This window comes from Petromyzon marinus, unplaced genomic scaffold (assembly GCF_048934315.1).
Source record: "Petromyzon marinus isolate PM22_M1 ecotype Great Lakes invasive population unplaced genomic scaffold, UKy_Petmar_22M1.pri1.0 PM_G_Scaffold_37, whole genome shotgun sequence".
Taxonomy (NCBI): Eukaryota; Metazoa; Chordata; class Hyperoartia; order Petromyzontiformes; family Petromyzontidae; genus Petromyzon; species Petromyzon marinus.
In genome coordinates this window covers 2,082,417-2,143,364 of record NW_027422950.1, presented here as the reverse complement: position 1 = coordinate 2,143,364, position 60,948 = coordinate 2,082,417, and the positions used below count along the sequence as shown (strand labels likewise).

Genomic DNA, 60,948 nt, shown 5'->3' with positions numbered 1-60,948 from the left:
GGGCAGGCAGGGTCCAGCAGGGGCAGTCGCTATATCCCCAGCCCCAAAGCAGGAGGGGGCTATGGGGTGTCCTGGGATCCCCCAGAGCCCCCTCTGGAACTCTCTGGAAGGTGGGCGGAGTCAGGGGCTGACGCACCGGTGCTGGGTATAAAAGCCAGACCACGGGAAGGGTCCGGGGCCAGTCCAAGACAGAAGCCAGAAGACCGGCTGGCTAGTGCCCTGGGACCCCCTAGCCCCGCTGCCCTTGTAAGGACCGGGACTCTGTGTGGCTCAGTTGTGAGACCCTGGGATACCCCCGGCCCGATGTCTTTGTGAGGGCCGGGTCCGAGTGGGCCAGTGGTCGGAACCCGCACCTTGGCTGGGTCGGGTCGGTGCAGCCTCCTCTAGGGCACCCGTAGCCGGAGGACCCAGAGTTGTAGCCCCGTGACAGGGCAACGCTTGCCCGGAGGCAGTAACTCCCCAGGCAGTGGTTGGAAGGGCCCATCGCCCTGTGTGAGACTGGGACTGTACTGCCGGGTGTTTATGTTGCATAAAAGTGTCGCCTCCAAGATTTGTCTCTGACTTCCATAAAACCCGCTGCGCGTGTAAGCTGGACTTAGCTATAGAACTGCAGGAATATATTTATTTATTAAAATAATAAATTTATACTGAAACACTGCACAGAAATTGTACAGTCATTTTGGTGTCACCTCCTCTGATGGTGTCACCCTGTGCGGTCCGCACCCCCCGCACCCCCCTAGTGACGCCACTGCACTACACTCCTATGCACTACCCTATACACTAACCCATACACAACCCCTGTTGTGGGTGTGTGATCTTGCTGATCCTAAACGGGCTACGATTTGCTAATGCGTCATAGTCATTGGGAGCGTAATGGGGCGGAAGCTTTACAAACGACAAACATTTGAGAGTGATGCCAGTCTTTATTAACACCGGAGGAATCTGAAGAGCTGTAAAGCTCTTGGTGTGTCACAGATGTCCAGTAGGGGGCACGGTGTCAGAACGTTACAACAAAAACAACACAAGACACAAACACGATAGGACTTTAACAGTATAGGAAAGGTTGATGGTCACTCATCCAGCTGTGGATTGACCAGTGAGGCCTAGTGGAGTCTGTTCAGTCAGGCCTAGTAAAGACCCAAACACCTCTATTATGGCTAGTAAAGCCTGTTTAGTAAGGCCTAGTGAAGCCTGTCCAGTCAGGCGTAGTAAAGCCTGTCCAGTCAGGCCTAGTGAAGCCTGTCCAGTCAGGCCAAGTGAAGCCTGTCCAGTCAGGCCTAGTGAAAAAGCCTGTCCAGTCAGGCCAAGTGAAGCCTGTCCAGTCAGACCTAGTGAAAAAGCCTGTCCAGTCAGGCCTAGTGAAGCCTGTCCAGTCAGGCCTAGTATAAAAGCCTGCCCAGTCAGGCCTAGTGAAGCCTGTCCAGTCAGGCCTAGTGAAAAGCCTGTCCAGTCAGGCCTAGTGAAGCCTGTCCAGTCAGGCCTAGTGAAAAGCCTGTCCAGTCAGGCCTAGTGAAGCCTGTCCAACCAGGCCTAGCAAAGCCTGTCCAGTCAGGCCTAGTGAAGCCTGTCCAGTCAGGCCTAGTGAAGCCTGTCCAGTCAGGCCAAGTGAAGCCTGTCCAGTCAGGCCTAGTGAAAAAGCCTGTCCAGTCAGGCCTAGTGAAGTCTGTCCAGTCAGGCCTAGTGAAGCCTGTCCAGTCAGGCCTAGTGAAAAGCCTGTCCAGTCAGGCCTAGCAAAGCCTGTCCAGTCAGGCCTAGTGAAAACAGCCTGTCCAGTCAGGCATAGTAAAGCCTGTCCAGTCAGGCCTAGTGAAGCCTGTCCAGTCAGGCCTAGTGAAAAGCCTGTCCAGTCAGGCCTAGTGAAGCCTGTCCAGCCAGGCCTAGCAAAGCTGATGGTCATTCGTCCAACTCATGGGGTACCCCCCCCACCCCTACCCACCGCGCCCGCCCCGGCCTAGAGGCTCGACTCCTCGATGGGGGCGACAAGGAGGAGGAGTGAAGGGGGTGTCGGGGTGGAGAGACGGACAACGACGCCGGGGTCGGAGCAGAAGGGCCTGGCGGTGCCGGTGGTGGGTGGAGGGGCGGTGACGGTGGTGGTGGTGGGTGGAGGGGCGGTGACGGTGGCGGTGGTGGTGGGTGGAGGGGTGGTGACGATAGTGGTGGTGGTGGCGGTGGGTGGAGGGGCGGTGACGGTGGCGGTGGTGGGTGGAGGGGCAGTGGTGGTGGTGGTGGGTGGAGGGGCGGTGACAATAGTGGTGGTGGTGGCGGTGGGTGGAGGGGCGGTGACGGTGGTGACGGTGGCGGTGGGTGGAGGGGCAGTGACGATAGTGGTGGTGGGTGGAGGGGCGGTGACGGTGGTGGTGGTGGTGGGTGGAGGGGCAGTGACGATAGTGGTGGTGGTGGTGGGTGGAGGGGCGGTGATGATAGTGGTGGTGGTGGTGGGTGGAGGGGCGGCTGTGGTGCCACCGCTGCCACCAGGCAGCCCCGGGTCAGTCCGCAGCTGCGCCAGACGCTCCTCCACGCAGTGCGCCGAGAGGCGAGCCTCCGCGTCCTTGTCCCAGCACTCCTCCATGGTGACACACAGCTGGGACAGTCCCTGGGAGTCACGCACCAACATCGTCACCACCACCGCTACCACCACCATCCCCACCAAGCCACCACCACCACCAAGCCACCACCACCACCAAGCCACCACCACCACCAAGCCACCACCACCACCAAGCCACCACCACCAAGCCACCACCACTGCCACCACCACCACCACTGCCACCACCACCACCAAGCCACCACCACCAAGCCACCACCACTGCCACCACCACCGCTACCACCACCACGCCACCACCGCCGATAGCGAAAGATCAAAATCAATCACCGATTGACAGACCGGGAGAGACGATGGTAAATGTGACATCAGTCGTGGTCAATCCACTGCTGGATGAGTGACCATCATCAGAGGTTAAAACGCAACTCCAAATACAGCAGCAGACATCGTCAGGGTCTGGATCGAACCCACGGCCTCCTGTAGACCAGGTGAGGTAGTCAACATCTCATAGCCACCGCTGCACCCTAGGAACATTGACCAGGAGGTGCGACAGAGGAGGCTAAGAGAGAAGGGAGACGACATAGAGGGAGGGAGGAGGGGAGGGAAAGAGTGAGTGAGCGAGTGACTCAGTGAGTGAGTGGGTGAGCGAGCGAGTGACTGAGTGAGTGAGGAAGTGAGTGAGCGAGTGAGTGACTGAGTGACTGAGTGAGTGAGCGAGTGAGTAAGCAAGTGAGTGACTGAGTGAGCGAGTGAGTGACTAGTGAGTGAGTGACTGAGTGAGTGAACGAGTGAGTAGGAGGGTGAGTGAGTGAGTGAGTGACTGAGTGAGTGAGTGGGTGAGTGAGTGACTGAGTGAGTGAGTGAGTAAGCAAGTGAGTGACTCAGTGAGTGAGTGGGTGAGCGAGCGAGTGACTGAGTGAGTGAGGAAGTGAGTGAGCGAGTGAGTGACTGAGTGACTGAGTGAGTGAGCGAGTGAGTAAGCAAGTGAGTGACTGAGTGAGCGAGTGAGTGACTAGTGAGTGAGTGACTGAGTGAGTGAACGAGTGAGTAGGAGGGTGAGTGAGTGAGTGACTGAGTGAGTGAGTGGGTGAGTGAGTGACTGAGTGAGTGAGTGAGTAAGCAAGTGAGTGACTGAGTGAGTGAGTGGGTGAGTGAGGGAGTGAGTGGGTGAGGGAGTGAATGAGTGAGCCAGTCAGTGAGTGAGTGACTGAGTAAGAGAGTGAGTGAGGGAGTGAATGACAGAGTAAGTGAGTATTGTGAGCGAGTTAGTGAGCGATTTAGTGAGTGAGTGAGTGAGCGAGTTAGTGAGTGAGTGAGCGAGTTAGTGAGTGAGTGAGCCAGTCAGTGAATGAGTGAGTGAGGGAGTGTGTGAGTGAGCCAGTGAGTGAGTAGGAGAGAGAGTGAGGGAGTGAATGAGAGAGTGAGTGAGTGACTGAGTGAGTGGGTGAGTGAGTGACTGAGTGAGCGAGTTAGTGAGTGAGTGAGGGAGTGTGTGAGTGAGCCAGTGAGTGAGTGACTGAGTGAGTGGGTGAGTGAGTGAGTGACTGAGTGAGTGAGCGAGTGAGTGAGCGAGTGAGTGAATGACTGAGTGGGTGAGTGAGTGAGGGAGTGACTGAGTAACTGAGTGAGTGAGTGAGCGAGTAGGTGAGTAAGCAGGTGAGTGAGTGAGCTAGTGAGTGAGTGAGAGACTGAGTGAGTGAGAGAGTGACTGAGTGAGTGACTGAGTGAGTGAGCTAGTGAGTGAGTGAGTGACTGAGTGATTGAGTGACTGAGTGACTGAGTGAGTGACTGACTGAGTGACTGAGTGAGTGACTGAGTGATTGAGTGACTGAGTGACTGAGTGAGTGAGTGACTGAGTGACTGAGTGAGTGACTGAGTGAGTGAGCTAGTGAGTGAGTGAGTGAGAGACTGAGTGAGTGACTGAGTGAGATGTCGACCGGGTGCTTGAGCCAGGGCTCCTGGATCGCTGGGCGGCCATTGCCGTGCACCACGATGTGCTGGAGCTCACCCAGCGTGGGGCACTCACCCACCTCGTCCTCAAAGGGAGCGTGGTGCTCACCCAGCACGCCTGGCACAACACACACAGACACACACACAGACACACACACAAACACAACACACACAGACACACAACACAGACACAACACACAGACACACACACACAGACACACACACACACAGACAACAACAACCGCCATTCGCCACTAAGTGGCGGTGACGTCACCACGACGCTTGTGCCAGGCCATGTGCACCTTGAGGCCACGTGAAGTATCGAATGCCCGCCAGCAGGAGGTCACGGGGCAGACCCAGGTGCCACGGGTCGACTGACTGAGATGACTGAGATGACTGGCTGATGCACCACCTGTGCCCCCTACTGTGCCAACCTGCTGTGCTTTAGCCACCCGGCGCTCCGCTCGTTGTTGTGAGCGTCGCTCCTCCGCCCTCCGTTGTTGTTGGAGGGCGACTACCTCCAACTGCCCAGTAGTGTCCTTCACGAGCCTCCTCCACAGAGGCCGATCTTGACACCGCTGGTACCAGTCATCGGCAAGTCCACTCAGCTCCACGTACTCCTGTACCACATCACTCCATCTCTTCTGTAGCCCATGCCGCGCCCGTTTAGCCCCCTTGATCCGGCCGAACAAAAACTGTTTCGGCATGTGGTGGCTGGGCATGCGGGCTACATGGCCCAGCCAACGCAGCCTTGCCTGCCGTAGGAGCTCACCGATGGGACTTTGTCCAGATCTTTCGAGGATTTGTGAGCTCCTCACACAATCCAGCCTGGTTAAACCCAGGATGGATCGTAGGCAGGCCACCCTAAAAGTTTATAACCGGGGGGTCCACGTTTCGCAAGCGTAGAGAAGGGAGGGAATGACCGTGGCCGAGAAGACCTGGAGATGCGGAGTGAGAGACCAGGTAGCTCCATACAGCGTTACGCAACCGATGAAAAGATATTGCCGCTCGACTGATTCGGAGTGAGACCTCTGCTGTTAAACCGGAGCCGGTCATGAGCACACTGCCCAGGTTTGAGAAACTCTCCACCCTCTCCACAACTGCCCCGTCACCAATTGGGAGTTGTGGGGGTGGATTGACCGATGGTACAAAATACCCAGGCAGGTGCTTAGTTTTGGTGGGGCTGATGGTAAGGTCCTACCTCTTAGTGGCAAGCTCCAGGTTCAGCAGCAGCGCCTCCAACTCCTCCTCTGAGTGAGCAACTATCACCAGATCGTCGGCATACGTAACATTGTTGAGCAATAGGGAGCCATCCCTTGACCGCACCCGGGCATCGATCAGCCTCCCATTATATCTGTACCCGATGGAAATTCCACCGGTACAGCTATTGAAGGGCTCATGAACTACGTGGTCAAAATAGATGTTAAATTATGTGGGAGCCAGAGGACATCCCTGTCGCACCCCAAGGTGTACAGCGAATGGCTCCGACTCCCAGCCACGTAGTTTTACCCGGGCCCGCTCATCATCATGAAGGTCCTTAATGATTGTGAGCAGAGGGTCAGGTACTCCAAAAGCACGAAGAACAACCCAGAGCCCAGGCCTACTGATGGTATCATAGGCCTTGACCAGGTCAATAAAGCAGAGATGTAGGTCTTGTTGGAATTCCCTACACCTCTGCTGTAGCAGACGGACGTAAAATATGGCATCAGTGCAGGACCGCCCTTTCCTGAAACCGCATTGGGGCTCCGCAAGCCTCTCCTCAGCGTGCCTGGCAAGGCGATGTCGAATAATCCTTGCCAGGACCTTTCCCGGCACACTGAGGAGTGAGATGCCCCTGTAGTTGTTCCAGTCTGTGTGGTCCGCCTTCTTAAAGAGGGGGACCACCAGAGCATCCTTCCAATCCTGCGGAACCCATCCAGTGGTCCAGACTGTTGTTATGATGTCATGTAGGGCAGTTTGTGCACAAACGCCACCCTCCCTCAGCATTTCGCTTGGGAGATCACCTCTGCCCGGTTCCTTTCCTGGTCTCAGACTCTGGATCGCCTTCAGTACTTCCGCAACAGATGGCACCTCAGCCAGCCACTCACAGGGGGTGACTTCTTCCTCCAATATTTGAGGCACCGCAGCCTCGCCAGGGTCATCCCCACTTTGTCCCATGTTCTTTTCCTGGGTGAGGGATTTCCCCTCCCCTAGGACCTCACAGAAATGCTCAACAAATCTGCAAACCTGTTCCTGGGGGTCAGAGATTGGATCACCGTTCTTTCCCTTAATGATGGTATTACACACACACACAGACACACAGAAACACACACACACAAAGACACACGCACAGACACACGCACAGACACACACACAGACACACGCACACACCACACACACACAGACACACGCACACACCACACACACACAGACACACGCACAGACACACACACACAGACACACACAGAAACACACACACACAGACCCACACACAGACACACGCACAGACACACGCACAGACACATACACACACAGACACAGAAAAAGATACACACACACACCACACACACAGACACACGCACAGACCCACACACAGACACACGCACAGACACACGCACAGACACACGCACAGACACACGCACAGACCGACACACAGACACACGCACAGACCCACACACAGACACACGCACAGACACACCCACACATAGATCCCCCCCACACACATCACGTGGTGTCGGCACCGTGGTATCGGGGTGGGCGGGGTCGGCCAGCACCACGCCCCGGCGGCCTTTGTCTCCCCCGGGGCCACGCTGCCTCCGCCACCGCCACTCACCGCCACCGGCCGTGCAGCGTGTGGCGATCTCCCACAGAACCAGCCCCAGGGCGTAGACGTCGATGCGAAGGAAGGCGTCGCGCCGCAAGCAGACGGCGCCCTCCAGCAGCTCGGGGGCCATGTAGCAGAGAGTGCCGACCTGCAGGGCGCGACGCTCGGGTTTCACGTTCGGCGCAACGCTCTCCGGTCTCTTGGCGGGTAACGAACGGCGGCGGCGTCCGACGCTCGGCGTCTCCGACGAGCAAGCGGCGACGGCGTTTACCCGCGGGATGTCGCCGAGCGGGCGGCCCGGCTGGAGTTTGAGCGCCAGGCCGAAGTCGGCGATGACGGCCGACAGATCGCTCCTCAGCAGCACGTTGTTGCTCTTCAAGTCGCTGTGGGTAGAGATGGACGGGGGGGGGGGGGGGGTGGGGGTATTGGGGTGATATAATAACAAAAAGAGTTTCAAGATTAGATTAGTTTTTAGTTTTCTCTCATCGCGTTCGAGCGGTCGAAGGGTCAGAGAGAGCAGCGTGAGCAGCAAGCGGAGTCTGAACCCAAGGTTGGCAGGGCCCCCCCCCCCCACCCACTCCGCCACCCACGGTGATCCGTGGGCGGCCTGCTACTGACATACCGATGGGCGATGGCCGGCTTGCCTCCATGAACGTGGTGGTGCAGATAGGCGAGGCCGCATGCCAACGTCTCGCCAATGTGGCACAGCTCGGCCCACGACAACGTGGAGCACTTGAGGTGATCGGACAGGGAGCCCTGGGGTGATGAGAGGGGAGCAGCAGCAGTGGTGGTGGTGGTGATGGCAGTGGTAGTGGTGGTGGCAGTGGTGGTAGTGGTGATGGCAGTGGTAGTGGTGGTGGCAGTGGTGGTAGTGGTGATGGTGGTGATGGTGGTGATAGTGGTGGTGGTGGTGATAGTAGTGGTAGTGGTGATAGTAGTGGTAGTGGTGGCGGCAGTAGTGGTAGTGGTGATAGTGGTGATGGCGGTGATAGTGGTGGTGGTGGTGGTAGTGGTGGTGGTAGTAGTGGTGGTGGTGGTGGTAGTGGTGGTGGTGGTGATAGTAGTGGTTGTAGTAGTGATAGTAGTGGTAATGGTGGTAGTGGTGATGGTGGTGGTAGTAGTGGTAGTAGTGGTGGTGATGGTGGTGGTAGTGGTGGTGGTAGTAGTAGTAGTGGTTATAGTAGTGGTGGTAGTAGTGGTAGTGGTTATAGTAGTGGTGGTTGCAGTGGTAGTAGTAGTGTAAGTCTTTGGATGAGTAGTCTATGGGTCTCTATGTGAGTAGTCTATGAGTCTCTGTGTGTTGCTCTTTTCCTCGCACTTTCTGTTTATAGGTGGCGTTGTATCACCACTTTGGAAGGGTCTAGCCAGAGATCAATCGATCTAATTTTTGGTCCGCGTTTTGGGCAACTGAGAAAATGGGAGACGTCTTCTGGCGTTGCTTGGCACAAAGGGCAGCAGCAGTTTGGGACGTTTGGGTCGATTCGATGTTGGTATTCGGCTAGCACGGAGCAGCAGTCACCTAAACGGAGTCGAGCCGGTCTTGTGCGAGTTGCCCGGGTCTGGGGATTTTTCATCGTCTGCTATGGGTGGGGGCCAACCCCCTAGCACGACATTGGGGGCTTGTAGGCGTTCAGGCGGTGCACGGTGGCGGCGGTGCGCAAGTGGTTCTACATTGATTTGGTGGTGCTATTTGGTGGAAGAGCGTTTAAAGTTTATTGCACGTTGGTGGAGCTGAAGTAAAGGAAGGTGGATTTAATTTCCCTAGCAGGTGCAGGGGGGGGGCTCTGAGTAGCTTTGTGCAAGGATGCGTTGTCGAGTGGCATGATGCCGGATATTGATCGGTGAGAAGCTTGCAGTGTTCTTGAATCGGAAGAACTTTGGTTTCTTGGTGGAGATGGTCAATGGGCGCCACGAGGTGGCATCCTGTAGCTAGGCGAAGTGCCTGGTTTTTTGAGGTTTGGAGCTTTTGGTAACCTGTAGAGGAGTGGTTTGGGCACCAAATGGGACTGGCGTAATTGATGATGGGACGTCCAATGGCTTTGTGGGTTAGGAGTAAAGTCTCCTTTTGTTGACCCCAAGATGTGCCGGCTAAGGCTCGTAAGATGTTATTTCGTTTGTTAACCTTTGCATGGACGTTTCTGCCGTGTTGAGCGAAGCTAAACATAGTGTCAAAGGTTACACCTAGAATTTTGGGGGTTTTTGCTAGTGGGAGGCGTTGGTTGTAGCAACCCGCCAGGGTGGTGTGCTTGGTGGTGGTTGCGATGATGCTTATGAAAATATTTTCAGAGTTATGTGCGGATGTGTGGATATGGTTGATGTTGTCGGCGAATAATGCTTCTGATTCTGAAGTAAAAAGTGGCCAGTTGGTTTTTTTAAAAGTTGTAATACAAGCGATGTTCAGGAGTTTGTGAAGGCTTGGCGGCATTGAGGGTCAACACAATTGGTAGGTGGAAGGATCCAAGGGCCCTAAAGACTTACCAGCCGATTGACGACAGGAGGTTTCCTGATGCTATTGAGATATCTGGTGAGGATGAAGGGCCAGATAATGGAACTCTGGTTTGATTTTCACCGAGTACCCCATAGGGGGAGCCGTTCAAGATATTTTACCCTTTTATCTGGCAACAAACCTGACACATTTTTGACAAGGAGTCACGTTTGCTTTGACCACAATACCTGCGGTCAGAATGCAAACAAAAAACACACAACTCTGATAATGTATTGGCACTGTACTTGAAATTGATTGGTCCACACCCGAGACAGTTTTCCTTAGAGCCCTCGTCTAACATGGGTGTTGGACCGCAGGTATTGTGGTCAATGCAAACATGACTCCTTGTAAAAAAAAGGTGTCAGTTTGTTGCCAGATATAAGGGTAAAAACCAATTATCATATTTTGCTACTGGCAAAGGAGGTTCCAATGGTGTAAATTGAGTCGTTGTTTGGTAAAAGTCGATTTATCTTGAACTGATAGTTACGAGGGCAAGAACTGGTCGGTTGGGGTGTAGACGTTGATCACAGTGAGTGGGCCGAGATGGGATTTGATACAGACGCTTAAGACTTCTGTGGCGATATCGGAAGGAGGCATTGGGATTTTAATTTCTTCAAATTGAATGCTGTTATGGTCGGTCTCGACGGAGGAAAGTGAAATTTTAAAATTTGGGCGGTCTCTGGGAATCAATCCGCCATCTTCAAGCCTGGGTCCTCGGTCTCCGGTCTTCGCGCGCGTGGACCAGGCAGCGTGTTCGCTGTCCTGGTCCGACTTAGTAATTATCCCGTCCAGCATGTAGATAGTCAGCCGTGGTGGTCACCACCCTAAGTATATATTCAGCCATGGTGGTCACCACCCTAAGTATATAGTCATCTGTGGTGATCACCATCCTAAGTATATAGTCAGCTGTGGTGGTCACCATCCTAAGTATATAGTCAGCTGTGGTGGTCACCATCCTAAGTATATAGTCATCTGTAGTGATCACCATCCTAAGTATATAGTCATCTGTGGTGATCACCATCCTAAGTATATAGTCATCTGTGGTGGTCACCATCCTAAGTATATAGTCATCTGTGGTGATCACCACCCTAAGTATATAGTCATCTGTGGTGGTCACCATCCTAAGTATATAGTCATCCGTGGTGGTCACCACCCTAAGTATATAGTCATATGTGGTGGTCACCATCCTAAGTATATAGTCATCTGTGGTGGTCACCATCCTAAGTATATAGTCAGCTGTGGTGGTCACCATCCTAAGTATATAGTCAGCTGTGGTGGTCACCATCCTAAATATATAGTCAGCCATGGTTGTCACCATCCTAAGTATATAGTCAGCTGTGGTGGTCACCATCCTAAGTATATAGTCAGCTGTGGTGGTCACCACCCTAAGTATATAGTCAGCTGTGGTGGTCACCATCCTAAGTATATAGTCAGCTGTGGTGGTCACCACCCTAAGTATATAGTCAGCTGTGGTGGTCACCATCCTAAGTATATAGTCATCTGTGGTAGTCACCATCCTAAGTATATAGTCATCTGTGGTGGTCACCATCCTAAGTCATTATCCTGTGAATGTTAACCTGTGGTAATAAACATGTTGCCTCCAAGATCAAGTGTGCACCTCGGTTAAACGCACTACATGTGTGTCTTTGTGCGTGTGTGTTTGTGTGAGTAGTCGAGTCTCTACGTGAGTAGTCTATGAGTCTCTGCATGGTGAGTGAGTCTATGAACCCGCTCGTGGAAGGCGGTGATGATCCACAGCTCGGCTTCGGCGTTCCCTGCAGGGATCCATACTCCTTGGTTCTTTCGGTAAAGTCACATAGAGGCGATTAAGCAGGCACCATATAAATGCAATTGATAAAATAGTGAATGCTTGGGAGCTTATTGGCTCTCGCTCCTGGTTAGAGATCAACCCAACCCACAGGTCCACAAAGACTGGCCGTCCTTACTCTGCAGGTTGAACCTAGGAGCTGAGTGTTCAACTTCACATTCTTGTCATTAAAGGCCTGTGACAAAGGTGCATCTATTGTAGCGACATCGTCTCTGGCTCTCACATCTACCGGGTCTCCACTTGACGTTGTATTGTCTAGGAGTAAGTCCACCCACACTTCCACAAACTGCTGGGATCCATACTCGTTGGTTCTATTCGGTAAAGTCACGTAGGTAAAAAATAAAACAAAAAATCACGACGTTTCGGCCACAACACAAGTGGCCTTTTTTGTTGTTTTATTTTTTACCTACGTGACTTTACCGATTAGAACCAAATAGTATGGATCCTTTCAGTCACGAAAGCTTCAAATCTAAAACTGCTGGGAGTTGCCTCGCTCTGCCTCACAGTCAGAATTCTCCTCCTGCTTCACGTTGCCTCCATCAATATGAAGGTCCCATTTTGGAGTTGAATCTTCATCTTCACATTTCACCTTCACTTCTTTGCTCTTCACCATCACTTCTTCCCTCTTCACCTTCACCTCTTCATATTTCACCTCGGTTCCTTTTCAGTGTCAAAGCTGGGATTTTCCTCCGGTTCTTGTATCATGAGGGATGGGCTTATTGTGGCACTTTGACTTTCACAAGCTGATTTCAAACTCCACTCCTTGTGGATCTTCTGATGCTTCTGTGTTCTCTGGTGTACTTGAAGATTTTGTTGCTGTGAAAACGCCTTCCCGCACAGAGTGCACCAGAAGGGTTTCTCTCCCGTGTGTGTTCTCTGGTGTTTTACAAGATCAGATGAATGTGCAAACGCCTTCACGCACACACTGCACTTGAAGGGTTTCTCTCCTGTGTGTGTCCTCTGGTGTATTACAAGAGCAGATGACTGTGCAAACGCCTTTGCACACACACTGCACCTGAAGGGTTTCTCTCCCGTGTGTGTTCTCTGGTGTATTACAAGAGCAGATGAACGTGGAAACGCCTTCCCACACACACTGCGCTTGAAGGGTTTCTCTCCCGTGTGTGTTCTCTGGTGTATTTTAAGAGCAGATGGCCATGCAAAAGCCTTCCCACACACACTGCACTTGAAGGGTTTCTCTCCTGTGCGAGTTCTCTGGTGCCGTGTCAAATTTCCAGTCCGATCCGTGCTGTATGCACGCTGGTCGCATTGTTGACTTGTCGTACCGAGCTGTGCCGACTGCCTTTGCTCCATCAGACCAGCGTCAGCTGCAGACAGAAAAAAATAATATCCACACCATCGACACGTCAGTATCGATGCACAGAGGAATGCATATATAGTCACATGTGACTTACACGTCTATACTTATTCATATATTCAGGATGTAGTATAAAAGTGTCCCAAATTCATCACAGGGCTGTTATGGCACACAATGAGAGGGCAAATTATTATAAACATGCATGGAAGCCCTCGTATCTTCAAAATGAATGTTCACCCAAAACTCTGAGTACACAATTTCAGCTGTCTGGCTACAAAAGGAATATTTATGAGAGCTAAATTCAGCTGACATAGCAAAAAGTGTTGAAAACAATACTATTTGTGTTATGCAGAAATTCATAAATTAACGTTCAATCGCAACTTAGAGGCGTGAATCCAGGCTCAGATGTCCTTGAATGCTGGGATGAACAGTTCCGACTTCAGCTGAATGTGTGTGCTGTGTAAACTTCCTGTTTCCAATCTTATAAAGAGTTCCAGAGGAAAACAAAAGTAAACTATTGTTATGCTATAACCTCCGTGTTCAACAGAGTTAATAGACGTTACTGCAAACACAAACTGTACACTGTCACTGGTTAAACAGTTGGTGGCGTGTCTAGAATCATGCCTGGCCACCTTTCATCTGCTTGGCATGAATGCTTCCTCACTCCACCAAGTAAGTAATTGAGGCTCAACGAACACAGCCGAGGCTAACTGGAGTTTGCGTGTCTCTCTCCGTGGTGAGATGTTAACTACCTCACCTGGTGTACAGGAAGTCGTGGGTTCGATCCCGACCCTGACGCCTGCTGTATATTTGGAGTTTGCGCGTCTCTCCGTATAGCGTCTTTGACCGATAGACATTGACACACGTATTCTTGTTGATTTCGGTAAAGTTACGTACAGAAAATAACAATAACAGATAATACAATTGAATTAAATAAAGACCACTTGTGTTGCGATCAAAACGCGGGGTTTTTTGCTTTATTTACTATTTTTTATTTTTATTACGTTATTTTATTTTCTATCTACGTGACTTTACCGAAAGAACCAAGAATATTAATTCCTGCAGTCACCAAAGTTTTAAGTCAAAACATTCACACACGTTGACAAAGCCTCACCTTGTGTTGTTGTGGGCAGGTCGCTTCTGATAACAAGAGCGGTATAGCAGCTCAAGCGGGCTTGGCCTGCTAACAAAAGAAAATAAAAACTGCGTGAATATTGACAATAAAACAAAGTTACAAAGTGGCGAGCCGGGTGAAGACAAATTAAACTTAAGCGAGATAATTAAAGTAAACGCAATCAGGCGAGGGCAGGAGGCAAGGCCCCGCGTGGCTAGGCCCCGCGTTGTAAAGTTCCAACCTGGACATCGATTCCCATGCTCGCTGCTACTCAACTGACATCCCTACGAGAGAGAGCGAGGCTCTACCTTGGTAGACAACAACCACCACCACAACAACCACAACAGCAATGAGAATTTCTCACCTCGGATTTCAGTGCAGGAAGCGATAGCTTCCTGTTGCCTCGTGACGTCACGTGGTAGCAGGTGACGTGATGTCACATCCGGGGTACGAGACACGCTCCTCCCACAATGAGTGGCTTCGTAACTGAACACATTAGATAATTAATAAATTATGTTACTGTTACTCGTCGCATATGTCGTGAGCAATGAACCCGTCGCAATAAACTCGCGACGGCTTTAACGAACACATTATGTTAATGAGCCGCCAGTCCTGGGCGTAGCTTTGCCCAAATAAGAATTGCCACTGGAACGATATCGGCAGTGACAAACGGAGGTGACGTCATGTTAAAGAGCGCGGTGGACGGGGGAGGGGTGAATACCTTGGTGACATGACGTCCCTAGCGAGGTACACCTCACCTTGGCGTTTCACGCCGATAAAGTAATGCTGAGTGGTGACGTCACAGAGCAGGGATGGAGTTTAAGTTGATTTAGATTCATTTTCCATTGCTTCCTCCCTTGGGTGCGTGGGCTCAGCTACGCAACGTGAACATTATTGTGTATACACTGTGTGTGTATACTGTGTGTGTGTATATACTGTGTGTGTACACTGTGTGTGTGTGTACACTGTGTGTGTGTGTACACTGTGTGTGTACACTGTGTGTGTTCACTGTGTGTGTGTACACTGTGTGCACTGTGTGTGTACACACTGTGTGTGTGTGTACACTGTGTATACACTGTGTGTACACTGTGTGTGTGTGTACACTGTGTGTACGTATATACACTATGTATGTACATACACACTGTGTATATACTGTGTGTACACTGTGTGTGTTTACACTGTGTATACACTGTGTGTGTACACTGTGTGTGTACACTGTGTGTGTGTGTACACTGTGTGTGTACACTGTGTGTGTTCACTGTGTGTGTGTGTACACTGTGTGCACTGTGTGTGTACACACTGTGTGTGTGTGTACACTGTGTATACACTGTGTGTACACAATGTGTGTGTGTACACTGTGTGTACGTATATACACTATGTATGTACATACACACTGTGTATATACTGTGTGTGTACACTGTGTGTGTTTACACTGTGTGTATACACTGTGTGTGTACACTGTGTGTGTTTACACTGTGTATATACACTGTGTGTTTGTACACTATGTGTGTGTGTGTACACTGTGTGTGTGTACACTGTGTGTGTGTGTGTGTACACTGTGTGTGTGCACTGTGTGTGTACACTGTGTGTGTGTACACTGTGTGTGTACACAATGTGTGTGTGTACACTGAGTGTGTGTGTACACTGTGTGTGTGCACTGTGTGTACACTGTGTGTGTGTGTACACTGTGTGTGTGTACACTGTGTACACTGTGTGTGTACACTGTGTGTATGTGTACACTGTGTGTGTGTACACTGTGTGTGTGTCTACACTGTGTGTATACACTGTGTGTGTGTGTACACTGTGTGTGTACACTGTGTGTGTACACTGTGGGTGTGTACAATGTGTGTGTACACTGTGTGTGTGTACACTGTGTGTGTACACAATGTGTGTGTGTACATAATGTGTGTGTACACTGTGTGTACGTATATACACTATGTATGTACATACACACTCTGTGTATATACTGTGTGTGTACACAATGTGTGTGTGTACACTGTGTGTGTGTACACTGTGTTTACACTGTGTGTGTACACTGTGTGTGTGTGCACTGTGTGTGTATACACTGTGTGTATACACTGTGTGTGTGTACACTGGGTGTGTGTGTATACACTGTGTGTGTGTGTGCACTGTGTGTGTACACTGTGTGTGTGTGTGTGTACACTGTGAGTGGGTGGTGAGTGTGTGAGCGACTGGGTGAGTGAGTGTGTGAGCGACTGGGTGAGCGACTAGGTGAGTGTGTGGGTGGATGAGTGGGTGGGTGAGTGAGTGATTGTGTGTGCGACTGGGTGAGTGAGTGGGTGTGAGTGTGTGAGCGAATAGGTGAGTGTGTGAGTGACTGGGTGAGTGTGTGGGTGGGTGAGTGTGTAGATGAGTATGTGAGCGACTGGACGAGTGAGTGTATGAGTGTCTGGGTGAGTGTGTGGGTGAGTGTGTCGGTGAGTGAGTGAGTGAGCGACTGGGTGAGTGGGTGAGTTTGGTGCAGTAGGAGGCACAGGTGGTGCATCAGCCAGTCTTCTCAGCCGTCTCAGTCAGTCGACCCGTTGCACCTGCTGGGCCTGCCCCATGACTTCCTGCCAGCGGGCGTTCGACACTTCACGTGGCCTCAAGGTGAACCTAGCCTGGCACAAGCGTCGTGGTGGCGTCACCGCCACTTAGTGGCGAATGGCGGTTGTTGTTGTTGTTGGCAAAAACAACTCCCTACTTCCACGTGGTGCCGGACGGGCAACGTTGTCGTGGACAGTGCTGTGGGGTGGAGGGCCAATTAAAATCGGCCTCTACTCTCAGGGCATTTGCGACCACCATAGCGGCTAATTAATTGAAGGTGGAGGGGCTGGTAACCCCTCCACCTTCATTTACTTAATTGAAGGTGGAGGGGTTACCCACTCACCCACCCACTCTCCCAGACACTCACACATCCACCCACTCACCCAGTTGCCCACTCACTCACCCACCCACTCACCCAGACACTCACACATCCACCCACTCGCCCACTCACCCAGACACTCACACATCCACCCACTCACCCAGTCGCCCACCCACTCACCCAAACACTCACCACCCATTCACTCACCCACCCACTCACCCAGTCGCCCACTCACCCAGACACTCACCACCCACTCACTCACCCACCCACCCACTCACCCAGTCGTCCACTCACCCACCCAACCACACGCCCACACGCTCGCTCACCCACTCGCTCGCCCACCCACTCACCCGCCCACACACCCAGCCACCCACCCACTCGCCCACCCACTCACCCACCCGCCCACTCACTCAGCCACTCACAACAACCGCCACTAATTGGCGGTGACGTCACCACGACGCTTGTGCCAGGCTCACGTGGTTAGCATTAATTAATTAAACCATCTCCACCTTCAATTAATTACCGCTTACCACGTGACCCTGGCACAAGCGTCGTGACGTCACCGCCAATTAGTGGCGGTTGTGAGTGAGTGGCTGGGTGAGTGGCTGGGTGAGCGAGCAGGTGAGTGAGTGGGTGAGTGGCTGAGAGAGTGGGTGAGTGGGTGGGTGAGCGTGTGGGCGACTGGGTGAGTGGGTGGGTGAGTGGGTGGTGAGTGTGTGGGTGAGTGGGTGGTGAGTGTGTGAGCGACTGGGTGAGTGAGTGTGTGGGTGGATGAGTGGGTGGGTGACTGTGTGAGTGAGCAACTGGGTGAGCAACTGGGTAAGTGAGTGGGTGTGTGAGTGTGCGTGCGACTGGGTGAGTGAGTGGGTGTGTGAGTGTGTGAGCGAATAGGTGAGTGTGTGAGTGAGTGAGCGACAGGGTGAGTGTGTGGGTGGGTGAGTGTGTAGATGAGTATGTGAGCGACTGGACGAGTGAGTGTATGAGTGTCTGGGTGAGTGGGTGGGTGAGCGACTGGGTGAGTGGGTGAGTGTCTGGGTGAGTGGGTGAGTTTGGCGCAGTAGGAGGCACAGGTGGTGCATCAGCCAGTCATCTCAGTCAGTCGACCCGTGGCACCTGGATCTGCCCCGTGACCTGCCAGCGGGCGTTCGACACTTCACGTGGCCTCAGGGTGCACATAGCCTGGCACAAGCGTCGTGGTGACGTCACCGCCACTTAGTGGCGAATGGCGGTTGTTGTTGTTGTCAAAAACAACTCCCTACCTCCACGTGGTGCCGGACAGTGCTGTGGGGTGGAGGGCCAATTCCAATCGGCCTCTTCTCTCAGGGCATTTGCGACCACCATAGCGGCTAATTAATTGAAGGTGGAGGGGCTGGTAACCCCTCCACCTTCATTTACTTAATTGAAGGTGGAGGGGTTACCCACTCACCCACCCACTCACCCGGCCACACACATCCACCCACTCACCCAGTCGCCCACACACCCAGCCACTCACAACAATTGCCACTAATTGGCGGTGACGTCACCACGACGCATGTGCCAGGCTCACGTGGTTAGCAGTAATTAATTAATTAAGCTCCTCTCCACCTTCAATTAATTAACCCCTCCACCTTCAATTGATTACCGCTAACCACGTGACCCTGGCACAAGCGTCGTGGTGATGTCACCGACAATTAGTGGCGATTGTTGTGAGTGAGTGGCTGGGTGAGTGGCTGGGTGAGCGAGCAGGTGAGTGGCTGAGAGAGTGGGTGAGTGAGAAGGTGAGCGTGTGGGCAACTGGGTGAGTGGGTGGTGAGTGTGTGAGCGACTGGGTGAGTGTGTGGGTGGGTGAGTGAGTGGGTGAGTGAGTGAGTGTGTGAGGTGAGTGTGTGAGCGACTGGGTGAGTGAGTGTGTGGGTGGGTGAGTGAGTGGGTGAGTGAGTGAGTGTGTGAGGTGAGTGTGTGGGCGACTGGGTGAGTGGGTGGGTGAGTGGGTGGTGAGTGTGTGAGCGACTGGGTGAGTGAGTGTGTAGGTGAGTGGGTGAGTGAGTGAGTGTGTGAGGTGAGTGTGTGAGCGACTGGGTGAGCGACTAGGTGAGTGTGTAGGTGGATGAGTAGGTGGGTGACTGTGTGAGTGAGTGAGCAACTGGGTGAGCAACTGGGTGAGTGAGTGTGTGAGGTGAGTGTGTGGGCGACTGGGTGAGTGGGTGGGTGAGTGGGTGGGTGAGTAGGTGGTGAGTGTGTGAGCAACTGGGTGAGTGAGTGTGTAGGTGAGTGGGTGAGTGAGTGAGTGTGTTAGGTGAGTGTGTGAGCGACTGGGTGAGCGACTAGGTGAGTGTGTAGGTGGATGAGTAGGTGGGTGACTGTGTGAGTGAGTGAGCAACTGGGTGAGCAACTGGGTGAGTGAGTGAGTGTGTGAGGTGAGTGTGTGGGCGACTGGGTGAGTGGGTGGGTGGGTGAGTGGGTGGTGAGTGTGTGAGCGACTGGGTGAGTGAGTGTGTGGGTGAGTGAGTGTGTGAGGTGAGTGTGTGAGCGACTAGGTGAGCGACTAGGTGAGTGTGTGGGTGGATGAGTAGGTGGGTGACTGTGTGAGTGAGTGAGCAACTGGGTGAGCAACTGGGTGAGTGAGTGGGTGTGTGAGTGATTGTGTGTGCGACTGGGTGAGTGAGTGGGTGGGTGTGTGAGCGAATGGGTGAGTGTGTGAGTGAGTGAGCGACTGGGTGAGTGTGTGGGTGGGTGAGTGGGGTAGATGAGTATGTGAGCGACTGGACGAGTGAGTGTATGAGTGGTTGGGTGAGTGTGTGGGTGGGTGAGTGGTTGAGTGAGTGGGCGAGTAAGTGAGCAAGTGAGTGGGTGAGTGAGTGGGTGAGCCAGCAGGTGAGTGATTGGGTGAGTGGCTGAGTGAGTGGGTGAGTAAATGGGTGGGTGAATGTGTGAGTGACTCGGTGAGTGAGTGGATGAATGAGGAGGGGTACTGCGGAGGGTGGGGGGGTGTACAGGGGGTGAGGGGTAATGATTATTATACAAGGCGGTCCAAAAGTTAGGACACAGTTTCTTGGGTTTCTCTTTAAGTTCATTGTCATTTTTCGAGTTTATAAAGTTTAACACGTAGGCTTTCGCGACCAATATTATTCATAATAAAGGTTTTTGGGTTAGATCACGTTATTTAAAAATGTGTCGTAACCCTCCACCACCCGACACGGCCAATCAGCAAAAAAAGTGTCACGTTGACAAAAGACAAATAGTTCACTACTTTAGCCCACCGGTGTGTTGAAGAGTGAATCCACAACATTTACAGTTTGAGTAGTACTGTGACGTTTCGCTCGTAAATACATCCAGCATCATCGGGCAATTCGCCAGAATGGTAAAGCCCTCGCTTGCTCCCGGTTTTATATAGAGCAGCAGGGTGACGTCATCATTTAACTCATATCAGGTGCAGTGATTAGAGGCGGATGGGGGGGGGGGTATTGTAATTATGTAATCTATTAGTAATCAGTCAATGGTTATGATTAGTAATGAGTTGTAGATTAGTAATTAGTTGTAATGTGAGTTAGTGATTATATGCTATGTTAGTAATCCGTTAATTAGTATGTGTTTCCCCTATGAGGAATTGTAATATGTATTATTTCATAATACGCTTCCAGGCCGCACTAAGCCTGTAGCTGTCAGAGTGATTAAAGTTATTTTTTTCCTCTCAATTTCAATGGATTCTCTAATTAGTCTTTGCTAGTAATAATTAGTTTTACACAACACTTCAACGTTATCAAAATCAATTGAGTGTCCTTGTTGACAAGCATGTTCTGCCACTGCCGACAGTTGTTTTTCAGATAATTTAATATTTCTTTGATGTTCTTTTAGTCTTACACTGATGTTACGTCCCGTCTGTCCAATATAGCATCTGCCACATAAACAATCAATCCGATATACACCTTCTGTTGATAATTTAGGTAATGCGTCTTTAGTGCAAGATACTAGTTTTTGAATTTTGTGTACTGTACCAAATCTTACTGTAATGTTTTGCTTTTGCAAAACACGGGCTAATTTGTCAGTTACTCCTGAGATATATGAAATTTTTATTGTTTTAACAATCTGATCGCTTTCAGCAGTATTGCTTTGCGACCGTGGTTTGGCATTCAGTGCTCTGTTGATTTGAGCATTATTGTAGCCATTCTGTCGTAGTGCGTCTTTAACGTGTTTGATCTCTCTCACTAGACTTTCACCATCTGACACTGTTTTAGCCCGATGTATGAGCGTCTTGATAAGAGAGGATTTCTGAGCTGGATGATGATGTGAATCTGCATTCAGATAGGCATCAGTGTGCGTTTGCTTTCTGTAAACGCTGTGTGTTATTTTACCGTTTAGGCTATGTCCAAGCAAAATATCTAGGAATGGGAGTGTGTTATTCACCTCCATTTCCATGGTGAACTGGATGGCCGGGTTTTGTGCATTGAGATGATTTAGAAAATCATTAAGTGTATCTTTAGCATGTGGCCAGACAATCAAAGTGTCATCCACATATCTAAACCAAAAAGATGGTTTTAATGTGAATTATTTGTCTTTTGTCAACGTGACACTTTTTTGCTGATTGGCCGTGTCGGGTGGTGGAGGGTTACGACACATTTATAAATAACGCGATCTAACCCAAAAACCTTTATTTTGAGTTTATATAGGTAGCTCTGCTTAAACGCGTCTCTTTCTCTCCATCCATCTCTCTCTCCACTCTCCCTCCCTCTCTCTTCCTATCCCCTGTAGGTTTGGGCCCGAGCGAGTTCCTGCCGGTGATTTGGCTCTTCAGGAGTTGATTCCCCCCGTGACTTTGTCGGCACGAGGCAACCGCGCGGAGCGTCAAGGGCTCCACCGGGCCCCAAGGCGCCGCCCCGGCACCACAGTAGCAGCCAAACCACTGGCGCTCGGCATGGCCTGCATGAAGAAGGTCCTACTGGACCTCATGTTGCGCATGGGGTACAACATCGTCCGGGAGAACGGACAGAGGAAGTTCGGACCGCCGCCCGACTGGCAGGGGCCCCCTCCCGCCCGTGGCTGCGAGGTGTTTCTGGGGAGGATCCCGCGCGACCTCTACGAGGATGAGCTGGTGCCCGTGCTGGAGACGGTGGGGAAGCTCTACCAGCTCCGCCTCGTGATGGCGCACGGCGGAGAGACCCGCGGCTAAGCGTTCGCTACCTACGCGACGCTCGCCCAAGCCACGGATGCCGTCAAGAAACTCAACAAATTAGAGATCCGTCCCGGACGCCGCATTGCAGTCTGCATCAGCGTGGACAATCGCCGCCTCTTCATTGGGGGGCTGCCAAAGGACAAGAAGCGAGCGGAGGTGATGATGGCGATGAGCGGTGCCACGGAGGGCGTGGTGGACGTCAAGATGAGCGTCTGTTGCTGGGACAAAACCCTCAACCGAGGCTACACGTTCATCGAGTACGGGAGCCATCGCGCGGCCGCCATGGCCCGGAAGAAGCTCCTTCGAATCAACTTCCGGCCGTGGGGCCGGACCATCAAGGTGGACTGGGCCATCCCGGAACAGGTGGCCGCGGCCGCGGCGGAAGACGAGGAGGAGACGGAGCCGGCGGTGCCAGACCTACTGCAGCCGGAGTGCACGGCCACCGGCAAGGCCGCACACAGCCTGTTTGGGGGCTGCGGGGCACGCACGCGGCTGTGGTGGGTACCTCTCCACCTGCGGCCCATGCCCATGGCTCTCGAGGTGCTGCCGGAGGCGGCCGTGCTGTCGTGGGAGGTGCGGCTGTGGATGCTGTGCCGGACCGCCGGCGTCAGTTACCCGACCTTCGAGCTGCACGCTCACTCGGGGCCCGGGATACCCGCGGGCCTCCTCTATAAGGTGTCGTTTCCAGGGATGGGAGAAGGCGCCGGCATCTTCCCCGCATTTCTGAGCTCCAGCGAGGAGGGAGCGCGGGAGGTGGCGTGTCAGCTCGTGCACAACATCCTCAGCGATGCGAATCTTCTGAGAATGTGCCCAGCCCCCACCGCGACACCGCCTCCCAGCCGCCTCTCCCAGGACCTCTCGGCGTAACCCGGCTCCTTCCCCGTGACCCGGTAGGCGGTCGCCATGTGCTGTACCTACACCAACAGCGACATGTACCCGTAGCGCCATGTGTCCATTGCAGCGGCGTTCATCAGACCGCTGACGATGTTCTACCCACGAGCCCTCACTTAGCGTTCGCTCTGAACCTCACGTCCATTGCGACGTTCAAACTGCAAATTGCCCGGCCACTCGCTCTTCATGTTCACGTTCCCGCACGCTCTGCACTCAGCCATCCGCCCCCTTTCCTTTTTACCTCGTGGGGGGGGGGGGAGGGACCACCCCTGACTTCGTTTGACTCGTCGCTCCTTCTCACCAGACCACGCGCCGCTACCTCGCTCGCTACGCACGTCTCACCAAATGACTCTCCACGTTACGTCTCGTCACTATGCCGGCTCTTCTTGGCCGCGATTCCGGATGGCGGCGTGACGACGACGGAGAGAGATGCCGGCGAACGGCGACACGCCAGGACCCGGGACCCCACGCACGAGGCCCGAGCTCCGGGTCCGCTCCCCCTTATATCCCCCCAGGCGTGGCTAGGCTCCGCCTCCGGCCACGCCCTCTCGTGGAACCTTGGAGCAGGTTACACGAGAGGGCGTGGCCGGAGGCGTGGCTAGGCCCCGCCTCCGGCCACGCCCTCTCGTGGAACCTTGGAGCAGGTTACACGACAGGGCGTGGCCGGAGGCGTGGCTAGGCCACGCCCTCTCGTGGAACCTTTCGAGCAGGTGACCGGAGTAACTCGGCTAGCCCCACCTGTTGCCCTTGCCCCAGATGCGCCTCCTTCCCTCATTGGTTGTTACCTCTGTGGCCGTACCCGTGAAGCCCTTGCCAGGCCAGCGGGTGTCACCCTGTCATGTCAGCGGGTGTTACCCCTGTGATGTCAGCAGGTGTCACCCTGTGATGTCAGCAGGTGTCACCTTGTCATGTCAGCAGGTATCACCCTGTCATGTCAGCAGGTGTCACCCTGTCATGTCAGCAGGTGTCACCCTGTGATGTCAGCAGGTGTCACCCTGTGATGTCAGCAGGTGTCACCCTGTCATGTCAGCAGGTGTCACCCTGTGATGTCAGCAGGTGTCACCCTGTCATGTCACCAGGTGTCACCCTGTCATGTCAGCAGGTGTCACCCTGTCAAGTCAGCAGGTGTCACCCTGTGATGTCAGCAGGTGTTACCCTGTCATGTCAGCAGGTGTCACCCTGTGATGTCAGCAGGTGTCACCCTGTCATGTCACCAGGTGTCACCCTGTCATGTCACCAGGTGTCACCCTGTGATGTCAGCAGGTGTCACCCTGTGATGTCAGCAGGTGTCACCCTGTCATGTCACCAGGTGTCACCCTGTGATGTCAGCAGGTGTCACCCTGTGATGTCAGCAGGTGTCACCCTGTGATGTCAGCAGGTGTCACCCTGTGATGTCAGCAGGTGTCACCCTGTGATGTCAGCAGGTGTCACCCTGTGATGTCAGCAGGTGTCACCCTGTGATGTCAGCAGGTGTCACCCTGTGATGTCAGCAGGTGTCACCCTGTGATGTCAGCAGGTGTCACCCTGTCATTACACTTCAATGAAAACCGACAACAGAATCCTTGAAGAAAAAAACTCATTCAGGTGTTTGACATGTCGACGCCATTTCGTTTTGAAAATGTACGGGAGAAAAATATATTTTGTTCACGTCGCATTCTGATGTCAGAACATTTGATTGTTTATCAAATTGAAAAACCCCTGAACAACTTTGCTGCACACGGAGATGTCCGTGCACCGCCTCGTTTCCACGGCCTCTATCCCGGTGCCATCTGTATTTCAGTTCTGTTCCTTCACCTGAAGAAGGCTACTTGCGTTGTGGCCGAAACGTCGTGATTTTTGTTGTTTTATCTTTTTACTTACGTGGTGACTTTACCGAATAGAACCAAAGAGTACACATAGAGCTGTTAAGAGTTTGATGTTTTATTGATTTTCAGTTTAGATGTTTTTTTCCGGTAATGTTTCTGTTGTTTATCTTTCAGTGGAAATAAAGTCCTAAAAAGTCTCTCTCCACTCTCTCTCTCTCTCCACTCTCTCTCTCCACTCTCTCTCCACTCTCTACTCTCTCTCTCCACTCTCTCTCCACTATCCCTCTCTCTCCACTCTCTCCACTCTCTCTCTCTCCACTCTCTCTCCACTCTCTCTCTCCACTCTCTCTCTCTCCACTCTCTCTCCACTCTCCACTCTCTCTCTCTCCACTCTCTCTCTCCACACTCTCTCTCTCCACTCTCTCCACTCTCTCTCTCCACTCTCTCCACTCTCTCTCTCCACTCTCTCTCTCTCCACTCTCTCCACTCTCTCTCTCTCCACACTCTCTCTCTCCACTCTCTCCACTCTCTCTCTCCACTCTCGCCACTCTCTCTCCACTCTCTCTCTCCACTCTCTCTCTCTCCACTCTCTCTCTCTCCACTCTCTCTCTCCACACTCTCTCTCTCTCCACTCTCTCTCCACTCTCTCTCTCCAACCTCTCTCTCTCCACTCTCTCTCTCCACTCTCTCTCCACTCTCTCTCCACACTCTCTCTCTCCACTCTCTCTCTCTCCACTCTCTCTCTCCAACCTCTCTCTCTCCACTCTCTCTCTCTCTCTCCACTGTCTCTCTCTCCACTCGCTCTCCACTCTCTCTCTCTCCACTCTCTCTCTACTCTCTCTCTCTCTCTCCACTCTCTCGGCCGAGTCTCTGCCACTTGTGGTTCTGAGTGTCGCACGCTTGGGATCCTTCTCGCCCTCCTCTGCGGTTCTGTGTGTGACCGATGACGTGTGTGGAGAGCTGAAGGGTAGCGGTCAGCGCTACGCTGCCCCACGATCCTGGCGACCCAAGTTCGATTCCCACTCACGTCCAACACCGGTGACGATTATCTGAACCGGTCCAGGGCCTCCCCTAGGTCGACTCCGCCTCAAATGAGTACCTGGTGCGGTGTGTAAACATCGCCACTGGGGAGACAAAGGCGGTCGGGCGTGGCGTTGGCCACCCACCCCCTCGTGTGCCATGCCGGCCTTCATAGGTGCTGCTCGCTAACCGCACTTGCCCCTACAGTCTGTTAAGGCTACACGGGGGATCTTTGTCTGTGTGCGGCACGGTGAGTGTGTGTAGCGAGTGTCTCTGCTGGGCGTATCAGAAGGCAACGAAAATAAGGACAACTTGGTAGTCACACAGACACAGTGACACACACGCGCAGAGACACACACACACATGCAGAGACACATAGACATACACACGCAGAGACAGACACACACATGCAGAGACACATAGACATACACACACAGAGACAGACACACATACGCAGAGACAGACACACACATGCAGAGACACAGACATACACACGCAGAGACAGACACATACGCAGAGACACATAGACACACACACGCAGAGACAGACACACATGCAGAGACACATAGACACACACGCGCAGAGACAGACACACATGCAGAGACACAGACATACACACGCAGAGACAGACACATACGCAGAGACACAGACACACACACGCAGAGACAGACACACATGCAGAGACACATAGACATACATAAGCAGAGACAGACACACACACAGAGACACATAGACACACACACGCAGAGACAGACACACACACGCAGAGACAGACACACGTAGACACACACGCAGAGACACAGACACCCGCAGACACATAAACACACACGCAGACACATAGACACACACACGCAGACACATAGACACACACGCAGAAACAGACACACAGACACACAGAGACACACAGACACACACGTAAAGACAGACACACATAGACACGCACGCAGAGACACAAAAACACGCAGAGGCACATAGACAGACACGCACACACCGATACAGACACACACACAGACACATGCAGAGACACAGACACACACCGATACAGACACACAGTCACACACAACAACAACAACCGCCATTCGCCACTAAGTGGCGGTGACGTCACCATGACCCTTGTGCCAGGCCATGTGCACCTTGAGGCCACGTGAAGTGTCGAACGCCCGTGGGCAGGAGGTCACGGGGCAGACCCAGGTGCCACGTGTCGACTGACTAAGATGCCTGAGATGACTGGCTGGTGCACCACCTGTGCCCCCTACTGTGCCAATCTGCTGTGCTTTAGCCACCCGGCGCTCCGCTCGAGACAGACAACAACAACAACAACCGCCATTCGCCACTAAGTGGCAGTGACGTCACCACGACGCTTGTGCCAGGCTATGTGCACCCTGAGGCCACGTGAAGTGTCGAACGCCCGCTGGCAGGAGGTCACGGGGCAGACCCAGGTGCCACGGGTCGACTGAGATGACTGGCTGATGCACCACCTGTGCCCCCTACTGTGCCAACCTGCTGTGCTTTAGCCACCCGGCGCTCCGCTCGTTGTTGTGAGCGTCGCTCCTCCGCCCTCCGTTGTTGTTGGAGGGCGACTACCTCCAACTGCCCAGTAGCATCCTTCACGAGCCTCCTCCACAGAGGCCGATCTTGACACCGCTGGTACCAGTCATCGGCAAGTCCACTCAGCTCTACGTCCTCCTGTACCACATCACTCCATCTCTTCTCTAGCCCGTGCCACGCCCGCTTTGCCCCCTCAATCCGGCTGAACAAAAGCTGTTTCGGCATGCGGTGGCTGGGCATGCGGGCTACATGACCCAGGCATCGCTGCCTTGCCCGCCGGAGGAGCTCACCGATGGGACCTTGCCCAGATCTTTCAAGGATTTGTGAGCTCCTCACACAATCCAGTCTGGTTAAACCCAGGATGGACCGTAGGCAGGCCAGCCTAAATGTTTTTAACCGGCGAAGATGTTCCATTGGGGGTGTCCACGTTTCGCAAGCGTAGAGAAGGGAGGGAATGACCGTGACCGAGAAGACCTGAAGCTTAGTGCGGAGCGACAGACCAGGTAGCTTCCACACAGCGTTACGCAACCGATGAAAAGATATTGCTGCTCAACTGATTCGGAGTGAGACCTCTGCTGTTAAACTGGAGCCAGTCATAAGCACACTGCCCAGGTATGGGAAACTCTCCACTCTCTCCACAACTGCCCTATCACCGATCGGGAGTTGTGGGGGTGGAGTGTCCGATGGTACAAAATACCCAGGCAGGTGCTTAGTTTTGGTGGGGCTGATGGTAAGGCCCCACCTCTTAGTGGCACGCTCCAGTCTCAGCAGCAGCGTCTCCAACTCCTCCTCTGACTGAGCAGCTATTACCAAATCATCAGCATACATAACGTGGTTGAGCAATAGGGAGCCATCCCTTGACCGCACCCGGGCATCGATCAGCCTCCCATTATATCTGTACCATATGGAGATTCCCCCGGTACAGCTATTGAAGGCTTCACGAACTACGTGGTCAAAATAGATGTTAAATAATGTGGGAGCCAGAGGACATCCCTGTCGCACCCCAAGTTGTACAGGGAATGGCTCTGACTCCCGGTCACGTAGTTTTACCCGGGCCCGCGCACCATCATGAAGGTCCTTAATAATCGTGAGCAGAGGGTCAGGTACTCCAAAAGCACGAAGAACGACCCAGAGCCCAGGCCTACTGATGGTATCATAGGCCTTGACCAGGCCAATAAAGCAGAGATGTAGGTCTTGTTGGAATTCCCTACACCTCTGCTGTAGCAGACGGACAGAAAATATGGCATCTGTGCAGGACCGCCCTATCCTGAAACCGCATTGGGGCTCTGCAAGCCTCTCCTCAGCGTGCCTGGCAATGCGATGCTGAATAATCCTTGCCAGGACCTTTCCCGGCACACTGAGGAGTGAGATGCCCCTGTAGTTGTTACAGTCTGTGCGGTCCCCCTTCTTAAAAAGAGACAGACACACACAGACACACAAACACGCAGAGACACATAGACACACACGCACACACCAATAGACACACACAGACCCACGCAGAGACAAAGACATACCGATACAGACACACACCGAAACAGACACATAGACACACGCAGAGACACAGACACACAGACACACGCAGAGACACGCACACACCGATACAGACACACAGACACAAACACGTAAACACACACAGACACACACATAGACACACGCAGAGACAGGCGTGTGTTTGTCGGGATGAGTAAAACAAAGCGTTGTTGTTGTTGTGTTTGGTGTTGTTGGGGGAGTTTTTGGTGTTTTGACTTTGGGAGCTCATTGATGAGAGATGTAAAAAATCTCTAATAAATACATCAGTCAGTGGGTTCATAATGGCCGTGTCAGAGACACTGACACCCTGGGTTCAAGCCCTGGGTCTGGGTGTCTCTCTCAGTGGGTTCATAATGGCCGTGTCAGAGACACTGACACCCTGGGTTCAAGCCCTGGGTCTGGGTGTCTCTCAGTGGGTTCATAATGGCCGTGTCAGAGACACTGACACCCTGGGTTCAAGCCCTGGGTCTGGGTGTCTCTCTCTCAGTGGGTTCATAATGGCCGTGTCAGAGACACTGAGACCCTGGGTTCAAGCCCTGGGTCTGGGTGTCTCTCTCAGTGGGTTCATAATGGCCGTGTCAGAGACACTGAGACCCTGGGTTCAAGCCCTGGGTCTGGGTGGCTCTCTCTCAGTGGGTTCATAATGGCCATGTCAGAGACACTGACACCCTGGGTTCAAGCCCTGGGTCTGGGTGTCTCTCTCAGTGGGTTCATAATGGCCGTGTCAGAGACACTGACACCCTGGGTTCAAGCCCTGGGTCTGGGTGTCACTCTCTCATGTGGGTTCATAATGGCCGTATCAGAGACACTGAGACCCTGGGTTCAAGCCCTGGTTCTGGGTGTCTCTCTCTCTCAGTGGGTTCAATATGGCCGTGTCAGAGACACTGAGACCGTGGGTTCAAGCCCTGGGTCTGGGTGTCTCTCTCTCAGTGGGTTCATAATGGCCGTGTCAGAGACACTGAGACCCTGGGTTCAAGCCGTGGGTCTGGGTGTCTCTCTGAGTGGGTTCATAATGGCCGTGTCAGAGACACTGAGACCCTGGGTTCAAGCCCTGGGTCTGGGTGTCTCTCTCTCTCAGTGGGTTCATAATGGCCGTGTCAGAGACACTGACACCCTGGGTTCAAGCCCTGGGTCTGGGTGTCTCTCTCTCAGTGGGTTCATAACGGCCGTGTCATTGACACTGACACCCTGGGTTCAAGCCCTGGGTCTGGGTGTCTCTCTCTCAGTGGGTTCATAACGGCCGTGTCAGAGACACTGACACCCTGGGTTCAAGCCCTGGGTCTGGGTGTCTCTCTCTCTCAGTGGGTTCATAATGGCCATGTCAGAGACACTGAGACCCTGGGTTCAAGCCCTGGGTCTGGGTGTCTCTCTCTCAGTGGGTTCATAATGGCCGTGTCGGAGACACTGAGAGTCTGGGTTCTAGCCCTGGGTCTGGGTGTCTCTCTCTCAGTGGGTTCATAATGGCCGTGTCAGAGACACTGAGACCCTGGGTTCAAGCCCTGGGTCTGGGTGTCTCTCTCTCTCAGTGGGTTCATAACGGCCGTATCAGAGACACTGAGACCCTGGGTTCAAGCCCTGGGTCTGGGTGTCTCTCTCTCAGTAGGGTTCATAATGGCTGTGTCAGAGACACTGAGACCCTGAGGTAAAGCCCTGGGTCTGGGTGTCTCTCTCTCTCAGTGGGTTCATAATGGCCGTGTCGGAGACACTGAGAGTCTGGGTTCTAGCCCTGGGTCTGGGTGTTTCTCTCTCTCAGTGGGTGCATAATGGCCGTGTCAGAGGCACTGACATCCTGGGTTCAAGCCCTGGGTCTGGGTGTCTCTCTCTCTCAGTGGGTTCATAACGGCCGTGTCAGAGACAATGACACCCTGGGTTCAAGCCCTGGGTCTGGGTGTCTCTCTCAGTGGGGTCATAATGGCCGTGTCAGAGACACTGAGACCCTGGGTTCAAGCCCTGGGTCTGGGTGTCTCTCTCAGTGGGTTCATAATGGCCGTGTCAGAGACACTGACACCCTGGGTTCAAGCCCTGGGTCTGGGTGTCTCTCTCAGTGGGTTGATAATGGCCGTGTCAGAGACACTGAGACCCTGGGTTCAAGCCCTGGGTCTGGGTGTCTCTCTCTCAGTGGGTTCATAATGGCCGTGTCAGAGACACTGAGACCCTGGGTTCAAGCCCTGGGTCTGGGTGTCTCTCTCAGTGGGGTCATAATGGCCGTGTCAGAGACACTGAGACCCTGGGTTCAAGCCCTGGGTCTGGGTGTTGTGGGTTCCATGCCGACCCTAATGCCCGCTGCTGCTGCTGCTGTATAGACTTTGTCTCTGTCCCTTTTGTCGCGTGGATTTTTTTCCAGGCCCTCTGGTTTTCCCCTCCACATTTGAGAAACGTGAGTTGTCGAGTATTTGTCAACTGCTCTAAAGGTCCACGTGATGATGACGACGACGATGATAATAAACTGAATTGCTAGAGCTATCATTTGTAACGGTCAGGTCAAGGCCTTCTGAAAGAGCTACGCCGCATCTCAACGAGGGCCTTACCCGGTAAAAAATAAAACGTTTCGTTTTTAGTTCAAGTCCCGTGCACAACATCACGCATCCACCTGTAAAGAGGAGGAGGAGGAGTTCCAGCCCAGGTAAGTGAACTCGCCACCTTTATTATCGTCACCACCAGCACCACCACTACCGCGATTTCTCCAGCAAACAACGAAACAGCTGCCAGGCCCCCTTCAGTCTGGGGGCAGGCAGGCAGGGAGAGAGGGGACGAGGTCACGACAGCCCACGTGACCCACAACCAACGCTGGGGCACGTGGCGACGTCAAATAGAACCGTGACGCACAAAGCGCCCCCACCCCCCACCCCCCTGGGTGGGGGCGAGTCGAACGGACGACGATTCTCTGTCGACTCTCTCGGATCGTTCTGGAAGATTCATCGTGGAATGCGCCCCAACAACGCACGCACAGCCTCACCACCACCACCCACCACCACCCACCGGGCCATCGATAAAGTTGTGCGAGTCTGGTGAGTCTTTGGGTCTCTGTGTGGTGAGTCTGTGGGTCTCTGTGTGATGAGTCTATGGGTCTCTGTGTGGTGAGTCTGTGGGTCTCTGTGTGGTGAGTCTGTGGGTCTCTGTGTGGTGAGTCTATGGGTCTCTGTGTGTGGTGAGTCTATGGGTCTCTGCGTGGTGAGTCTGGGTCTCTGTGTGGTGAGTCTATGGGTCTCTGTGTGGTGAGTCTATGGGTCTCCGTGTGATGAGTCTGTGGGTCTCTGTGTGGTGAGTCTATGGGTCTCTGTGTGATGAGTCTATGGGTCTCTGTGTGAGTCTATGGGTCTCCGTGTGATGAGTTTGTGGGTCTCTGTGTGGTGAGTCTATGGGTCTCTGTGTGATGAGTCTATGGGTCTCTGTGTGAGTCTATGGGTCTCTGTGTGGTGAGTCTGTGGGTCTCTGTGTGATGAGTCTATGGGTCTCTGTGTGATGAGTTTATGGATCTCTGTGTGATGAGTCTATGGGTCTCTGTGTGATGAGTCTATGGGTCAAACTCAGAAATATACAGCGGCGGCAGGCATCGTCAGGGGTCGGGATGGAACCCACGACCTCCCGCGTGCCAGGCGAGGTGGTCGGCATCTCCTAGCCACCGCGCGGTGTGATTGGTGTGGCGACGACTTGGGGAGCGGCTTTCATCCGGCGGTGTCAACCGGGGGCGGGGACGAGGTCCTAAAGTTCCGATTTCTGCTCCACCGCGGTGGTGGCGGCGGCGGTGGCAGCGGCGGTGGCGGCGGTGGTGTCGGTGGTGGTGGCGGCAGCGGCGGTGGCTACCTGCACTCGGCAGAGACAATATCAGGCTTCGGGACCAGGCCTGGAGCGTTCCCCCCTCGCTCGTTCGCCGGGGAACGAGAAGATCACGCAGGGTGGGGAGAAAAACTCACAAGGCACAGAACTCGAAACAACAGCCAGCAGCAGCATCATCATCATCAGGCCCGATGATGATGATGATGATGCCGGTGGTGGTCGTAATTAGGGGTGAGGTGTCACCAGGTACTTGAATTGTGAAGGTTGTCGTGGGTTTACTTTACAACACACTACCGGTTCGTACTGAACAAGCATACTACACTGTACACTACACACCACACTGTACACTACACTACACACAACACTGTACAGTACACTGCACTGTCCACTACACTATACACTACACTGTACAGTACACTATAAACTAGTAACTAATTGGCACGTTTTGTTTACGTGACACTAAACCTGACTAATTGGCTGCGTCAGGTGGTGGCGGGTTTTACGACACAGCGTTTATATATTGACGCCACTTAACACAAAAACAAATTCGACTTTGGACACAACGGGAATATTGTGTTCATGTAGCAGCAGGAGGAGGAGGAATCCACAAATGTACGGTCGGGGGTACGGGGGTCAGAACGTTACAACAGCAAACACAACATGCAAACACGACACGCAGACACGACACGCTAACACGTCACGCAAACATGACAAGCAGACACGACACGCAGACACGACACGCAGACACGACACGCTAACACGTCACGCAGACACGACACGCAGACACGACACGCTAACATGTCACGCTGACACGACACGCAGACACGACACGCTAACACGTCACGCTAACACGACACGCAGACACGACACGCAGACACGTCACGCAAACACGACACGCAAACACGACACGCGCCGTCGGCACATGCCAGGTATAGCAAAGGTTAACAAATCAATAAAAATAAATATATAGACACAAATATTTTGTGTATCTTACCGGGTAAGCCCCCCGCTGTGCTACTACGTCACTTGTTTAGTAGAAGCTACACCGGCTACCACAAGTGACAGCTCAACTCAGTGGCTTATCGTCATCATCGTCATCATTATCGTCATCATCGTCATCATAGTCATTATCATCGTCGTCATCATCATCGTTATCATCGTCGTCATCATCATCGTTATCGTCATCATCATCATCATCGTCATCGTTGTCATCGTCATCATCATCGTCATCATCGTTGTCATCGTCGTCATCATCATTATCATCGTCGTCATCATCATCATCATCGTCATCATCATCGTCGGGTGGCAAATATAGAGCAGCAGCCAAATGGCTCTGAATGCGTAGAGACGCAGGAAGTGTCAGGGTCGGGATAAGACCCACGACCTCCTGCGTACCAGGCGAGGTAATAATACGGTTTTTCCCCTTTTTGGTACTGGCAAAGGAGGTCTAATGATGTAGATGATCCAGGCGAGGTAGTTAACATCTCATAGCCACCGTGATGACGATGATGATGATGAGGGAGACACCGCAAACTCCAAATACACAGGTGTCAGGGGCGGGGAAGTAGCCCACGCCCTCCTGTGGACCAAGCGAGGCAGTCCACATCTCAGCCATTGTGATGCTGATGATGATTATGAGAGACACCGCAAACTCTAAATATACAGCAGCAGCAGGCGTCGTCAGGGTCTGGATCCAACCCACGCCCTCCCGTGTACCAAGCGAGGCAGTCCACATCTACGTAGCCACCGCAACGCCACCGCCGCTCACCGGGACGCTCGCCGGCGTTCCGTCTGCCCCGCACGGTGCACATCAGCAAGGGGAGCAGCACCAGCACCGTCAGCACCGTCATGGCCACCGTCAAGCTGATGGGGTAGATACTGCTGCCGCTGGCGGGGAGCGTCGCCTCGTCTCCCGTAGACACCGCGGACGAGGGTGGGGAGGAGCGGGAGGTGGATGGGGTGGTGGTGATGGTGGTGGTGGCGGCGGTGGTGGTGGTGGCATTGGTGGTGGTGGCGGTGGTGGCGGCGGTGGCGGCGGTGGTGGTGGTGGCGGTGGTGGTGGTGGTGGTGGCTACGGGATTGGGGACACACGAGGAGATTCGGTGAGACGCGGGGAGATAACGGGGAGATACGGGTAGACATGGGGAAGCAGAGACACGAGGAAACAGAGAGACACAGTGAGACAGATACAGACAGACAGAGAAACAGACAGAGAGACTGACAGAGAGACAGACAGAGACACACAGACAGAGTGGGATGCTGAGCAGTGTTGTTGGATGAGGTTAGTGAGGAGGAGGTTTTGGTCTTAATCACTTCTCTGTGTATGTGTGTGTCTGTCTGTGTGTGTGTCTGTATGCTGGGCTGGCTGAGTCATGTAGCCCGCATGCCCAGCCACCGCATGCCGAAACAGCTTTTGTTCGGCCGGATCGAGTGGGCTGAACGGGCGCGGCATGGACTGGAGAAGAGATGGAGTGATGTGGTACAGAAGGACGTGGAGCTGAGTGGACTTGCCGATGACTGGCACCAGCGGTGTCAAGATCGGCCTCTGTGGAGGAGGCTCGTGAAGGACACTACTGGGCAGTTGGAGGCAGTCGCCCTCCAACAACAACGGAGGGCAGAGGAGCGACGCTCACAACAACGAGCAGAGCGCCGGGTGGCTAAAGCCCAGCAGGTTGGCACAGTAGGGGGCACAGGTGGTGCATCAGCCAGTCATCTCAGTCAGTCGACCCGTGGCACCTGGGTCTGCCCTGTGACCTGCCAGCGGGCGTTCGACACTCCACGTGGCCTCAAGGTGCACATGTCCTGGCACAAGTGTCGTGGTGACGTCACCACCACTTAGTGGTGAATGGCGGTTGTTGTTGTGTCTGTGTGTGTCTGTGTGTGTCTGTGTGTGTCTGGTACAAGCGTCGTGGTGACGTCACCGCCACTTAGTGGCGAATGGCGGTTGTTGTTGTCTGTGTGTGCCTGTCTGTGTGTGTGTGTCTGTCTGTCTGTGTCTATTCAACATCGCCTTGCCAGGCACGCTGAGGAGAAGTTTGCAGAGCTCCAATGTGGTTTCAGGAAAGGGCAGTCCTGCACAGATGCCATATTTTCTGTCCGTCTGCTACAGCACAGGTGTAGGGAATTCCAACAAGACCTACATCTCTGCTTTATTGACCTGGTCAAGGCCTATGATACCATCAGTAGGCCTGGGCTCTGGGTTGTTCTTCATGCTTTTGCAGTCCCTGACCCTCTGCTCACTATCATTAAGGACCTTCATGATGGTGAGCAGGCCCGGGTAAAACTACGTGGCTGGGAGTCAGAGCCATTCCCTGTACACCTTGGGGTGCGATAGCGATGTCCTCTGGCTCCCACATTATTTAACATCTATTTCGACCGCGTAGTTCGTGAAGCCTTCGATGGCCGTACCAGACCAGAGGAATTTCCATCTGGTACAGATGTAGCGCCATAGATGGAACGGCGGTGCCTCGTACCGTCAGGGGAGGGGCTGCAGCGGCAGCCCTAGAGGGGAGGGGCTGCTGGGGGCTCAGGACCCCAGACAGCCCCACCCCTCGGCTCTAGGACCCCAGACAGCCCCACCCCTCGATGGGCAGGAGGCACCAGAGGGGACCTCCCCGGCCGATCTGGAGCCAGCCGCAGCCGAAGAACGAAGGGCGGCAGCGGCAGCAGCCGGGTAGGACTCTGGACCCCCTCGCCCCGCCGTCCTTGTGCAGGGCGGTAGTCGGTGACGTCACGTCGCGCTCAACCCTCCGGTACGATGACGTCACGTGTGGTGACGTCACGGACAGGGGGTCGGGACGGTGACGTCATGTCCCCCCGGGGAATTTAGGTTGGGACCCGTGACGTGTTCGAGGTCGTTGGCGGGGAGCCAGGAACGTGTGAAGTTGGGAGTTGGGACCCGGGGTAGGGGGAGATTAGCACCTGGCTAGCGGAGCCTGTGGGTGTGCTAGGGACCTCCCCAGTACCCTACCCCTGGGGGAGCGATGGGACCTAGGGTAGGGGGAGATTGGCACCAGGCTAGGGTAGCCTGTGGGTGTGCTAGGGACCTATCCCAGTACCCTACCCCTGGGGGAGTGATGGGACCCAGGGTAGGGGGAGATTGGCACCGGGCTAGGGTAGTCTGTGGGTGCGCTAGGGACCTCCCCAGTACCCTACCCCTGGGGGAGCGATGGGACCCAGGGTAGGGGGAGATTAACACCAGGCTAAGGTAGTCTGTGGGTGCGCTAGGGACCTCCCCAGTACCCTACCCCTGGGGGAGCGATGGGACCCAGGGTAGGGGGAGATTAACACCAGGCTAGGGTAGCCTGTGGGTGTGCTAGGGACCTCCCCAGTACCCTACCCCTGGGGTGTGGAGTGTAGGCAGTGAGCGTGCAGTACACGGAGTCATGGTGTGTGAAAAGTCTTTAATAAAACAACTGGCGCAAGCCCCTACATGAAGATCTGCCTCCGAGTCGTCATTTACGCCTCAACACTTGTAAGGGCCGGGACGCCGTGCGGGCCGGTGGTGGGACTCTGGGCCAGTGGTGGGACTCTGAGCCAGTGGTGGGACTCTGGGCCAGTGGTGGTGGGACTCTGGGCCACTGGTGGTGGGACTCTGGGCTAGTGGTGGTGGGACTCTGGGCCACTGGTGGTGGGACTCTGGGCCAGTGGTGGGACTCTGGGTCAGTGGTGGGACTCTGGGACTACCAGCCCCACGCCCTTATAAGGGCGAGGTCCGAGGAAGCCAGAGTGTGGACCCGCACCTTGGCTGGGTGGGGTCAGGGGTCGCCTCCCCTAGGGTGGTCACAGCGGAGGAGCCCACGGCGTAGGCAGTGTCACGGCACGCTACGGGCAGGCCGTGTGCCTAGGCTGTAGCAGTGTATCAGGAGGACTGTTGGAGTGCTGCGTTTTAATAAAGGAGTTACCTATGCAAAGTGTCTCCGGAACCCATTACACAGATACAATGGGAGGCTGATCGATGCCCAGGTGCGGTCGAGGGATGGCTCCCTATTGCTCAACCACGTTGCGTATGCCGATGATCTGGTAATCGCTGCGCACTCAGAGGAGGAGTTGGAGGCGCTGCTGCTAAACCTGGAGCTTGCCACTAAGAGGTGGGGCCTTACCATCAGTCCCACCAAAACTAAGCACCTGCTTGGGTATTTTGTACCATTGGACAATCCACTCCCACAACTCCCAATCGGTGATTGAGTTGTGGAGAGAGTGAAGAGTTTCCCATACCTGGGCAGTGTGCTCATGACCGGCTCCGGTTGGACAGCAAAGGTCTCACTCTGAATCAGTCGAGCGGCATTATCTATGCATCGGTTGCATAACGCTGTGTGGAAGCTACCTGGTCTGTCACTCTGCACGAATCTTCAGGTCTTCTCGGCCACAGTCATTCCCTCCCTTCTCTACGCTTGCGAAAAGTGGACCCCCCTAATGGAACATCTTCGCCGGTTGGAAACATTTAGGCTGGCCTGCCTACAATCCATCCTGGGTTTAACCAGGCTGGATTGTGTGAGCTCACAAATCCCAGAAAAATCTGGACAAAGTCCCATCGGTGAGCTCCTCCGGCAGGCAAGGCTGCGTTGGCTGGGTCATGTAGCCCGCATGCCCAGCCACCGCATGCCTAAACAGCTTTTGTTAGGCCGGATAGAGGGGGCTAAACGGGTGCGGCACTCGCCCACCCACTCACTCACCCTCCTACCCACTCAACCACTCACGCACCCACCCACTCAACCACTTGTCCACCTAATCAGTCAACTACTCACCCACCCACTAACGCACCAACTCACTCAACTACTCACCCAATCACTCACCCACCCACTCACTCACCCACCCAATCACTCGCCCACCCAATCACTCACCCACCCACTCACTCAACCACTCACGCACCCACTCACTCAACCACTTACCCACCCACTCACCCACTGACCCACTCAACTACTCACCCAATCACTCACCCACCTAATCACTCACCCACTTACTCACCCACCCACTCACCCACCCACTCACTCACTTACTCGCCCACTCACTCAGCCACTCACCCACCCACCCACCCACTCACCTACGGCGCTGTGCGGTGGAGGGACGGAGACACACGACGGTGGAGACCACTCCCCTGTCTTCCACCGTGGGTAGCGAGCTACGACTCTCACGCGGACGCAGTACTCATCTTTGTCGCCAGGCGGAGGCACCGCGTGGCGGTAGCGGCACCCAACAAAGCGCTCCTGGCAGTAGCAAGCAGAAGGCTTTAGTGTGCCTGGTTATGTGGATGACACATTGGTGGTCTGGCCACACAGCAACGATACACTGAACGCATTTCTAAATCGTCTCACCATGAAGCTGACAGAGGCTGACAGAACTCCAACATTTCTTTACCCAAAGAACCAAAGAGTTGGCATTTCTGGACATTCGGCTCAGACGGGGTAGAAGTGACACAATAACACTCAGTATTCACCAAAATAAAACTCGTACTGACACCTATCTGAATGCAGAGTCACAACCTTCACCCCGCAACAGAAATCTGCTCTTGTCAAGTCGCTCATTCATCGAGCTAAGAAAGTGTCAGATGGTGACAGTCTGAGAAGTGAAATTCAACATGTTAAAGAAGCGCTGCAAATGAACGGTTACGATGATGCACAAATAAAGAGGGCATTGAATACCAAAACCACATCAAATAACAAGAGCATTGAAACCGCCCAAGTAATTAAAACGATCAAAATACCGTACATTGCGGGAGTAGCTGATGAACCCGCCACATGTTTGGGAAAACAAAACATCCGAGTCAGATTTGGCACGGTACATAAAATACAGAATTTAATATCTGCTACAAAACATGTATTACCGAAGCTATCAACAGAAGGTGTGGTACAGGATTAACTGCACGTGTGGTAAATGTTATGTTGGGCAAACAGGACGAATGATCAGCACGAGACTAAAAGAACACCAGAGAAACATTAAATTCTCCCAAACACAACTGTCAGCAGTAGCAGAACACGCGTGCCAACAATGACACACTCCATTGATTTTGATGTTGAAGTTTCGTGCAAAACTAGCTCCTACTGGCCAAGACTAATTAGAGAATCTATCGAAATTGAAAGAAATCTAAATAATTCTAGATTTAAAGCTTTCGTGACTGCTAGGATCCATACTCTCGTCCCTTCACCTGATGAAGGCCGCTTGTGTTGTGGCGAAACGTCGTGATTTTTTATTTGATTTTCACCTACGTGACTTTACCCAATAGAACCAAATCGAAATAGCTTTAACCGTTCGGATAGCTACCGCCTTAGTGCTGCGTGTGAGCGAATCATCAAATAATGCATTAGTTAAATGCATGCCTACAAAGGGCGGCGTACTTCAACAGGGATTATCGTTGGTCGGGCTATTTTATTCAACACAATAGACAGGAAAGACAAGTGCAAAGGGCTCGCATAATGCACATGCCTCATGTGCCTTGCCTCAGTAATCACTCCACCCCCCCCACCCATGATTGTGCAAGAGCGCAGAAGGGTGGTCACCACATCTAGGCCTCTATATAAGGAACGAAACAGGAAGACTTCACAAATCTGTCTGTCGCCTGATGAAGCTGGTTGTAATTACTGGTGAAACGTCACGGTACTCAGACTGTAAATGTTGTGGCTTGGCTCTCCAACACACAACTGGTGTGCTGTACTAGTACACTACACTATACACTACACTATACACTACACACTAGTGTTGTACTAGTGACGAATTGGCACGTTCTGTTTACGTGAGAACCCTTACTAGTTGGCTGTGTCGGGTGGTGGCGGGTTTTAACGACACAACATTTATACATTTACGCGACCTAACCCAAAAACCTTTTATGGATGATATTGGTCGCGTACGCCAACTACGTGTTAACCTGAGCATCATCATCATCATCAGTAGTAGTAGCATCACCACCCACCCACTCAACCACCCACTCACCCACTCAATCACTCACCCACCCACCCACTCACCCGCTCAATCACCCACCCACTCACCCACCACTCACTCATCCACCCGCTCACCCACCCGCCCACCCACCTACCCGCTCACTCAGCAGCTCAATCACCCACTCACCCACCCACTCACCCACCCACTCACCCACCCACTCACCCACCCACCCACTCACCCACCCACTCACCCACTCACCCACTCACCCACCCACTCACCCACCCACTCACCCACCCGCTCACCCACTCACCCACTCACCCACCCACTCACCCACCCACTCACCCACCCACTCACCCACCCACTCACCCACCCACTCACCCACCCACTCACCCACTCACCCACCCACCCACTCTCACCGTGCTCGTCACGCCCCTCCTTGTGGAGACCTCTGCCTGCAGGTGGTACAGCACGTCACACTGCGCCATCCTCCTCCTCCAACCACTCCTCATGGAGACCCCCACGGAGAGCTCCCACGCCTTCGGCTCTCCCTCGTCATCGTCGTCATCGTCGTCATCGTCGTCATAGTACTCATCGTCGTCGCCATCGCCGTCAGCCCCATCACCGTCGGCGCCAACACCCTCATCATCATCATCATCGTAGTCGTCATTGTCGTAGCCATCGTCGTCATCTTTGTAGACCTCATCCTCACCCTCACTACCACACTCCTCCTTCTCCTCACCACCATCACCACCCTCCTCCTCCACCGTCGCGTTCTTGTGAAGCATCACTGTGACAGTCGGAGCGCTGAGCACAGCTGAGACACGGGGGGGGAGGGGTAGTCACAGGTGGGGAGGGGTGAGTGACATCTCGCTCACCCGGTGAGGGAGGTGACATCTCACTCACCCGGTGAGGGAGGTGACGTCTCACTCACCCGGTGAGGGAGGTGACGTCTCACTCACCCGGTGAGGGAGGTGACGTCTCACTCACCCGGTGAGGGAGGTGACGTCTCACTCACCCGGTGAGGGAGGTGACGTCTCACTCACCCGGTGAGGGAGGTAACATCTCACTCACCCGGTGAGAGAGACACTCACACAGAGACACCCAAAGAGACACACACAGACACTCAACAACAACAACTGCCATTCGCCACCAAGTGGCGGTGACGTCACCACGATGCTTGTGCCAGGCTATGTGCACCCTGAGGCCACGTGAAGTGTCGAACGCCCGCTGGCAGGAGGTCACAGGGCAGACCCAGGTGCCACAGGTCGACTGACTGAGATGACTGGCTGATGCACCACCTGTTCCCCCTACTGTGGCAACCTGCTTTGCTTTAGCCACCCGGCGCTCCGCTCGTTGTTGTGAGCGTCACTCCTCCGCCCTCCGTTGTTGTTGGAGGGCGACTGCCTCCAACTGCCCAGTAGCGTCCTTCACGAGCCTCCCCCACAGAGGCTGATCTTGACACCGCTGGTACCAGTCATCGGCAAGTCCAATCAGCTCCACGTCCTCCTGTACCACAACACTCCATCTCTTCTCTAGCCCGTGCCGCGCCCGCTTAGCCCCCTCAATCCGGCCGAACAAAAGCTATTTCGGCATGCGGTGGCTGGGCATGCGGGCTACATGACCCAGCCATCGCAGCCTTCCCCACCGGAGGAGCTCACCGATGGGACCTTGCCCAGATCTTTCAAGGATTTGTGAGCTCCTCACACAATCCAGTCTGGTTAAACCCAGGATGGATCGTAGACAGGCCAGCCTAAATGTTTCTAACCGGCGAAGATGTTCCATTAGGGGGGTCCACGTTTCGCAAGCGTAGAGAAGGGAGGGAATGACCGTGGCCGAGAAGACCTGACGCTTAGTGCGGAGCGACAGACCAGGTAGCTTCCACACAGCGTTACGCAACCGATGAAAAGATATTGCCGCTCGACTGATTCGGAGTGAGACCTCTGCTGTTAAACTGGAGCCAGTCATAAGCACACTGCCCAGGTATGGGAAACTCTCCACTCTCTCCACAACTGCCCCATCACCGATAGGGAGTTGTGGGGGTGGAGTGTCCGATGGTACAAAATACCCAGGCAGGTGCTTAGTTTTGGTGGGGCTGATGGTAAGGCCCCACCTCTTAGTGGCACGCTCCAGTCTCAGCAGCAGCGGCTCCAACTCCTCCTCTGAATGAGCAGCTATTACCAAATCATCAGCATACATAACGTGGTTGAGCAATTGGGAGCCATCCCTTGACCGCACCCGGGCATCGATCAGCCTCCCATTATATCGGTACCATATGGAGATTCCCCCGGTACAGCGATTGAAGGCTTCACGAACTACGTGGTCAAAATAGATGTTAAATAATGTGGGAGCCAGAGGACATCCCTGTCGCACCCCAAGGTGTACAGGGAATGGCTCTGACTCCCGGCCACGTAGTTTTACCTGGGCCTGCTCACCATCATGATGGTCCTTAATGATCGTGAGCAGAGGGTCAGGTACTCCAAAAGCACGAAGAACAACCCAGAGCCCAGGCCTACTGATGGTATCATAGGCCTTGACCAGGTCAATAAAGCAGAGATGTAGGTCTTGTTGGAATTCCCTACACCTCTGCTGTAGCAGACGGACAGAAAATATGGCATCTGTGCAGGACCGCCCTTTCCTGAAACCGCATTGGGGCTCCGCAAGCCTCTCCTCAGCGTGCCTGGCAAGGCGATGCTGAATAATCCTTGCCAGGACCTTTCCCTGCACACTGAGGAGTGAGATGCCCCTGTAGTTGTTACATTCTGTGCGGTCCCCCTTCTTAAAAAGGGGGACCACCAGAGCATCCTTCCAATCCTGCGGAACCCGTCCAGTGGTCCAGACCGTTGTTATGATGTCATATAGGGCAGTCTGTGCACAAACGCCACCCTCCCTCAGCACCTCGCTTGGGAGATCATCTCTGCCCGTTGCCTTTCCTGGTCTCAGACTCCGGATCGCCTTCAGTACTTCCTCAACAGATGGCACCTCAGGCAGCCACTCACAGGGGGTGACTTCTTCCAATATTTGAGGCACCGCAGCCTCAGCAGGGTCATCCTCACTTTGTGCCACGATGTTTTCCTGGCTGAGGGATTTTTCCTCCCCCAGGATCTCACAGAAATGCTCAGCAAATCTGCAAACCTGTTGCTGGGGGTCGGAGATTGGATCACCGTTTTTTTCCCTAATGATGGTAATAGGTGTGGCGCTGCAGGTTACTTTTTTGATGGAGTTAAATAGAGATTTGTGATCACAGGCCACTGAGGCAGACTCCATCTCCTCAGCAACCCGCGACCACCACCCATCCTTGCAGCGCCTCACGGCTCTCCGAACCTCCGAGCGAAGGCTGCGGTAAGCCTCCTCATTCTCTGACGTGGGATTCTGTAGCCGATGACAGTGGGCCTGTCGCTTTTTCTCAACCATCCTGAACACCTCCTCTGTCAGCCAGGGTCTCTGGGGAGGTCTGGACCGCGTACCCAAAGCAGCCATTGTAGCTGCATGAGTCACAGTCCTAAACCTCGCCCATTTACCCTCGACATCAGGAGGAGTCGGGGACGATGCCAATCCCAGCCGCAAGCGATGATGAAATTCTCGCTTGCAACTTTCATCAGATAACTGAGACCAGGCCATTTTTGGTTGGAATGGGGTCCTGGGTGTACACCCACCACCGGAGTGGAAGAATGGCAGGTGCATCTTACAGATGACTAGTCGATGGTCAGAGGGTAGATCAGCTCCACGGTAGGTATTGGTATCAAGGACATGGGCTCGCATCCGCTGGTCCGTCACTATGTAGTCCAGCAGATGTTCTTGCTTGGACCCGGCACGCATCCATTGAAGTCACCCAACATGATGACTCTATCCCGAGGGGCCACTTTAGCCAGCACCTGTGACAGGAGGTCATAGAAGGCATCTGACTCATCGGCTTTGCTTGTGTAGAGGTGTTAACTACGCACTGTTGCGTAACCTGCGTTGCCACCAGGGCGGTGCAGCATTACCCCTGGGTACAACGGTTGGGGTCAGTCGGGGTGAAACGGATCGTGGCCAGGGTTTGGTGCGAACCAATCAGACGGTTCCACGTGGGAATGTATGATTGGTTCTACCTGGCCACGAAGGGGTATAAGACGGGTGACCCAACGGACCTGGGGGAGTTCTCGCCCTGCACGAAGAGAGAAGACTGGACTGAAGCCTAGCTGGGACCCTGGACCAGCCTCCCAGCCCTTCTAAGGGCTAAGGCTCGGCATACCCAGTGGTCAGGACCCACCGGGCCAGCGGTGGGTCAGATAGCCTCCCCTAGGTCCTAGCCGGAGGACTATGATAGCGGTAGACGTGTGAGTCCCGCCAAGTCCGGAGGTTGTACCTCCTTAGGTATCAAGGAGGTTAGCGGTAGACGTGTGAGTCCCGCCAGGTCCGGAGGCTGTACCTTCCTAGGGTATCGGGTGAGGGGACCGAATATCCCTCTGTGTGTGTTAAGCGTTGTATAAGGAAATAATACAATAAACAGAGTGTGCCTCCTAAAGAAGTCTGCTCGTCCTTACAACACTACAACTGGAGTCAGAAGTGGTTGGAAATGGAAACCAGAAGTTCAGCCCACGCGCGGAGCCAGAACGAAGATAACGCTGTCTCACCTGCAAGCACCACCAGCTCCGCTGAAAACGCTGCCGCGTTGACGGCCGCCCAGCCACCGGTTGAGCAGCCGGTTGCTCCCCCTGCCATGGGGGACGGACTCAGGGCAGCACACGGCCGTCTCGCTCAACTCCTACACGCCGCGGCCTCCATTCTCGAAGAGATCAACTTGGAGGTTGCGGGCGGGCCGAGTCAGCCGCCGGCGGACGTTCCTGCCATCGACCAGGGCGAGGACATGTCGTTATTGAGGTTGCGTCGCCACGCGAATAATGCGGTTCCAAGACAGGACAAATTTAATTCATTTGTCATGAAGCGCGGCTTGTTGATGCATTGGGATGCTGACTCGTGTCAACATAAAATCGTCGTGCCATCCGCCTTGCGATGCAAGGCCGTATGGGCGGCGCATGAGCGTTTATTGCACCTGGGTGTTCATAAGACCATTGGGTTGTTGCGGTTGCAATTTTTCTGGCCGGGCATACTGCGCGACGTCACTGACATTTTGCTGGGATGCACCCATTGTGCGCAACGTAAACCGCCGGCTAAACCGGCATGCCCACCCCTGCAACCCATTTCGGTCTCTCGTATAAATGAGTTGGTGGCTCTCGATATTTTGGGCCCTTTTCCTACTATGCCACGGGGTAATAAGTACCTTCTGGTTGGGGTAGAGTATTTTACACGGTGGCCTATGGCCTGGGCCCTCCCCAACCAGTCGGCGGCGGTCGTTGTGGACGCCTTTGTTCAAGGCTACGTCCTGGACAAGGGCGCACCAGAACGGTTGCTGACCGATCAGGGAAGACATTTTTCAGGAGCCTTGCTGACTGATGTGTGCCGCCTGTTGGCCACTAAGAAAGTGCGCACTTCGCCCTACCATCCCCAGACCGACGGCATGGTGGAGCGCCTTCATAGAACTCTCACCGCTATGTTATGCCATCAGGTCGATGAATCCCACCTCGATTGGTACTTGCAGGTTCAGGGGGTCCTCGCCGCATACTGTATGGCACCTCACGCGGCGACGGGATTTTCACCGTTCTTTCTAAGGTACGGCAGGGATGCCTTTCCTCCCGCCGACATTCGGCTGGAAATCGAACAGCCACCGCAAAAGTCAAAGCTCGTTGACCACTTGCGATTCAACCTCCGTAAGTTGGCCGAGGCACGGGAGGCCGCCATTGAAAATTCGGCTTCCCGCCAAAGGGCGAATTTGCGACTGCGGGACCCTCGGTCGTACACGCATCGGTGGGCACCGGGAGACAGGGCATGGCTCCACTGCCCCCAGGTGCCGGTGTCCACGTCGGCCAAACTCCTCAGACCATGGCGAGGCCCGGTTGAGGTAGTGGAAGTCCTGCGTCCCCAATGTGTTAAAATTAGCTGGGGACGGCGTCGCTGGTGCGTTCACCCCTCTCGGTTAAAACCCTTCGTCACGCCACGCGTCCCTCCACAACACACGCGAGATGGGGGCCGAGTGTGCGACGCGTCCGACGAGCCGGATGTTGCCCCGTTGGTGCCTAACCCGCAGCGCAGGCGTGTCATTCCTCCTGCAGATGACGCGGGAGTGACGGCTCCATGCAGGCCACGTTCGGCCTCAATGGACCGTGGAGCAGCAGGTGTCCCCGTGGAGATGCATAAAGGCCCACCGGATGCTCTAGCTCATCCTCTTCCTTCCCTTGTGCCGCCGACAAAGCCTGCCATCCCCTACGATGGTCCCGCGAAACGCACGCGCGCGAAATCTCGCCGGTTGTTATAATGTATTTTTGGCATGTCTAGTGCCTTGTACATACGTTATGTTGTTAAGGGGGTATTTATAGGGGTTTAATTGTTCTTGTTGTTCGTGAGGCACACTCACAATTCTTCTACCATTGGTAATTTCGGAGTTTCCCATTGTTGCAGCCGGGATGGCTGGAGCTTCCGAAGGAGGGGGTGATGTAGAGGTGTTAACTACGCGCTGTTGCGTAACCTGCGTTGCCACCAGGGCGGTGCAGCATTACCCCTGGGTACAACGGTTGGGGTCAGTCGAGGTGAAACGGATCGTGGCCAGGGTTTGGTGCGAACCAATCAGACGGTTCCACGTGGGAATGTATGATTGGTTCTACCTGGCCACGAAGGGGTATAAGACGGGTGACCCAACGGACCTGGGGGAGTTCTCTCCCTGCACGAAGACAGAAGACTGGGCTGAAGCCTAGCTAGGACCCTGGACCAGCCTCCCAGCCATTCTAAGGGCTAAGGCTCGGCATACCCAGTGGTCAGGACCCACCGGGCCAGCGGTGGGTCAGATAGCCTCCCCTAGGTCCTAGCCGGAGGACTAGGATAGCGGTAGACGTGTGAGTCCCGCCAAGTCCGGAGGTTGTACCTCCTTAGGTATCAAGGAGGTTAGCGGTAGACGTGTGAGTCCCGCCAGGTCCGGAGGCTGTACCTCCCTAGGGTATCGGGTGAGGGGACCGAATATCCCTCTGTGTGTGTTAAGCGTTGTATAAGGAAATAATACAATAAACAGAGTGTGCCTCCTAAAGAAGTCTGCTCGTCCTTACAACACTACACTTGCATCCCTCCACGGATGTTCTTCTTCGGTGGGGGCATAAGTAACCACGACCACCATTCCTCGCCTCCGGTTGATAGGAAGGCGAGCCCAAAGTAGCCTGGGGCTTACAGCTTCCCACACCTCACCGCCACGCTCCCACGCCCCCTTCATTCTTTTGTTCAAAAGAAGAGCCTCACCCTGTTGTTTGGCAGTCTGCTGCCCCGAGTAGAGGACTGTCCACCCTTCATGGTGGCAGGAGCCAGAGCCGGTCCACCGGACTTCCTGAATGCCACATAGATCCAGGCGGTACCGGTCCAACTCCCGAAAGAGGAGTGGCAGCCTCTCCTCCGCAGTGAGCGTTCGAACATTCCACGTGGCCACCCGTAGTGGCTTTTCGTTGTTTCTGGAGGAGCCCCGAGGGTAGATATTCAATCTCCTGGCTCCGCCAATTGGGGTTTGGCCAGGAGACGTCATAGACGCCTGGCCCCCCGGGGCCTCCGGCACAAGCTTATTAGTTACATATTTCAGTTTAACTCGTGGTTTAGTGGTAATTAATTGAAGGTGGAGGGGTTACCAGCCCCTCGCACCCGTCCAGAGCCCCCGTTTAGCCCCTGTGGTGGACACATATGCCATGAGGGGAGGAGCCAATCAAAATTGGACCTCCCCCCACAGCACTGTCCACGACAGAGTTGTCACACACAGAGACACACACACAGAGACACTCACACAGAGAGACACTCACACAGAGACACACAGACACTCACACACAGAGAGACACACAGAGACACTCACACACAGAGACACTCACACAGAGACACACAGAGACACTCACACACAGACACACACACAGAGACACTCACACAGAGAGACACACAGAGACACACAGACACTCACACACAGAGACACACACAGAGACACTCACACACAGAGACACTCACACAGAGACACAAACAGAGACACACACAGACACTCACACACAGAGACACACACACAGAGCACAGAGACACTCACACACAGAGACACTCACACAGAGACACACACAAAGACACACACAGACACTCACACACAGAGACACACACAGAGACACTCACACACAGAGACACTCACACAGAGACACACACAGACACTCACACACAGAGACACACACAGAGACACTCACACAGAGACACTCACACAGAGACACTCACACACAGACACACAGACACTCACACACAGAGACACACACAGAGACACTCACACACAGAGACACTCACACAGAGACACACACAGACACTCACACACAGAGATACACACAGAGACACTCACACACAGACACTCACACAGAGAGACACACACAGACACACAGACACTCACACACAGAGACACTCACACACAGAGACACTCACACAGAGACACACACAGAGACACATACAGACACTCACACACAGAGACACACACAGAGACACTCACATGCAGACACTCATACACACAAACACACACACAGACAGAGACAGAGACACACAGACACACACACAGACACACAGAGACAAAGCCACTGACTTGTCTTCAAGGGTAAGACCTCAACCACGACCCAGTGCAAGGAGATTGGTGCGGCCACCGGTGACGACGATGAAACAGTGGCTCTGACGCGCAGCTGATAGCGGTCACCGGGATGCCGCAGAGCTGAGGAGACGTCGCACCGAGTCTTTGTTGTGGCAGCGCAGACGGTCCGCCAGTGGGCTCGTCCATAGCTGCACAGACAGAGACACGGGGAGGAGGTGGTGAGGAGTGGGTGAGTGAGTGGGTGAGTGGGTGGGTGAGTGAGTGAGAGAGTGGGCGAGTGAGAGAGTGGGTGAGTAAGTGGATGCGTGAGTGGGTGAGTGGGCGAGTGAGTGAGTCAGTGAGTGAGTGGGTGGATGAGTGAGTGAGTGGGTGAGTTGGTGAGTGAGTGGCTGGGTGAGTGAGTGAGTCAGTGAGTGAGTGGGTGGGTGAGAGAGTAGGTAGGTGGGTGAGTGGGTGAGTGGGTGAGTGGGCGAGTGAGTCAGTCAGTGAGTGAGTGGGTGAGTGAGTAGGTGGGTGGGTGAGTGAGTGGGTGAGTCAGTGAGTGAGTGGGTGGTTGAGTGTGTGAGTGAGTGAGTGGGTGGGTGAGTGACTGAGTGAGTGAGTGGGTGAGTGAGTGAGTGGGTGAGTGAGTGAGCGAGCATCTCACCGTTTGCTCTCCACTCTGTAGGTGACGCTGCTGGTGGCGGGGTTCACGTCAGCTGGGTCCCAGCGGAGTTGTGTCAGCAGGTCTCGAGACTCCACGCGCACATTCAGTGGGGAAGCCGGGGCTGGGGAGATGGGCAAACGGCACTCAGTGTGCGCTAACCACTGCACCACCGCTCCCCACACATTCACAGTGCGCTAACCACTGCACCACCGCTCCCCACACTCATACACAGTGCGCTAACCACTGCACCACCGCTCCCCAGACAAACACAGTGCGCTCACCACTGCACCACCACTCCCCACTCACACACACAGTGCGCTAACCACTGCACCACCGCTCCCCACACACTCACAGTGCGCTAACAACTGCACCACCGCTCCCCACACACTCACACACAGTGCGCTAACCACTGCACCACCGCTCCCCACACACTCACAGTGCGCTAACCACTGCACCACCGCTCCCCTAACTCACACACAGTGCGCTAACCACTGGACCACCGCTCCCCACACTCACACAGTTCGCTAACCACTGCACAACCGCTCCCCACACACACACAGTGCGCTAACCACTGCACCACCGCTCCCCACGTCCACCACAACCTGGCACCCGATGTATCGACCGGCCTGGCTCACCGTGGCTGCTGCACCACGTGACGAGGTGGAGGAGGAGCAGGAGGAAGAGTAGGCCAAGTCTAGAGACGAGTTGAGAAATTCGATTCCCGGTTCGATTAACTATACTCGCATCGATTCTTAATGGGATAACATTAGGAATCGATTATTGTTGAGTAACGGATGTATAGAGTCGATTTCATTTGGGATAACATGGGAATCGATATACAGTTGATTAAGCTAATTAAATCGATTTCCGTTCGGATAACATGAGAATTAAGCGGTCGAAAATGAATCTTAATGAATCGATTCCTACTTTGATTACATGAGAATTGAACATGATCGACTATCGTGTGTGGGTGTGATGCCCACCTGTGTGTGTACCTGTGTGTGTGTGTACCTGTGTGTGTGTACCTGTGTGTGTACCTGTGTGTGTGTACCTGTGTGTGTACCTGTGTGTGTGTACCTGTGTGTGTACCTGTGTGTGTGTACCTGTGTGTGTACCTGTGTGTGTACCTGTGTGTGTAACTGTGTGTGTGTACCTGTGTGTGTACCTGTGTGTGTCTACCTGTGTGTGTACCTGTGTGTGTACCTGTGTGTGTGTACCTGTGTGTGTGTACCTGTGTGTGTGTGTACCTGTGTGTGTGTACCTGTGTGTGTACCTGTGTGTGTGTGTACCTGTGTGTGTACCTGTGTGTGTGTGTACCTGAATGCCCCCACAACTCCCAATCGGTGATGGGGCAGTTGTGGAGAGAGTGGAGAGTTTCCCATACCTGGGCAGTGTGCTTATGACTGGCTCCAGTTTAACAGCAGATGTCTCACTCCGAATCAGTCGAGCGGCAATATCTTTTCATCGGTTGCGTAACGCTGTGTGGAAGCTACCTGGTCTGTCGCTCCGCACTAAGCTTCAGGTCTTCTCGGCCACGGTCATTCCCTCACTTCTCTACGCTTGCGAAACGTGTACCCCCCTAATGGAGCATCTTCGCCGGTTGGAAACATTTAGGCTGGCCTGCCTACGATCCATCTTGGGTTTAATCAGACTGGAATGTGTGAGGAGCTCACAAATCCTTGAAAGATCTGGGCAAGGTCCCATCGGTGAGCTCCTCCGGCGGGCAAGGCTGCGATGGCTGGGTCATGTAGCCCGCATGCCCAGCCACCGCATGCCGAAACAGCTTTTGTTCGGCCGGATTGAGGGGGCTAGGCGGGCGCGGCAAGGGCTAGAGAAGAGATGGAGTGATGTGCTACAGGAGGACGTGGAGCTGATTGGACTTGCCGATGACTGGTACCAGCGGTGTCAAGATCGGCCTCTGTGGAGGAGGCTCGTGAAGGATGCTACTGGGCAGTTGGAGGTAGTCGCCCTCCAACAACAACGGAGGGCGGAGGAGCGATGCTCACAACAACGAGCGGAGCGCCGGGTGGCTAAAGCACAGCAGGTTGGCACAGTAGGGGGCACAGGTGGTGCATCAGCCAGTCATCTCAGTCAGTCGACCCGTGGCACCTGGGTCTGCCCCGTGACCTCCTGCCAGCGGGCGTTCGACACTTAATGTGGCCTCAGGGTGCACATAGCCTGGCACTAGCGTCGTGGTGACGTCACCGCCACTTAGTGGTGAATGGCGGTTGTTGTTGTTGTGTGTACCTGTGTGTGTGTGTACCTGTGTGTGTGTACCAGTGTGTGTACCTGTGTGTGTGCACCTGTGTGTGTACCTGTGTGTGTACCTGTGTGTGTACCTGTGTGTATGTACCTGTGTGTGTGTGTACCTGTGTGTGTGCCTGTGTGTGTGTACCTGTGTGTGTGTACCTGTGTGTGTGTACCTGTGTATGTACCTGTGTGTGTGTGTACCTGTGTATGTACCTGTATGTGTGTGTGTACCTGTGTGTGTATGTGTGTGTGTAACTGTGTGTGTGTGGAGCGATAGTGTAGCGGTTAGCGCGCTGCGCTATGAACCTGGCGACCCAGGTTCGATTCCCGCTCACGGCCAACACCAGTGACGATTATCTGAACCGGTTCCGGGCCTCCCCTAGGTCGACTCAGCCTCAAATGAGTACCTGGTGCGGTGTGTAAACATTGCCACTAGGGAAACAAAGGTGGTCGGGCGTGGTGTTGGCCACCCACCCCCTCGTGTACCGTTCCGGCCTTCATAGGTGCTCGCTAACAGCACTTGCCCCTACAGTCTATTAAGGCTATATGGGGGTCCTTTGTCATTTGTGTGTACCTGTGTGTGTACCTGTGTGTGTGTACCTGTGTGTGTACCTGTGTGTGTGTACCTGTGTGTGTGTACCTGTGTGTGTGTACCTGTGTGTGTACCTGTGTGTGTGTACCTGTGTGTGTACCTGTGTGTATGTATACCTGTGTGTGTACCTGTGTGTGTACCTGTGTGTGTACCTGTGTGTACCTGTGTGTGTGTACCTGTGTATGTACCTTTGTGTGTACCTGTGTGTGTACCTGTGTGTGTACATGTGTGTGTATGTACCTGTGTGTGTGTACCTGTGTGTGTACCTGTGTGTGTACCTGTGTGTGTGTACCTGTGTGTGTACCTGTGTGTGTGCACCTGTGTGTATGTACCTGTGTGTGTGTGTGTGTACCTGTGTGTGTGTACCTGTGTGTGTACCTGTGTGTGTGTACCTGTGTGTGTGTGTACCTGTGTGTGTGTACCTGTGTGTGTACCTGTGTGTGTGTGTACCTGTGTGTGTGTTCCGGTGGTGGGTGTACACCCAGGACCCCATTCCAACATAAAGTGGCCTGGTCTCAGTTATCTGATGAAAGTTGCAAGCGAGAATTTCATCATCGCTGGCGGCTGGGATTGGCATCGTCCCCGACTCCTCCTGATGTCGAGGGTAAATGGGCGAGGTTTAGGACTGTGACTCATGCAGCTGCAATGGCTGCTTTGGGTACGCGGTCCAGACCTCCCCAGAGACCCTGGCTGACAGAGGAGGTGTTCAGGATGGTTGAGAAAAAGCAACAGGTCCACTGTCATCGGCTACAGAATCCCACGTCAGAGAATGAGGAGGCTTACCGCAGCCTTCGCTCGGAGGTTCGGAGAGCCGTGAGGCGCTGCAAGGATGGGTGGTGGTCGCGGGTTGCTGAGGAGATGGAGTCTGCCTCAGTGGCCCGTGATCACAAATCTCTATTTAACTCCATCAAAAAAGTAACCTGCAGCGCCACACCTATTACCATCATTAGGGGAAAAAACGATGATCCAATCTCCGACCCCCAGGAACAGGTTCGCAGATTTGCTGAGCATTTCTGTGAGGTCCTGGGGGAGGGAAAATCCCTCAGCCAGGAAAACATCGTGGCACAAAGTGAGGATGACCCTGCTGAGGCTGCGGTGCCTCAAATATTGGAAGAAGTCACCCCCTGTGAGTGGCTGGCTGAGGTGCCATCTGCTGAGGAAGTATTGAAGGCGATCCGGAGTCTGAGACCAGAAAAGGCAGCGGGCAGAGATGATCTGCCAAGCGAAATGCTGAGGGAGGGTGGCGTTTGTGCACAGACTGCCCTATAGATGTCACAGTGATTCTGCAACATTGTTCTCCACTCCTTGAATCAATTTTTATAACCTGTAAACCTTTTTACTCGCCTCGCGAGTTCGCGTCGCTCATTTTGGTCGGAGTTTATTTGCCGCCTTGTCCTCAGGTTAAAGAGGCCCAACGCATGCTCGCCGATCAGATTCTGAGTGTGGAGCGAGCAAATCCAGATTCGTTGGTTATCGTACTTGGCGACTTTAACAAAGGTAATCTCAGCCACGAACTCCCCAAATACATACAATTCATTAAATGCCCAACCAGAGAAGGGAACACTCTGGATCACTGCTACACTACAGTCAGTAGAGCCTACCACGCCGTCCCCCGAGCAGCACTAGGACACTCTGACCATGCCATGGTCCACCTGATTCCTGCATACAGGCTGAAACTAAAACTCTGTAAACCTGCTGTGAGGACATCTAAACAGTGGACCAGTGAGGCTGTGGAAGATTTGCGGGCGTGCTTAGACTGTACTGACTGGGATATGTTCACGACTGCTACCAATAGTCTGGATGAACTCACAGAGGCTGTGACGTCCTACATCAGCTTCTGTGAGGACTGCTGTATCCCAACACGTACCAGGGTGAACTTTAACAACAATAAGCCCTGGTTCTCAGCAAAGCTCAGAAGGTTGAGGTTGGAGGAGGAAGCGTTTAGGAGTGGAGATAGAGACAGATTCAAGGAGTCGAAGAACAGGTTTAGCAAAGCGGTGAGAGAGGCTAAACGACTGTACTCAGAGAGACTAAAACACCAGTTCTCTACAAACTACGCTGCTTCTGTCTGGAGAGGGCTCAGGCAGATCACCAACTACAAACCCAGAGTCCCCCACACCACTAACGACTCCCGCCTAGCCAACGACCTGAACGAGTTCTACTGTAGATTTGAAGGACAATTGGACTGTCCTGAACCACCCCTTCCGACCCAAGAGGCCCCATCCCCCACCAATACCACAGAGACGACTATTTCCTTTCAGGAGGGAGAAGTTAATAGACTTTTCAAGAGGCAGAATCCACGCAAAGCAGCCGGGCCGGACTTTGTCTCTCCAGCCACCCTCAGGCACTGCGCTGACCAGCTGTCTCCGGTGTTCACCAACATCTTTAACACCTCCCTGGAGACATGCCATGTACCAGCCTGTCTCAAGTCCTCCACCATCATCCCTGTGCCCAAAAAGCTAAGGCCAACAGGACTAAATTATTACAGACCGGTCGCCCTTACATCTGTGGTAATGAAGTCTTTTGAGCGCCTGGTCCTGGCACACCTCAAAACCATCACAGACCCTCTCCTGGACCCCCTTCAGTTTGCCTACAGAGCCAACAGGTCTGTGGACGACGCAGTTAACATGGCCCTCCACTTCACCCTACAGCATCTGGATGCCCCAGCATCCTACGCCAGGATCCTGTTTGTGGACTTCAGCTCTGCCTTCAACACCATCATCCCTGCCCTGCTTCAGGACAAGCTCTTCCAGCTGAACGTGCCCTACACCACCTGTAAATGGATCACACTTCCTGTCTGACAGGAAGCAGTGCGTTAAGCTGGGAACACAAATCTCCGACTCCAAGTCCTTCAGCACCGGAACTCCTCAGGGCTGCGTCCTTTCCCCTCTGCTCTTCTCCCTGTATACCAACAGCTGCACCTCCAATCATCTGTCCGTCAAACTCTTGAAGTTTGCGGACGACACCACCCTCATTGGGCTGATCTCTGGTGGGGATGAGTCTGACTATAGGTGGGAAGCTGACAACCTGGTCACCTGGTGTAGCCAGAACAACTTAGAGCTAAATGCTCTAAAGACAGTTGAGATGGTTGTGGACTTCAGGAAGAATACAGCCCCCCTCACCCCCATCACCCTGTTAGACTCCCCAGTCAAAATTGTAGAGTCCTTCCGCTTCCTGGGCACTATTCTCTCCCGGGACCTCAAGTGGGAACTGAACATCAGCTCCCTCAACAAGAGAGCTCAACAGAGGATGTACTTTCTACGGCAGCTGAAGAAATTCAACCTGCCAAAGACAATGATGGTGCAATTCTATACAGCGATCATTGAATCCATCCTCACCTCCTCCATAACCATCTGGTACGCTGCTGCCACTGCCAAGGACGAGAGCAGACTGCAGCGTATCATCCACACTGCTGAGAAGGTGATTGCCTGCAATCTACCAACCCTCGAGGACCTGCACACGACAAGGTCCATGAGGCGAGCGAGGAAGATTGTGGCGGATTCCTCCCACCCTGGACACTCTCTGTTTCAGCTACTCCCCTCCGGCAGAAGGCTTCGGTCCATCAGGACCAAAACCTCACGCCATAAAAACAGTTTCTTCCCATCTTCTGCTGGCCTGTTAAACGAGGCCAAGGGCTAACACTGATTCTAACATTTTATCTACATGATGACACCTTGCCGATATTAACTATGTTAACCTGTTTGTATTTTTTATTTTTTAATTATATCTTAAAGCTATTTTATATTCGATATTTATTCAATTTTATATACTTCAGCCCCTTGGTGTTAGTTAGACTTTTAACCCTTATAATAGTAAGACTTGTTTAAAACTTATTTAAGATTTTAGATTCCTATATGTTGAATGTATGCACCATCCTGCCAAAGTAAATTCCGTATTTGTGTGAACTTTCATGGCGAAAAAAACCCTTTCTGATTCTGATTCATAGACTACAATGTTATATCAATAGGAATCGATTCAAACGCTCTCCTTTTCTAACACAATCGATTCTCATGGTAGGTATCCCAATGGGATTCGATTCTATACGCTTTAAATCACTAGCTAGATCGATTCCTATGTTATTAGAACAAATCGCCATAATCAATTCCCATGTTATCGAAAATGTATTCGATTCCATTTTACACTCACGACCAACGTCAATTCCAATGCAGTCCCAATAGGGATCGATGCCATCGGCTCCATTTTTGACCACTATCGATTCGCATATGTTATCCCCATAGGAATCGATCCGAGTTTTTAATTTAACCTTGAATCGATTTCCTCAGCACGTGACTTGGGTGAGGCGGGCGCGTGGGTGCGTGTGGGGTTAATGGCGATGTCGAAACTCTACAAACTTGGCCTACTCTTCCCCTTCATCCTGCCTCTCCTCCTCCTCCACCACCTCGTCACGTGCAGCAGCCACGGTGAGCAGAGCCCGAGGCGGTCGATAAATCGGGTGCCAGGTTGTGATTGTGGGGGGAGTGGTGGTGCAGTGGTTAGCGCACTGTGTGAGTGTGTGTGTGGAGAGTGGTGGTGCAGTGGTTAGCGCACTGTGTGAGTGTGGAGTGGTGGTGCAGTGGTTAGCGCACTGTGTAAGTGTGAGTGGGGAGTGGTGGTGCAGTGGGTAGCGCACTGTGTGAGTGTGGAGTGGTGGTGCAGTGGTTAGCGCACTGTGTGTGTGGGGGGAGTGGTGGTGCAGTGGTTAGCGCACTGTGTGTGTGAGTGAGGAGTGGTGGTGCAGTGGTTAGCGCACTGTGTGGGGAGTGGTGGTGCAGTGGTTAGCGCACTGTGTGTGCAGAGGGAGTGGTGGTGCAGTGGTTAGCACACTGTGTGAGTGTGGGGAGTGGTGATGCAGTAGTTAGCGCACTGTGTGTGTGAGTGAGGAGTGGTGGTGCAGTGGTTAGCGCACTGTGTGTGAGTGTGTGGGGAGTGGTGGTGCAGTGGTTAGCGCACTGTGTGTGCAGAGGGAGTGGTGGTGCAGTGGTTAGCACACTGTGTGAGTGTGGGGAGTGGTGATGCAGTAGTTAGCGCACTGTGTGTGTGAGTGAGGAGTGGTGGTGCAGTGGTTAGCGCACTGTGTGTGAGTGTGTGGGGAGTGGTGGTGCAGTTGTTAGCGCACTGTGTGTGTGTGAGTGGGGAGTGGTGGTGCAGTGGTTAGCGCACTGTATGTGTGTGGGGAGTGGTGGTGCAGTGGGTAGCACACTGTGTGTGTAAGTGTGTGGGGAGTGGTGGTGCAGTGGTTAACGCACTGTGTGTATGTGAGTGGGGAGTGGTGGTGCAGTGGTTAGCGCACTGTGTGTGTGTGAGTGGGGAGTGGTGGTGCAGTGGTTAGCACACTGTGTGGGTGTGAGTGGGGAGTGGTGGTGCAGTGGTTAACGCACTGTGTGTGTGTGGAGTGGTGGTGCAGTGGTTAGCACACTGTGTGTGTAAGTGTGTGGGGAGTGGTGGTGCAGTGGTTAACGCACTGTGTGTGTGAGTGAGGAGTGGTGGTGCAGTGGTTAGCGCACTCTTGAGTGTTTTTTCCCCATCTGCCCAGCTCCGCTGTTCCCACTGAATGTTCGTTTGGAGTCTCGAGACCTCCTGGCGACCCTTTGATGGGACCCCGTTGAAGCGGCTCCCAGTGGGGAGGGAGGGGATAGACCCCCACTTGTTGATCCTTTAACCATCAACTCGACCACCACCACCACGACCAACTCAACGTTCCTGAATGTTACATACACAGTTCAGAGCAAACTGTGAGATGCTCACTCACTCACTCAGCCACTCACTCACCAACCCACTCACTCACCAACCCATTCACTCACCCACTCACTCAGCCACTCACTCACCAACCCACTCACTCACCCACTCACTCACCAACCCACTCACCAACCCACTCACCCACTCACTCACCCACTCACTCACCCACTCACTCACTCACCAACCTACTCACTCACCCACTCACTCACCAACCCACTCACCAACCAATTACCCACTCACTCACCAACCCACTCACCCACCCACTCACCCACTCACTCACCAACCCACTCACTCACCAACCCACTCACTCACCCACTCACTCACCAACCCACTCACTCACCCACTCACCAACCAACTTACCCACTCACTCACCAACCCACTCACCCACCCACTCACCCACTCACTCACCAACCCACTCACCAACCCACTCACTCACCAACCCACTCACTCACCCACTCACTCACCAACCCACTCACTCATCCACTCACCAACCAACTTACCCACTCACTCACCAACCCACTCACCCACCCACTCACCCACTCACTCACCAACCCACTCAATCACCCACTCACTCACCCACTCAATCACCCACTCACCCATTCACCCACTCACTCACCAACCCATTCACCCACTCACCAACCCACTCACCCACTCACTCACCAACCCAGTCACCCACCAACCCACTCACTCACACACACACCCATTCACCCACTCACTCACCAACCCACTCACCCACCAACCCACTCACACACACACGTCTCTCTCACCCACTGGCTCCTCACCACCCTCACCACTCCTCCCTGTGTCTCTGTCTGCGCAGCTTCAGACGAGCCCGCTGGCAGACCGTCTGCGCTGCCACAACGGAGACACGGTGCGACGTCTCCTCGGCGCTGGACGATCCCGGTGGCCGCTACCTCCTCCGTGTGAGATTCTCCTTCTCATCCTCGCCATCACGATCCTCACCCTGGGTAGCGGTTGTGGTCGTGCCCTTGAGGGAAAGTGAGTGGCACGAGATTGTACATATGCCTGTGTCTTTGTGTGTGTCTCTCTCTCTGTGTCTGTGTGTGTGTGTCTCTCTCTGTGTCTGTGTGTGTGTCTCTCTCTGTGTCTCTCTCTCTGTGTCTCTCTTTGTCCGTGCCTGTCTGGTGCTCACTAACAGCACTTGCCCCAACGGTGTTTTTCAGGCTACACGGAGGATCTTTGTCATCTTTGTCTGTGTGTGTCTCTCTGTGTGTTTGTGTCTCTGTGTATGTCTGTGACTTTTTCTGCCTGTGTGTGTGTCTTCGGCTCACAGGGGGAGATCACACAAACTCCACTCACTCGCTGTGTAGGACAGGGGAAGATCACACAAACTCCACTCACACTGTAGAACGGGGGGAGATCACACAAACTCCAGTCACTTGCTCTGTAGGACAGGGGAAGATCACACAAACTCCACTCACACTGTAGAACAGGGGGAGATCACACAAACTCCACTCACTCGCTGTGTAGGACGGGGGGATGATCACACAAACTCCACTCACACACTCTGTAGGACAGGGGGAGATCACACAAACTCCACTCGCTCTGTAGGACAGGGGGAGATCACACAAACTCCACTTGCTCTGTAGGACAGGGGGAGATCACACAAACTCCACTCACTCGCTGTGTAGGACAGGGGGAGATCACACAAACTCCACTCACACTGTAGAACAGGGGGAGATCACACAAACTCCACTCACTCACTCTGTAGGACAGGGGGAGATCACACAAACTCCACTCACTCGCTGTGTAGGACAGGGGGAGATCACACAAACTCCACTCACTCTGTAGAACAGGGGGAGATCACAAACTCCATTCACTCACTCTGTAGGACGGTGGGAGATCATACAAACTCAACTCACTCACTCACTCTGTAGGACAGGGGGAGATCACACAAACTCCACTCACTCTGTAGGACAGGGGGAGATCACACAAACTCAACTCACTTGCTGTGTAGGACAGGGGGAGATCACACAAACTCCACTCACACTGTAGAACAGGGGAGATCACACAAACTCCACTCACTCACTCTGTAGAACAGGGGGAGATCACACAAACTCCACTCACTCACTCACTCTGTAGGACAGGGGGAGATCACACAAACTCCACTCACTCTGTAGAACAGGGAGAGATCACACAAACTCCACTCACTCACTCTGAAGAACAGGGGGAGATCACACAAACTCCACTCACTCACTCTGTAGGACAGGGGGAGATCATACAAACTCCACTCTGTAAAACAGGGGGAGATCACACAAACTCCACACACTCACTCTGTAGAACAAGGGGAGATCACACAAACTCCACTCACTCTGTAGGACAGGGGGAGATCATACTAACTCCACTCACTCTGTAGGACAGGGGGAGATCATACAAACTCCACTCACTCACTCACTCTGTAGGACAGGGGGAGATCACACAAACTCCACTCACTCTGTAGAACAGGGAGAGATCACACAAACTCCACTCACTCACTCTGTAGAACAGGGGGAGATCACACAAACTCCACTCACTCACTCTGTAGGACAGGGGGAGATCATACA

At 53.7% G+C, this 60,948-nt stretch overlaps 1 protein-coding gene and 1 long non-coding RNA gene across 2 annotated transcripts; both read right to left on the bottom strand.

Moving 5' to 3' along the window:
- Nucleotides 1-903: 903 nt before the first annotated feature.
- Nucleotides 904-23,085, bottom strand: LOC142915941 (uncharacterized). The gene is made up of 9 exons (XM_076061567.1): nt 23,080-23,085; nt 22,871-22,963; nt 22,555-22,637; nt 11,506-11,587; nt 7,915-8,048; nt 7,564-7,675; nt 7,302-7,440; nt 4,477-4,607; nt 904-2,593 (listed from the first exon to the last, which is right to left on the bottom strand). Exons 1-9 carry the CDS (start codon nt 23,083-23,085, stop codon nt 1,952-1,954), a joined length of 1,422 nt encoding a protein of 473 aa, XP_075917682.1. The 3' UTR covers nt 904-1,951.
- An 8,382-nt stretch (nt 23,086-31,467) lies between these two features.
- Nucleotides 31,468-34,682, bottom strand: LOC142915927 (uncharacterized). Its single transcript, XR_012936162.1, has 2 exons — nt 34,389-34,682; nt 31,468-32,647 (listed from the first exon to the last, which is right to left on the bottom strand). It is a non-coding gene; the product is annotated as an uncharacterized LOC142915927 (long non-coding RNA).
- Between the last annotated feature and the right edge of the window lie 26,266 nt (nt 34,683-60,948).

Bases quoted from the DNA above. Each gene is read 5' to 3' on its own strand.
- LOC142915941 (XM_076061567.1), bottom strand. The intron at 7,676-7,914 runs GTATGTCAGTAG...CTCTACCCACAG, and splicing joins AAGCCGGCCATCGCCCATCG to CGACTTGAAGAGCAACAACG. The intron at 4,608-7,301 runs GTGAGTGGCGGT...GTGTTGTGCCAG, and splicing joins ACGCTGCACGGCCGGTGGCG to GCGTGCTGGGTGAGCACCAC.